We start from the raw sequence: 72,089 nt of genomic DNA, 5'->3' as shown, positions 1-72,089 counted from the left end.
TTCTACTTTGCTCCCAGATGACGCGCGCCCATTTCACCGGAACGGGAGGCGATAACGTTGATGGGCAAGAGAACTAGTAGGGAGAGCGACAGAAAAAAAAAAAGGAGAAAGACAGATACAGAAACACAGGGGAGAAAGACAGATAGAAATAGAAAAGCACAAACAAAAAGGCGTGAAAAGAAACAGACAATAAAAGGAGAAAGAAAAGGGTAATGCAAGAACAGCCATGTGTCATGTAGTATAGCGAAAGGTTGCAAAAGAAAGTCGGGGTGTGGAGAAGGTAAATGCCTTAACATCTGCTGCTTCCTCAGTTTTCCAACCACTATGCTGAGCTACCCACACTACAAAAAATTGCGCGTATTTACGGACGGAAAAGCGGACAGAGTGTCCATGAAATAAACACACTGCACCCCTTGGCCAACATCAAGGATACAGCACACGTTAAACTGACTTCACCACTTCATGAATAGTATACAGCACACCTCATTCACGACACGTTTACCAATGATAATTCACTGAATATTGCAAAAAACAAGTGTGTCCTCCGTCAACAAAAAGTTTCACGAAAGTAATCATTTGCAATACGGATGACCTCCAGAAATTTATACTAATATGGCCGTCGCATATCATCATTGCATCCATCGTCGCGACGTGTTCTGAACCGCCGTTATTTTACGAAACTGTATTTGTGCCCAAACGGCGGTTTAGGCAGGCATCGTGGAAAGAGGAACCATTCGACCGCGGCGGTCGCACCACCATCGTCACTCATCCGTCGGCTGTCACTACTCTAGTCACAAGTCTGACTAACCTCGTCAAAGGCCTGGACACACACACGGAACGGGACCCGGCTGGCGCTGCTTATTTATCTGGTCTACATCTTGGGGATGAGTCGCTAACTTCTCATTTACACGCCGTTTGGGTGCCACTGAGCTTGTGCCACTAATGATCTGTATCATGTACCTACGTAATATCTCAGATTATACCGCTTTGAGTAAAGTCGAGGCCATAAACACAGTGCTCCTTTGTCGATGTCGTTTTCGTGCGGCTTTTATCATGCATGCTTTTTCTGAGACGGAGTGCGTACTGAGAGCAGAAAATACAGTATTTTCGGATATTGCGGATTGATTGTGTTGGTCTTGTTTACATTTCGAGCGTGACATTTTCATTTCGCTCTGATTACTTGTCAACAACAGGTGAATTACTTTATGCCGACAGTGTTTGGGCTTGTCAGCACCGTGGTGCAGCCGTGTAATGTGTGCGCCTCCCTTTATTCTGGCGGCGTTAGGTGAGCCTCTGTTTACGGCGCCGGTACGCTGCAGTGCCGTAAGATTAGACGATGTCTACAGTGAAATCTGGCGCGCTGCAGCCTACCAGCGTATTCTCCCCGTCGGGCCGAAGCGCATCTGCTCCGCGTTGTCTAATAAAAGGTGGATGGCGGCAGGTAGCACCGAGGTGCGAACAGCCAGAAAGAACTTTCAACTCAAGAAATATAAAGCAGCATGTGAATTCTTCTCGAAAGCTAGAAACCACGACTCGTAAAAGGCGTTCTAAAAATATTAAAAAGAATCTGTGCTTCGTCTTCTGCGGTGGTATAGTGGTTACGGTGGTCGGCTGCTGACTCGAAGGCCACGTGTTCGATGCCGACATATGCTAGTCGCGTTGTGATGGACGGGTAGTGGAAGAGGCCCGTGTACTGTGCAATGTCAGTGCACAATAAAGATGACCACATGGTAAATATTTCCGGGCCCCTCCACCATGGCGTCCTTCATAATGATATCGCGATTTTGGGACGTAAAACCTCAGGAAATTTATTTCAAAATCTGTTAATCTCCAGTTTGGTTAGTACAAAATTTTCTGTGTTGAACAATCGTAGAATTTTCAGTACATGAAGAATATGGTCCATATTGGAGATCTTTTTCATAGAGAGATAACATTTAGTGAAATATGATAGTTCGTATCAGCTAACTATCTGACTTTTCTTTCTGTAGGCAAAAAGTAATTCGATATGTGTACAGCCCGAAATAATTTTTATAGCTGGTGAAAAAGGTAAAAAGATTTGCGTTTTTGTACATTTTTGGTTGTAAATATAGCATTGAGGTGGTCCTAGTCACAAACTATGGTAAATAGCACATTTAGTATTAACCTTCATTTGTTACTGTCAAAGAAAGTCATCCAATCGCTTTTTATTTTAAGAGATAAAAACTTTTTGATGTGGTTGCTGGACTTTTTTTTTACTTATGTGGTTATAAAAGGGAAAAGAAGAGAAAAGTGAGCCCGTAACTGTCTGCATCTGGTGCGACACCTCAACAGTAGCTCACAAGGGATGGGGGTAAGAAGAGTTAAAAGGATAGGAATACAGGCATACATTTAGAGAGAGATTCGTAGGGACAGCGAGTGACGACGGAAGTAAAGACAAGATCGGAAAGAATAAACACGGTCACAGGAGTCCGGGGACGGTGCACCACTGGCGCGGGCTCTTGTCGGCAACAGGAGATGGCGTAGGGCTAACCCAGTCAGTCAGATCTACTCTGTCGTCGTCGGCGGGGACCGGCGTCAGGAGGTTGCGTAGGACCAACCCAGTTGGCCAGAGCTGCACTGTCGTCGGAGATCGTGAGGGCACAACCAGTCGGCACCGAATCCAGTGAATGAGTGCTGGACTCTGTGCTTGCCCGTGTTTATACCTTAAAGCAATGCGTCCTAGTGGTCAGTGCTAGCTGCACAGGCACAAGAAACATTTAGACAGTATATCAATTTTGTCCATGCTTACTTTAATAGTTTGCTATCTAGTACTAGCCTGCATGAGTAAGTGAGGGATCCAAACCTTACTAAGGTGCATATAACCACATGCAGCTATCTTCTGACAGTTCCAAAAGTGTGCTTATGCAACATTGGTTAGTTACACTGGTACATGCAAGAATTTATTACCTGTGCGATAAGATTTGGAAGGGGTAGAATATCACAATTGAGAAAAGGATCTATTGAAATCAGAAAAAAAGGATATGTTTTTGTCATGAATCAATACAGCTGTATTAAAATGGCTATACCTGCTATTAAAGTAACAATGCGATGCCAGCTGTTATTGAGTATTAGCAGCACAGTTTAGACGCAATGATGAAAAAAAGGAATATGAAGACACTGCTAACTACTGGAGTATAGTAACGCCTCTGCAGATTATGTGGCTGTAGTTATCTCAAGTTAAAGACTGCGGGTCAAACATTGTAGAAGTGAAAAAAACATTTAAAAGATAGTGGAGCACTTATCATAAAGGTAGATGATTGTTTTAAGGTGAAGATTTACTAAAAAGTTGTGTTCTTTCTCTTCAGTTTTGTTTGAAGTTTGCAGGGTTAGAGCTACTTAATATCTTTGATGTCGCTTCCACCTTAAAAGGAACAGAGTTGATAGCCTAATGTTGTTAATGAAATAAAATCAATTCAATTTTTCACTTGGAAACAGCATGACTGAAATAGAGTCACTGATTTTTTCAAATGGAAACAAACCTTATGATTTTTTTCAGCAGAAACTTTTACATTAACAAAAGAAGGTATACTTCTTTGCACACTCTCAAGTTTATATACTTTGGTCATTACTAGCTCATAAATAGTAAAATTGTTTACATGTTGGGTTGCAATAGTGCCAACTATTGTATAATAATTATAAAAACTTCTATTCAGAGAGAACTGAAATAATTCAGGGCAAGTAATTGGTTCAGGTGATCAGTGTCAAGATGTTTTTGAAGCTCATATATAAAAGTACTTGTAAAAATTGCTTCAATTAAACCACTGATTTAAAAATTAAATCCAGACTCGTAAAAATTGATTCAATGAAACCACTGTTTCAAGAATTAAATCCAGAAGCTCCCACACGTATTAGCGGGGTTTAATTGGGTCTCCATGAGAGAGACAGCTTGCAAAGCAAGCTCATTCGCTGAGTGCAAGAAGATCGAGTAATTGGCTCAGGTGATTAGTGTCAAGATGTTTTTGAAGCTCATATACACTTACTTTTATATTTTGTTTCATATATTTCATTTAAACTCTCATTATAAACATACTGTTTTTTAATTTCTCTTAGTGTTATACCTGGGATATAATTATTATACAAAGTGCAGCAGAGGGTAGAAAAATAACTAAAAAGTGTGGTTTTTAAACATTCTCATGGACTAAATCCAAATACAATACAGTGAATATCATGATTTGTGGAGATCAATTTCATGTAAAAGATTCAATTGCAAGCTGTCCTGCTGCATTATTTTTTTTTACTCGTTGAGTCGATTGTTACTGAGTTGATATATATTTTTGTGCAAACTTAGGAGCTTTCAGCATATCAAGGGCTTAAAAGATATGTCAATGGCACTGATGCCTCAGGAATTGCTGATGGTACAATATTATGCCTGGACTCACAACTGTGCTTTTAAGAGTACACACTTCAAGTTTATCAAAATGAGGTGCATGCTATGGTGCCATGATGCGGATATTATAATTTTTGCCAGGTAAAACAGCACTTCATTGTAGCTTGTTGAGTCTTATGAGTAAATATTTATTGTTTATTACATTGTTTTAACAAGGATGGTACACACTGCAAACACACTCGACATTGCTTCAATGCGATGCCTGATTAGTCTTTTCTGGAGCATTTACAACCACTAGTGTAGCTATGTGCACCACCTGAAATTTCAAGGATAAAATGCAGCTGCAACTGATATATACTGTATCTTTTCATTGAAATTTTTCACTCGTTGTGAAGCTGCTATTGATGTACTGTTGTGCTGTCTCCTTAATGCTTACTCAGAGATTTCCAAAGTGCATTCTTGCTGTTCCAGAGTTAACATAGGCAGTGAATCTCATGTGGGTCATACTCACATCCCACAGACAGTAGTGTGCAGGTATGCACACATGTGACTGATGGAAAAGGTATGACATCGTGTTGAAATCACCCAGGTGTGACACGCTGGGTGATTTTGCATGGCGTAACCCTAATGCTTGTATTGTTCATTACATAGAATCACGCATTTGCTCCTTTTGCCTCTACTATTATTGTTAGTGAATATTTTGGTGTCTTTATGAAGATGTTTGTGCTTTCAGCCATTTTATTTTGTATGATATGTATTGCAACGTTCCATTTCCCAAGTTTTTGTTATCGTCCCAAAACACCACACGATTCTCAGCGCAATCCACGCCTGCAGTTTTCGAGAAGGTTTCGGACTGTAGTAGATCATTTTGATAAGATCACGCCCACTGTGGGAACGGTACAGATTGTCCTGGAAGCTACGCCACCGCCAGCGATAGCGCTAGAACATTCGACGGCGGGAGTATAAATGCCGACGCGCTTCGCCGCTTGTCAGTTGTTGATCGAAGGCCGACGCTCCGTTCGCCGCTATCAGTCCGAGACTGCTATCTGTGCGAGACTGCTGCTGTAATTGGACTTTCCGTTTACCGGGCACAGGTTCGCCCAAATAAACAGTTAAATTCCAACGCAAAGTCTGCTGTCTTCGGCCACGTCACGACCCTGTGACAGTATTATGATTTATTCTGTGCGATCAGTTATTTTTGTGCTGCAAGCCAGTGCCTTTAACAAGGCCTATTGGGAGTCTTGAAGTGAATAAACAAATTGTTCTTGCACTGTTTTTTGCTCTGTACTCGCCTGGTGCGGTTGTGCTGACAAAATGTTTTTCCCCTTTTTCAGAAAAGAAGTCTGCGCAATACTGTTGCACTAGGAAAAGACAGAGTTGTTTGGGTATAGAGAAGTTATGGCATTCCTTCTTTGTATTTTGAATACCAGATAAAAAGCTGCCCAAATAAAATAATTTTTTTTGACAATTTGTGTTCACACAATTTGTAGCATGTCTATGCTGTATTTATATTAAGATCATGTGAAAATAAAATTCAATTTAATTGAATAGAGTACTGGTCCTTGTTGATTTTTATGCATTCGAATTCACTTCGTAAATTTTTTAGCATGTGCAGGTGTAGTCAAATGTTCCCAGGTGACGCTGCTACAGAATCAGTTGGAATACTGGCCTGGGAAATTTCAAATCACCTGAAACTTGTAGAAGAAAGATCTGCTGATTACGTATGCCTCATGTTAAATCTAATAGAAACACCTCTGTTATTTACGGACACCCAGCAATAATATTATTATTAGTGAGTGAGAAACGGCGATAGCGAGCAGGTGTTGTTCCAAAGGAGCCGTTACTTTATATTGTCATTGTGAAGATTGATGTTAACGTTGAACGGGCTGTACGTTCTATGTGTTTTACGTGACCTCTAGTGTACTATTTTCTTTTTATGAAAGTGGTTTGCAGCAATGTTATCTACGCCTTCTTAAGTAATCAAGAAAAAATATTTCTTGCAGTGCACAATTGTTCTCCTGAGCATTGTATTTGCCCCTAATTTGAGCAATATGCATTCTGAAATTTTTCATAGTGCTTAGAACTGACGAGAACATGGCCTGATTTGTTCATGGAAATGAAATTATCTAAAATTGTGTTTATTGAGTACTTAGTCAGTAGGCAAACGAGGCTTGCAGAGTATAGGAAATCTGATTTGTAATAAAAATGATATAAAAGTGAAGCAATTAAACGTGCACGAAAAGGCAAGTTGTCGCCGGCAGGAACCGTGCCTGCAACATTCCAATAACGCATCCAATGGTTTAACATTCATTGAGCTACGGTGGTGATGGTTGTCCTCTTGCATCTTTTATTATGTATATCTGTGCATTTAAACGTGGGAGTAAGTGTTAGCGCTGTATAGAGTGATTTGTACTGTATAATCACTTGTGCTAGACTTTACGCATTTTACAAAGAATAAAAGAAGCTTACTCTAACAATTATGCTATCCTATATTTTAAAATACACAAGCATGTGAGCAGGGAAATTTTTCGTTGCGCTCGTTCTCTCGGTTAGGGCGAGGAATAGAACAAGATATGGCGCTCGACTCATGAACAAGCGCGGAAGAGCTTTCACTCTGGCATAGACTTTAGTGTCCCTTTAAAGAGACTCCTTTGACTACATGGCATTCATGTAGAGGTTTTTGCACAGCACTTCCAACAAATGCCTTGGCTATGTGGTGGAAGATATGCTTCCCACGCAGCAAGTCTGGGTTCGATCCCGAATCTGAAAATGTTATTATGTATTTAATTTGCATTTTTCTCTATTTTGTCCGCATATTTCGGACACGACAAGAGGCTTTTTCGCTCACAATCAATGACGCAGGTGCTGACGCCGCAATTTCGCGAAACGATCTCTTTAGCTCCATCTCGTTAAATGATATTGTTACGGAAGGGAAGACATGCTGCAAAGACGAGGCTGTGAAAGAGATATATTTCAAACTAGCAGTAGCGGCGTGACCGGTTGAACAGTGACCGAGCGGAGACAACCCTTCGTCTTTCTCGTCCGGCACAAAAACGCGTTGCCTCCTAGAAAATAAAAAAAACATGCATGTAGCAATATTATAAGGTGTCTTATGACTAAAATAATACCGACAGATCATTAGTAGATGCTTTTACGTCGTATTGATTGGCCCACATGCATGGTCACGAATGCACTTGCCTCATACTTGGCTGACTCCGTTTAACTATGTGGTTTGTTTGGCAGTTTAATATAAAAAAGTGATAATACCATAACAGATTATAAATTACCATGCTAGCCAGTACAACAAGTCCGAAGTCTTCATAGAAAATGCTCAATACAAGTCGCACGCCATCCAGTATGTTTCTAGGCAACATGTGTGTAAGGACTAATTTTTTGTGCATTTCGGCTCGTACTTTGCTAAAACGCGTTCTGAAGGACCTATTAAATTTCATCCATCCATCCATCCTTGTACGATTATTTATTTTGAAACACTGGCTTAAAGGAGCCCTGACATCAAATTTCAGAATCGAGTGTTCCCTTCTGGCGATTTTTCGGTCTGCATAGGTAGTGTTGGCCAAATTTGATTGGAATCGGTCGCGTGGAAGCTATTTTATTTCGGTAGTAAACAGAGCACTTGAGTTTAATGGAAATATGAGTGCGCTGCGACATCGACACTAGTGCTACGTGTTCGGTGTGATACATTCAACAAATACCATCCTGGGTGACGATGCACTAATAGCGATGACGTGAATGATTTGGATGGATGGATGGATGGATGAATGTGGCTGTACAGTTTAGATCGGGCGGTGGCTAACGCCACCTAGCCGTAATACTTAGTGAACTAACCATTAGATTTATCTTTTTTCTCCTTTAAATAGTGAGGTTGAGGATTCGTACTTTGCTCTGCAGGGTTGAATTTTCACTCGTGCCTTGACTTTAGCCACCACTCAGATAACCTCCTTCTAGTTAAGTCTACCCGCTTAAAGTCTATTTTGCCCTCCCGGTCCCTAAACCCCAGTGCTTTGAAAAACTCTTCACCATCATCCTGAACTATAGGGTGAAGCCCTCTACAGAATATTATCAAGTGTTCGACAGTTTCTTCTTCTCCACACGCACTGCATACTGTGTCTACCCTTCGTATTTGGCCCGATATGTCTTGGTTCGCAATACTCCCGTCCTGGCCTCAAACAGTAGAGAACTACCCCGAGTATTATCATGTATCCTTTCCTTGGCAACTGGAGTGTTCTATCGTGGCGCCGACTGGCGCCGAAGCCTGGAAACACACTCGCTCAACGCGTCTGATCTTGTGAAATTATCAATATGAAAAGCACCTTTAAACGAACGGCGAAAGAAAATAGCACGATTAAACGTGTTCTTGTCGGTCAGCATGTGGGGGAATCATTGTGAGTTGCAGGTGAGTTGCAGTAGTCTCGTTGAAAGCACAAAAAAGGCGCAATGAGGGTGTCTTTTTCATATCACGTATGTGTGTACACGCTAACACGTTCACAAGCTACGAAAGTGGAAAAGCGTATAGTCAGATATCATCGCTACCAAGTAACACGCAGGTATCGTTGAATTTTATATAGTTCACCTGTAGACTATGCGTCCGTGTAATACCGTGTTACATCCTCCGCAACCGGGAGAGGCTTGGTAGGTGGGGCCATCTTGAGGCGCAAAGAACATGGCACGCAGGGAAGGTATTCTATTTTACCGATGATGCTCATTCCCAATAGCGATATTCCATTGACCGTTCTGCGTATACCCGAATGCTGTGCACGCCAAAACACACAAATATAGCTAACTGAGACACACGAGCGAACAGGGCTGAAGCATGCATCCACGGGCACTTCTTCAGTGCTGCTGAGGTGGCTAGCATAATGCTGCTTTGAACGACGTCCATTTGGAATCGCTGTTCTGTAAAAGATCGATCGAAGCAAAAAGAATTCGCGACGTCTCGTTTCACGGGAACGCAAAGCTTCAGAATATCGTATTCAACCCGAGTCGACACTATGTACGACGACGACGGCAATGCAGGTGACAAATGTATCCGCCTAGCAGACGAAATGTTTGAGGAGCAACTAAGCCTGATGTCACTCTTTTCTGTGGAGAAGTGGTCAGCTGTGGAGAGATCTGGATGTGATAGCGAGGTAGCGGCACTACTTGTGCTTCCAGCGCTAAAAAAGGGTGAGATTGCCATCTATTTTGAATCGTGATAGATACCAGTAATTTAAATCAATAAACTGTTATAGTTATACAACTTTCAGTTGCGTTTTAATTCGCGAATCGCTGCTACAGGGTCTATAGGTACTCGCTGACGCAAAAATCTTGGCATGAGTACATTGAAAGTTAGTGCTCTTTTAAAGGGACACTAAAGAATAACAATGAATTCGTTTATTGCAGTAGCAACTATAGAGACACTCTCGGCTGATGTTTGCCACCGGCGTCAGCGTCGCCGTCACTCACCTTATATGTATACGTATCTATATACGTGAAAATGCAAGATAGAAAAAAATCAGGAAACGACTTTCGCGCGCGGAATCGAACTTCAGTCCTTTTAATTTTGAGTGAGAGGCGTTAACTACATATCCACTAAGGAGCTTTCTTGTTTTTTCCTTTTTTACTGGTTTGTACGTCGTACAAACATCAAATGGGTCGCTATGTACGATAATGTACACAACAGAATCGGTGACAAGACAGTCGCAGAACTATTAGTAGTTACCGTGCTACAATTCATTTAGGTTCATCAGTGGTTCAACCTTGGATAGCCATTCAAGAAGTTGTTTTAGTGTATTATTGTATTGAGCAATGCTTTCGCTAAAAAGCACGCGCGCCGAATGTCTGTCAGGTTCACAGTAGTGGGCAGCCATTCTAGCCCGCCATAGGCAATTGAGGCCAAGCAGCATTATAAGATCAAAAGGTAGTCATTCCTCTTTTTCTACTCATAAAAACCTGATACCCAGTGAATGTAAGGTAAGTTCCTTTTTTAGAGTTCTCTGTAAAACATCCCAGAAGTAAACCCCTTCGCAACAATGCAAAAAAACGTGATCTATTGTATTCAGCTTTCGACAGATGAAGAGTTCGAACCCCATCATCTATCTTCTCAAAACGTCTTAACCTGGCAACATGCTCGTATGTAATTTATAGCACGTCCTTCACCATTCATATGGCAAGCTTTCTTTATCTACCTTTTACCACTGCTGACGGGTATCTCGGGGAGGGGGTGTATTATCATATTTTTAGCATTACCAGCAAGAATGCGCAATGAGCGCGCGCCCGTCGCCACAACAGGTTGTGGGGAGGAGGGACGAATGCTACGTGTTGGCTGGCCTCGCGGTTTCCCTGGAACGAATATGTTGTAGTTACCGAGCGCACAAGGGTCACTGCAATGATTGCAGTCTCCGTTTGCGAAAAGCACGCGCTTTTCTGACTCAGTGAAGTAACTGAGATGCTTATTCACGTGCATTTGTACCTTTCAATGACTTCCATGCGTTGTGCATGAGAAACTCGGTGCACATTTCGATCTGCTTTAGATTCTACGCGTGACCTTCCAATTGGTTGGTATCACGCTCATTGGTTCACCTTTGCGGCAAAGCTGTGACTTTTTATAGTGACAAACTGCACTCTAAATACTCTAATGACACATGTTCCACTATCATAAGTTCATTATAAGCGGAGAAAATCAAGGTTTTAATTTATAATTTTGAATTTCACATGAAAACATCCGTGCTTGACGTCAGAAATTTCAAAATCTATTTGTGGTATTTCCCTGAAATACACTTGATAAAATTTTCTGGAACTTCCTTTGCTTCATCTATGGCACCCACACATGACAATTTACTTCATTTTTGTCTTTCAAAAGCTACGTGTAAAACCCAGTAAACACCTTGGAAATTTCTTACATCATGGTGTTTGGTGGTGTTTGGTGCGGGAATCTCACGGTGCCATCGACAGCCGCATTTTCTTAGCTCGTGTTTTTTCGCTTACTTAGCATCTTGTCGTTGTAATGCATGGTTAGGGCATTGTGAAAGTGTACTTTACTAATACCACTAGAAATTGTTTCGATCTTTGGTGTTTGGTTAACAGGAATAGAAGGTCTTAAGTTGAAGAACAAAGTGTTCGTAAATTCTATGTCGTTTAGCTATTGATCACGTATTAGTTATCTACTAAGCACACAAATCATACGTGGCCTTCTCAATCTGGCGAGAACCATTGTGCATTGTGCCAAAGTCGATGTTGCACTAATCGTAAGGTAAGCTTTTAATGTATGTACGGAACTCCTCTTTTTTTTCTCCTCTCCCCAAGTGAAACACTCTCCGTGCATGGAATTGCGTAACCTTGTCTTGCGAGAACACGAGAACAACATTTCCATATGTGGCTGGTACAATTAACCATTTTGGGGCAGAATATACCGTATATATAGACTTCTCAAATCACTGATGCGAACAAAAATACATACTGTTAGAGGGTGTCCTACAGATTGCACAGTATTTTCCAGAAGCACCCCATGCTATCGTGCATATTGGCAGCCCTTAGATCGGTTACTGGCAGTGGCGGATATTACTCCCACGTTAAGTCGACTTTCACGGGAAGCTGAAATGCATGTGTAAGAAAAAAACAAATTTTGTACGCAATCTTTATGTATTTTATTACCACAAATACCGTTATTTTCAATTTACAGCAGGTCAGTTTATGAGGCTCATCTGCGTAGAGTGAACTGCAGGATGATGCCATTGTTTATAGCGCTACTCGATTAAACAATTGTTGAGGGCGTTACAGAATTTGGTCGTCCCGAACAACTCGCGGATGTAAATCTGACGCTAGCCTTGGGGCGCGGTGCGTCTTTGCCTCATAAACGATAACGTAGACGCCTTATATGAAGTGGACGTGCTGCTAAGTACACGGTGCTCAATGATGAACACGAAGTGATCGTTCGAATCGAACAGCTCTTCAAGAAGCATGTGCCCATTAACCGTGCTTAGCGCGTTCCAGTGGTCGTATACCCCCCGGCGATCTCTCAGGGGAATTCACGACACAGCTAGGCGCGACTTTGGAATACGTCCCCAGTGGTTAAGTCCATGACGATAGTTATAGCGCGAGAACAAAACGATGACACAGAGACAAGAAGGACAAGAAAGTGCCCTTCTTCTCTCTGTGTCATCGTTTTGTTCTCGCGCTATAACTATCGTCATGCCATACCATGCCATACCGTTGCCTATCGTCATGCCATACCGTTGTATCGTCATGCCATACCAACTAGCCCAAGCTGCCACACTTCTAAGGTAAAGTCCAGTTTAACGAGTTGTACAGGCTGCGACAGATGCCGGCAGGGTGCGTGGCATGCTCGTGCAGGCGGTGGCTGGTTGGCATACGCACTGCAGCTCCAGAAACACGCCCACACTCGTAATCGAGCACACGCTGACGATATGCAGTGCGTTGAGCGCGGCCAACCAAGAGCGGATTACGTCGATGAGGTCCCTGGGCAGTTGTACACCTGGACGAGCCCCCGGTGTAGCCAGAAAACCTTCCTGAGCGAGTGCTTGCGTTTCATGTTGGACGGGATGAAAATCTTTTGTCCGTTCCGACACATGAGCACCATCAGCTTCAAACAGACTGCCCCATCGGAGCTCCAAGATGAAGAAAGACGGGCCCGAACTCGTGTCACATGTAGTGCTGCCCGAAAACGAAGCAGCCGTTGATCGCGCTGGACAAGCCTGACGTGTCGTGGTGCACCTGATGATGACCGAGGGTAACAGTAGCGCTGTAGATTCGAGAAGAAGTAGTAGACCAACAGGCACAGACTGCAACGGCTGCCGACAAGGTAGGCGGTATACTCGCGCAGGTGGCGGCTTGATGGTCGAACATCTGAGACGTTGTTGGGTCGTCGCTTGTCACCGCTGGAGGTTATAAGCATCGCCGATTGCACGCTGCACCGCACCTCGCTCGGCTTACGAGGGCCTTAAGGGTGTCGGTGCCTGTAGAATCCAGCGAAACGGTGGAGTGAGATCAGGGCGTCTTACTGCTGCTGTTATGCGTGTCAGAAACAGGGCGCGTGATGATGATGATGATGATGATGATGATGATGATGGACCTTTGGATTTGCTGGCACTCGCCCACAAATGGGGATCGGCCAAGAACCGGGCGGCAGGATCATCAAGTGTGTTCAGTCAGGCATTCAGGTAGTCTCGTAGCCGTAAATAATAACAATAGGCTAACAGGGTGATCTCTTTGTTGCCCTTATGTACTCGCACACAGCAGAGAAAACCTCCCTGTGGCTATAACCTAATGTAATCTCTCCGAAGGATAAAATTAGTTCCACGTTTATTTTGAAACCTAGCTTCCCAATTGGTTCAACCAGGTATCTTTTCCTTTGATAAGCATAACGTTGACAGGATAAAAAGAAATGATCTATTGATTCCGATTTCTTGCAAAAAAAGACACAACGGAGATGCTGTAAGTCCAGCTTTATGTAGGTAGTAATTCAGATACGGAATTCTGCATCGTAATCTGGTGATTGTAATTTCTAACTGCCGAGATACACATCACTGTTTGTTCCAGCAATATCTTAGATGTACGAAGTCTCTGACTTTATCCAATGATAATTTTTCTGTTTCTTTGTGCAAACAAGCCTTTCTATATCTGAGTGCTGTTACGTAGGCAAAATCAGGTATAATAGGTAAGAGTGGTCCGCTTAAAGATGCTTTGGGTAATGAGTCTACCATCTCATTTGGATAAATCCCGCAGTGGCCGGGTATCCATAGCAAGTGAAATTTTTTCAGGTTTTCTGGTAATAAACTGCTAATCATACTCAGTGATGTCAAATTTTTTGCTGTATATAGTGCAGTGCATACTGACAGAGAAACGGTAAGTATGACCGCATCTGATTCGCTTGCAGGAAGTTTACGAAGCGCTAGAATTATAGCAAATAATTCAGCGATGAATATAGGCGTGTAATCTCGTAATCGAACTGAGAAAGACCAGTCGAGAGAAGTACAGAAGATGCCTATTCCAGCCTTTTCGTTCAATACGGATGGTGGTGGTGGTGGTGGTGGTGGTGTTGGCGTTGCAGCAGGCGAGGTTATCCTGGCCTGTATGGCCAGCAATTGTTCCGCCTGAGCATCTCCTGAATTTGGAAAATGTCACCACGTGTCAGACAGCCCAGTGTCTCGCAGGAAGACTAACAAAATTCGTTGCACGTTCATCATAGTTGCCGCGGGTCCTTCAGGAAAGATGACGTCATCAACTGTCCGGTGCCTATGACAGCCTTTTCGCAAGGTGCGGATCATCGCTGCCCTTTGCACATCAAACTGTGGGCAAAGCCAAATGAAATGTTCAATATCCCCGATGTCACCACAGAAGGCACAGAACGGGGAAGCGAATCTCCCAGTCTTGAATGACCAGGCCGGGGTGTATGCGGAGCCGGTTCTTATGCGGTACAACAGCGTCGTTTCTTCACGAGAAAGTCCATGAATTACACATGCTTGGTGTGGAAACTTGTAGATCGCCTTGAAATGATTGCGTATCACATCTTTGTTGTTCTGGTAAGTCTTGGGAGTTCTTACTTTTGGATACGATGTACGTGCTTCACATGCAAGGGCATCAGCCTTTTCATTGCCCTCAATGCCAACGTAGGATGGGATCCACTGGAACTTTATATTAAAACTCTTGTCATTTGGGTGTTTGATTAGTGCCAGAGATTGCCTGGTGAACTGTTCTTGAGGTAGGCCACGATGCAGTGTTTGTAGCACCGATTTGGAGTCCGTAAGCACTACAACATCTCGTGCAAAAAAAGATCGCAATTTTCGCAAAGCCGTCGTGATTGCAGCGCTTTCTACCGTTGTGGAGGAAACCACGCGATCCAGGCGGCCCGACCATGACACGCCAAGGCAGGGTATGCAGAAAGCCGCTGCGCAGCTACCCGTCTGTGTGCACACTGATCCGTTGGTGTACACTTGTAGGTGGCTGCGGTACATGGTGCTCAATTGGTCCAGCGCAAGAAATTTTGCTTCCGCGGCTGGAATGGTGCGCTTCGCTGGTAGATTGGGTACGCTGAAGTTACACGCAACATCCACAAAAAAACCATGGCGGGTCCATAGGGCGCCGTTTAGGCAGTTTCAAGCCTAAATATCGAAATGTGTTTAGTACCGCGTTGAAATGTGAGCCAGTTCTTGCTCTTAGCCACCGGAGAAGCGCCGTGCCTGCGAAAGACTCGCCCAGTCTTGACAGCTGCGTCAAGAAGGCCTGAGACGCCAAAAGGCGGAGCGGAAGAGACTCGGCTTCATTGGTGACCTTCGTGTTTGAGGCGCCTGAGGGACTCCCATCGCCAAGCGAAGGCCATTTCTGTGCACTGCCTCTAGGCGTTCGAACTGGCTTGGTGATGGTGATATCAGGGGCAGCTGATAAAGAATGCGGCTCGTTATAAGCGCATCATTCAATTTAAGCATGGACGTAGGATTGTTGCCCCAACGGACACCTGCCATGCGACGAAGAGCCTTGATCCTTTGCACTGATGCAGTGACTATACCATCAACCGCACGTCGCCATAATAGCTTATTGTCGATGGTAATGCCCAGGAAACGGACACTTGTTGCACAACGAATCGAGTGGCCTCGAATATTCAGTGACAGACGTGTTGACTTCCGTCGCCCTCCCGGGAAGAGCATGAAGGCCGATTTTTCCGCTGATAAAGATAGGCCAAGTGTCAACAAGAGAAGCTCAATTATTGAATTAGCGCTCTGTGCTATCCGGGCCAAACTTTTGTGATGGTACCCTGAGATCCAAATGCAGATGTCATCGGCGTAGATGGATATTTTAACTGCTTTCAGAGCTAAGTGCAGAGTGTCGGGAAGGCTGGCCATGGCAGCGTTAAAAAGCAAGGGAGATAGAACACTTCCTTGTGGGACGCCGAGGAAAACGCGTCTCTCTTCGCTCGTTACATTTCCAAGCTTGACACGGACACATCGGTCTCTGAGAAATTCATGTACAAACCGAAGAGCATTTCCCGACACACCCATGACGATGCCTGCTTGAAGCACACAATCATATGCCTTGGCAACGTCCATGAAGACGGCGAGTGTCGAGAGTCCGCTGACGTGGTGGTGCTCGATGTGGCTTAATAGGTCCAAAAAACTGTCCTGGGCACTCAGTCGTGGGTGAAATCCGGTAATACACGATGGTCATCGTCTTCCTTGTTCAAGGTACCAAGTTAATCTTGTACATATTAATCTTTCCATCAGCTTGGATACGCATGATGTAAGAGATACCGGTCGATATGACGCGAGGCTCGTAGGATCCTTTCCGGACTTTAGGACTGGAACTACTCAAGCTGTCTTTCAAACAAATGGGATCTCTCTCGTGCTCCAGACATGTATAAATTTGTCCAAAAGGGCCCTTTTTCGCTCATATGGTAGATTTGTCAGCATTTGATTGCTGATCAAATCGGGACCCACGGCACAGCGTCTTCTTAATTTGCTAAGTGCCATATCCAGCTCTCGAAAGGTGAATCCATCGTGTGAAAAAACTGGGGTGACAGAGGAATCGCCGCTCCTGCTGATCTACTAGATGTGTACACGTCTGCGAAATCCTCTGCAAGGGTTTGCAAATCTATTCCTTGTTTCAAAGCGAGTGCTTCGAACGGATGCATCGGTCGCAATAATGTTGTTTTGGACAGATGAGTCAAGTAATATTTTAACCGAATATTTGAATATTGAAGGGGCAGTTGTTTTGCATTAGAGGGGAAAATATCATCCAAGTTAATTTCAAGTTTTGAATTAGGTGTCTTCGTTATGCAAAACTGACATTGAGAGGCTCTAGCAATGCTTGGACGAACCTAATCTAAGGGGAGTGTAGTCTAGACCATTGTGTTCCAAAGAATGCGGTTGGTTCTGGAATAAAAACGTATTAAGTCTGTCGCAGAGGCGAATTGTATATTTTTAAGAACGTTTGAACTGTAAGTATTCTAAACCGAGTTAACAAAGGTGAAAGGCGCGCTTCCACATACAAAACATTATTTGCCACGAATTTTGGGAGTCCAAGACACAAGCGCAAAGCTTCTCTTTCAAATAATATTAATTGTCTCATCTTGGAAGCTGCGCTGCCTGAAAATAATACACACCCGAATTCCATAATAGGCCGCACATACATTTTGTAAATCATTATCAATGAACTCCTACGCAATCCTATTTTTCTGTTTCCCAATTTGCGTAACCACCCCAAGGCACGTGACGCTTTACAGCCAACCTCGTCTATATGGCTTTTCCAATTTAGCGTCCTATTATATACGATGCTTAAGTATTTCAGAAAATCGACCTGGGTAATGAGCTCGGTACGATACATCAGGGAAATGTTGACAAGATCCTTAAAAGAGAATAGCAGAAGCGCACTTTTTTTGACGTTCAATGACATATGGATATTGTCAAGCCATCCTTCTAGCATGTTCATGTAATTCTGTAATGCCTGATACGAGTGCAGATCACTGTTTGTTTCGAAGAAAGCAGTATCATCTGCATATACGTAAATTTGGATACCCTGATGAGTTGGAATGGAACTTAGTAATATGTTGAATAACACCGGGGATAATACTAAGCCCTGAGGTACACCTCGTGTCTGCTTATATTTTTTAGAAGAGCATCCATCCAAGAAGCAATAAAATTGTCTGTCTTTCACAAACTCTGTAATCCATGCTGTTATATATTTTGGAAAGCGATAGTCTTGCATCTGCTAGATTAGGATAGGATATTCCACTTTGTTGTACGCTTAGCTAAGTCTAGAGTGACTAGTGCACAGTATTCGCGGTGATGCCGAGCCAGCTGTATGCGACTTTCCAAATCCACATGTGCACACCAAATGGAGTATCCCGATCTAAAGCCAATTTGTCTGGGGTTTAGTATTGCATGTTCATTGATGTAGTTTATTATACGGGCATTTAAGACTCTCTCTACAAGCTTGACCAGGTTATATGTCAATGAAATAGGCCTTATGTTATCCAGAGTAAACTCCATTCCCTGTTTCTTAAGTATCGGAATTATTTTGGAAAGCTTCCAATCGGCCGGAATCCAAGAATTTTTCAGTGAATATGTAACTATAGTACGGATTTCATGTGGTGATATTTTGTATAGCACTTTAATCATTGTAGAGGTCACCCCATCAGGTCCGGGAGCAGCGGGCGGTAAGCTCTTCACCACATCCGCCAGTTCACCGAAAGATACCTCCTGGAAATCACAATCCACCCTTAATTTCACCATGGACTTTGGCATAATTGTCGTAAACCTGGTTTGCAAGCCTTTAGCAATATTTTCCAAGAATTCAGAGAGTTCGCGAGGAGACATAATGGTGGATCGACTGCTTTCTGTCTGTGGGATCATTTTTCTCGCACGTAAAAACCTTAAAAGCATTTTCTTATTCTAGACTTAGACAGATAATTAAATTTATTCATATCATAGCCTTCTCTTGCTTTGTGCACTAGACGCTTAAAATCGGCGGCCATGAATTTATAATCACTCCAATTTTCGGGGCATTGGTTAATTATGAGCTTTTTCCAAGCTGCTTTTCGCTTTCTATACCCCCTGACTCATTCTAGATTCCACCACGGGCTAAAAGATCCCGCTGTGTTTGAGTTTACAGTAAACGTTGAATTTTTTAGTGATCGTTTCAACACCGCACATAGACTCATAGCCCTAAGGTCTTCCTGCATTTCCTCGCGAAAAGTTAATGTAGATTTTAAGCCTTTTTGTAATTTAGCATAATTTACGAATGAGCCAACTTTTCCTGCCAAACTAAACCTCGGGAACTTAATTTCAAACGTAATGGGAAGGTGGTCGCTGTTTGTAGCCCAATCTAATATATTCCACGAGGATATGCTTAAAGTGGAGCTGGAAAATGTTAAATCAATAGTTGATTTAGAGTTACCTCTTACAAATGTAGCAACGTGTGAGTTCAAGCAGGAAAAGTTATTATCAAGCGTCCATTCCCACAAACGTCTTCCACATACACCAGATTTGAAGCCCCAAGACACATGGTGTGAATTGAAATCCCCACACAGTATTATTTCTTTTCTGCATGAAGCTACCATAATATCGAGGCATCTCGTGTCTTGAACTCCTGCAGGAAAGTATACATTTGCAAAAGAGAAAGGCGAGCAGTCTGGTAGTGTTATGTCTAACACCAGAATTTCGTAATTCGTATCCATACACTGATACGTTATCTTGGCTCTGTGACTAAATTTAATTGATATCAAGAAAGCCAGACCGCCACCTCTACTCGGCCGATCTAGCCGTATTAATCGATAATTTTTCATGTAAAATTTTTTACCTTTACCAAGCCAGGTTTCCTGAATGGCAATTATGTCGGGAGAAATTTGCGAATATATTGTAAATCTGTAGTTGCCGACCAAATAGACCGGCAGTTCCACTGCAGAATTTTTAGGGAACCTATTTTGATGCTATACCGGCAGAAGAAACTGCCTGATCCAGAATATCTTTTTTCAAGAAATCATTTTTGAAAGGTTCACAAAGAAGTCGTTCTTTGACAAGTATTTCTAGGATTTTTGGTTCTGAGAAGACTTTTTAGAAGGGGGAGATCTGTTACGTTTCAAAGTTTATAGAGATTCTCTGTCCAAATCTGTAAAGTCTCCTGAATCATCTGTCACAGGTTCTGACTCAGCCTGAACTCTATTTTTTGAAGGTCCTGCTTTCGGAGAGATAGATCTATGATTGACTGTCTAATTTTCCTCCTCTGTATTCCTTGAAATCAACAGAGCGTCCGAAACCCGATTTTGCACAGAAACTGTACCAATGATTTGTGTCAGCTGTTGTGTTAACATATCAGCCAAGGCTTCAAAAAGAGTAACTGCCAGACGCTACATTGCCTTTTCAGTGGACTTTTCAATAGCCTCAGTTATCGACTTTGCGAGCGATGCATCCATTGCCGCTGTGTGCCGGGATGTTATGCCTGCGTAACGTTTCGATCTTTCGTGTGGGGTGTTCAAAACATATGAACGCCTTCGCCATCGCTTACTGGCGCAGCATGTACAAATTTGTATGCAAATTTGTACAGTGCTGTCCTGACTGCCAGCGACGCAAATCAATACCGCTACGTGCAACTGGCGAATATCAGCCACTTCCGTGCCCTGCCAAGCCATTTGATCGCGTTGGCGTTGACCTCTACGGCTCCCTTCTATTGACACCAGGTGGCAATCGGTGGATTATAGTGACAGTCGACCATCTAACACGCTACGCCAAAACAGCCGGTTTACCGAGCGCTACCGCTCAGGATGTCGCCTCTTTCATTTACGTTGCTTTATCCTTCGACATGGCGCACCTCGAGAGCTCCTTAGTGACAGAAGCTGCACCTTCCTCTCCGAGGTCGTCGAAGCTCTGCTTTCGGAATGCCACGCCATTCATCGGAAAACGACAGCATACTACCCACAGACTAATGGGCTAACGGAACGGTTTAACCGCACGCTGGGTGGTATGCTCTCAATGTACGTGGCATCTAATCATAGCAACTGGGACCATGTTCTCCCATACGTCACATTCGCATATAATATTGCAATACAAACAACCACGGGATTTTCACCTTTCTTGCTTCTTTATGGACGTGACCCTTCCCATACAATTGATACTCTACTTTCCTACCGTCCCGATGCTTCCGAATGTCCACCTATCTCCGATGCTGCTCGACAAGCCGAAGAGTGCCGCCAGCTCGCCCGTGCGTTCAGCTCAGACAAGCAGCAACGCCGGAAAGAAAACCGTTGCACCTCTCTTCAGGATCCCAGCTATGCCCCAGGGTCTCTCGTGTGGCTTTCCATCCCATACCAAACTCCGGGACTCTCATCAAAACTTGTCCCCCGGTACGAGGGGCCTTACACCGTTTCAGAGAAAACCTCTCCGGTTAATTACCTAATTGAGCCAGTTTCCCGATCGGATGACATGCGCGTGACATCGTCCATGTGACATCGTCCATGTTTCCCGCCTAAAACCGTATAATAAACCACTCCCTGAAACATTTTAGGTTGCCAGGATGGCTCTTTTTTTAGCAGGGGCGATTGTGAAGAAGAATATGTGCCTGCAGCAAGCAGCATCGCCAACGCCCGGCTCTCTTTGACGGCTTATAAACCTCTTTACAGGCCCTATAAAAATTGGTTATTGGTCTTTAAAAAAAAAAAAACATTGAAGCACTTCGTTGCTTCGTAATTTATTCAGATGGTTATGAGCCTGGCATTTTCACCAAAAAGAATGTTCACTGAAATGTGGAGTTTCCGTCGATGTTTCTGTCTATGTATGATGTATTTGGGGCAGTCAAGCAACAGATGATGCAGATCCTGGTCATCATGGCCACACAAACATGTTGACAATGGCACACAATGAAATAACTCTGGATAAGCAGTTCTATGATCTATGTAGATATGAATGTGTGAACAAAAAACAAACTTTTTATTATCAAAAACATGAACAGCTCATTCAGTGGCTTCCGAAGTCTCAGACTTGCAGATTCCAGGCTTGAGCATTTCAAAATTAATTGATTGATTGATATGTGGGGTTTAACGTCCCAAAACCACCATATGATTATGAGAGACACCGTAGTGGAGGGCTCCGGAAATTTCGACCACCTGGGGTTCTTTAACGTGCGCCCAAATCTGAGCACACGGGCCTACAACATTTCCGCCTCCATCGGAAATGCAGCCGCCGTAGCCGGGATTCGAACCCGCGACCTGCGGGTCAGCAGCCGAGTACCTTAGCCACTAGACCACCGCGGCGGGGCATCCAAATTAACAACCTGTAAAAAATGAAATCTGGGAATGTAAAATGAAGCCATTACAAATGCTTAAGACGCATTCTGTATGTCACTGCTATATATCCTGAACAAAGCTGTTTCACAATTATAGGCTACAAAAGACTCTTTCCTTAGATGCCTACTGAAACAGCCTATAAAAAAGCACAATAAAATTCAGGTTTCTTTGTATTATTAATTTGGGCCACAAATGAATGATAATGGCCGTTGAATGTTCTAAATTCTTAGAAAGATCAAGAACAGGTCCATTTGCTGGCTGTATTTTAGCACAGCATTTGAAAATGCACTCTCCCACTGCTTTAACAGGGTCCAGAAGCAAGCACAGTGTATACAGGATTCCACTGTTAGAAAACATCGAAAGCCACTTGGTCCCACCACTGACTAGCTGTAGCAATAAGTTGTGACACAAGTGCACCATAAATGGTGCACTTGCCATGTCCACTACTGTCCGCTCACTTGATAAAAAAAAGCACCGCACATGGTGCTCACTGTGCCTGCGCAAAACTATTCGCAGCCACCAGCAGGTGGTGGTGCCGAGCAGCTGCCACCCACTCCGATGTTCTCTTTAATAGCATACATCCCTTATCACGATTCTAAGTCCCCTCCTTGTGTACTATAAGCATTTGAACAAGCAGAAAGCACAATTCACATGATTTCATGGCATGAAAATGAACCATGTTAGCCAAGACATTAGGAAATAAACACATCCCTCAACAGCTATCTATATTCCACCTCTTAGCACCAAAGCAAGCATTCAAACGTACACTGTAATCTTATTCTTTCACTACCTAGGCATCAAAATTGGGCCAAAGAAACCAAAAGAAATTTTACCACTATTTAATACTGCAATAGCAATTATATGGGCAGTCTCTGCTGGTTTTTCGCCGCCGCCGCCATCATTCGCATGTGTGTGTGTGTATACACAAAATGGAGGATGCGCTCATTCTCCGAAGTGAACATCGCCTTTCTGGCCGAGGTCGACTGCGCAAGCTTATCTCGTGAGCGAACAAAAGGCTTATGGTTGCCGCGCTATCGCGGCAGTGATCAACGCGTCTTGTGCCCCCACAGCAGGTGGGAGCTTCTACAGGCTGCGCTCTTAACATGAAAAAAAATGGTGCGAAGAGTGTACCTGAAGCGGCACTGTTCTCTTACACCAGCGTTTTGTAGAGTTACGCGAGATCGCCTCAATTCATATAACATTGCAATTCGTCACTATCACATTCATTGCTTCAACTTTTCAGTGAAACTGATTTTGTGCAATCATCCCTGCCAAAGTCACGAACTGCACTTGACAACATGCACACGAGTATACACAGCGACCAAGAAAGCTTTTTGAGACACAGGTATCCAGCGGCTATGCATAATTTGCAGGGTCTGTATCATTTATCATGAGTTATTTGCGTCCATCTGTACCTGTGATTACGTTTCGTATGTCAATTGTGCATGAGAAACGAGGGGCACGTTTAGATCTGCTTGCCACTCTTCGTGTGACGTTCGGATTTGTTGATATTGTGTTCATTGCTTTGCCTTTTTTTTTTTTCACCCGCCAAATGCACAGCACCAAGAGATCTCTAAGCTTGGCATGGCTTTATGCCTCATAAATACTTCTTTTTGGGGAGTTGGTTCATTGCACAGCAAAGGAGTAACAGCAGAAACACCCACCCACAAAAAAGACGTGTGTTCATATCAGTATATCTGTGAGTGTACGTTCGTGCTATTCATGAATGTCAGCAGGAGGAGATGCAAAAAGGGCACTTGCCCCCCTCAAGCTTCACCAGCACTTGCCGTCACCAAAGCTACACCAGTGCTCTCCCCCACGCACGATGAAACACTGGTTTGCAGCCCCCAAGAGAAAATCCTGTTGACAACCATAGTATTGTTACTCCTTTGCTGCTTCGTAGAAAGCCCCATAAAAGTTCTTTGCATTCCTTGGCTTACAAAATTTCACTAAAAAACTTGAAGGCGGCAGTTGATAACACCAAGTACTATGGCTCCAGAACTGGAATGAAGCTGAGTTAAACATTTTGAAGAGACGAAGCTTCAAAAAAATCCTTGAAGCTTTAACTCTTGAAAATGAAATGACATCAAGCAGGCATCAGCAACGTCCTATAATTTGCAGCTACAAGCATGTGGAAGATTGTCCATTCACGTTTCCAACAAACAAGTTAATGCCCTTTGTACTGCCTGAACTGTCAAAATGTGTACCTAATTTCCCATTGACTTCCAAAAATATGGACTTATAACAAGTGACTCATCATCAATGTTGGTACAAATTACAGTGACAACCATAAACTTGCTACTAATAGAGAAAGGATTAGGTACTGCCAAGCTATTCTCCTTTTCTGTACTCTTTCAATAATTCCAGACGCTTCAGGTGTGTGGTGGCACGTGGCATCTTCCCAGCATCTGGCTTCTAGTCGACGTCAGACCCTCTGTTTTCTGTGAATGCTGTTAAGACACGTGAGCATGTATTGGCAGTAAAAGCAAAAATTCAAAAAGCAGAAAGTGCACAAATTGATCTGCTTTACTGATGAATGAGCAAATAGATGCACACATAGAAGATGGCAGCTACTTAGAAAAAGTGGCAGGGGCACATAGAGGCGGCTTTTTGAAATTCTATTTGATGATTAGCCTAATATGGATATTCTGTGTATGTCTAAATGCCCATAGACAATCAAAAGAAGTCTCAACACGACAAACCTGCAACATGAAGCTGAAGATGTAGCAACAAAAAGTATGCCCACGCACACTGCTCTTAAATATGAAAGGCCACAAGCCAGTACCTAGCCTTCCTTTACTGCAATAGCAGGCTTAATGGTTTTCAGATGGCAATTCAAATATGCAAAAATAATCTACAACTGAATAAACACAAAATACCAATACGCTTCTACCCTGCCCAAACCTTTGGCACTTCTAGCAGTAAAAATATGAATGGTCAGCGGTGCCCAGTGTTGTGATCGTTGATTGATTGGTGTACGTGGTCTATCTTTTTGTTAGTTTTGAAATATTGTTTGTTTTTTTATAATAAAACATATTACTCCATAAAAATGTTTATATGCTTGCACTAGTAGTATGCATTAAAGTGGTGCTGCCTCCACTTGATGTAATGATACCACGCTCGTCAGCACGTCCACAACACAGGTGCAGGCAAACTTAGGTGTAGGTACACACAACACTGTACAAATACAGGATAGGTGTATAAAGCCACATAGTCTCATTGTAAAAGCTTGACGTTTTCAAGAAAGGTTGAATAGCTTTAAAAAAAGAAAAGGTGTTTAAGCATAGTTAACTTTCGCGAAAGCAGAACAACAGCTTTCACAAATCACGAGAAGGGATAGCGCCATCACTATCAATTCTTAGCATTCTTAGAGGAAGTGCTCATACATGTTTCGATCTTTTCAGATCGAAAAATACTGTTAATAAAATAGCTATGCGTTTTTAGGATTAACCACTGCAGGCACCAATACTAGGAATCGTGAGGTTTCTGTTGTGCTGTAAAAAAACTGGGTTCAGAAAAATTGGTTGTCAGGCTGTTTAAAACATTTTAACGCAATAACGTAAAAAAGTTTGTTTTGCAGGAATTCCGGTGCTGGTGTCATTGCTTGTGAGCGAAAAATCATCTTGTGCATGACTAAAAAATAAGAAAAAACAAATACTAAAGTAATGGAAAATTTTGGTTCCGAGTGAGGATTGAGCAAGGAAATGCAGGAAATGTTTGCAAGGAAATGCAGAGAAAAGAACTTCCTAAAAGTAACTGAAAGTAACTTTGATGCTTTACAAGACTCAAGTCCTATACGCATGGTTCACAATACAACATATAATATCACAGTAATAATGCATGGTACAAGTGTACATTGCCATCCGGCGTGAGAACATGTGATTATCATAATGACTTCTTTGTATAAAGCCGGCCATCTACTACAAGAGGCACACAGGTTACTGTGCCTATCCCCTTAAGGCCAAGTTGTGCTGGGGGCACAGCAAGTTCTAGAAAGTTTGTACATGAATAATCACTCGTGGTTTAAAGTATGCTACTCATTACACAAAATGTAGCCATTTGTAAAAAAAGCCACTTTTAACTTAATTGATTACATTGTAGCAATATATAATTTAATCATCAGGAGAAGCATCACACAATAAAAAGTATGCATTTAGTGGTTGAAGTATGCACTAGGGACAGGATATCCCTATCGCGTTAAACTCGAAGGTGAAGCTTAAGTGTCTTCCAATGTTTGTCCACGTTTTCATAACAATTTTCTTATCTCTTTTTGTGCCATTCAATATTACTGTCCACACTAACTCTTCAGCTCTCACCTTTGGACGAATGGTTACCAAAACTGTCAAACACTGTGACAGGTGCCCAAGCATATATGAATGAATAAATGCATTTTTATCTAAAAGAAAAAAAAAAACTCGCATGTTTATATTGGAGAGATATGTTCAGGTTAGACTGTGGCGAATTCGTTCGCAAGTGCACGAATTGAAGATCCCCATCTGCTGGTCTCACACTAAACTGCCCCCAATGAGCTAGATCCACATGTGTTTGTTAGCCTAAAAGGAGTTCCCAGGATTCGCAAATATTATATACTTCATAAAAAGTGACATTGAACACTAAATTAGGCATACACACACCTGCTTTGCATGGGAATCTGCAATGTTTTGTAGCAGCTCACTTGTACGACCACAGCCAATAAGGTCCTGTAAGAGTGCAGAGATTTAATGAGCAAGTAATGAAAAAAACAAAGAATTTTAACGAATGCTCACACACATGTTAGTACAAGCAGAGTCCTTCAATACTTTCAATGGTCATGAAGCTTCGGCGAAAGTTTGATATAGAAACAGGAGCAACCGCTAGGGGCGTCCACCGCGCGGCATCGGAGCGGCCGTGGCGCTGAAATTGTACGGGACGCACCGGAGCTCTGAAACGTTTATTAAATGTAGCCGTAAAGATTGTATAAGTCTTCAGAGTGATGTTAGCTTCAAGAAAATTCGGGAAAGCTCTAATACAGTAAAGTTTAGCGTCGAATGAAGCCTTGAAGCTATAAATTCGACAGCATGCCGATTCCACTGTAAGATATGCTACCGCTATAAATGCATGCTTATTTTTTTCTTTCCTTAAGAATCTAGTAAATATTTGTGTACAATCTAGAGTTCTTCCACGACTCTGGTGGTTAACACGTCGCAGAAGTGCAGTGGCTGCAACTTTTGACCGCATATCCAACCTTCCAGGCTATATATACATTTGGTGTTTCTATATACGAAGATATATTATCTTCTTGTGCTTTTAAAATTGCCTTGCACTTATTAAACCTATGGCCACTTTAACTAAATCAGTGCTTTTAATTTAGCAAGAGATGAGAATCAGGAAATACTTCATATGACGTTTGCCTCGTTTTCGTGTTTGTTTTGTGTTAATTTATCACCATGGTGCTGTAGCACGTTCTAAGTTAGCTTGGCCATGCAATGTAGTTTCTCGGTCTGTTGCTTTGCTATGTAGCTTACTCATGCTGTGTTTTCTCTGTCCTTTTTTATTGTTTGTACAGTAAAGGCGAACGCCTAACATGCCTCCTGAAACGTGAAAATTGACTGACTGCGTCCCGCACCGGAGGCGTCAACATGTGACACAAAAAAGTTATCTTCTCGTGGTCATGATGCATTGATATCGCAAATTAACTTTTCACGCTTTCACCGCTTGTGCATAACCGCTTTTACCGCTTGTACAGTATTTTGGTGCAACTTCTCTTGCCCAGTCACTCGAGCAAACTTTAACTGGTAGCGATGAAGTCACTGTTGCATGCAAGAGATGTGTGCTTCGATTTTTTCAAGCTGTGAGGAGCTGCATGTAGCTCCACCTGTTCAGGATATCACCTCAACACTTTTGGTCACCTCAGCGCCTGTATAAATGAAAACTGAGAGCATTTCACCCATCGGGCTCCCGTATTACCGACTGGCATGAAAGAAGGAAGAGGTGGCCGGTATGCTCACCTTCATTACATGCGTCATTATCCATTGCAGCTATGTCAAGAGGGCTCATGCACAATCAAATGCTGCCTCAACAGTATCCAGCTCGCTGCCAGTTCTCATCGACACTTGCAGGCGGGCAAGCTCTGCATCTTTTTGCACTATACAAATACACCGTGAGGCTGTGAAAAATCCTCAGCACAGCGTCGGCAAAAGTTTCGGAATGTTGCATGGTAACTTCGCAACACCTCCGATTAGCCACTTGTCTACGTGAACGATGTCACTCTCATCAAAGTGCTTTTCACACACGTGCACATTTGGGGAAACAAATGTGAAACCACCAGTTTTTTGTCACAGTGTTGCGCTCTTACACTTTTCTCGCCGATCAGTGTAGGCAGTGAGAACTCGGAGACTTTTTCTTCATTTTTTTTTTGTAACTGGGTCAACCAGGTGCTCAGCAAGTATACGGTTTCCTTCCCGATCTTTAGGCACAGCACACTAGACACAATAGTAATCATACGGTGAAAAACTACGCGATGGCACGCCACATTATTATGCATTGACCCCATAGCGGCATCAGCAGCCAGCTTCTCTCCGGTCTGCCCAATGCCCCCGCGATGATGCAACGCCACCCCGCGACCTCAGCTCGCAGCACACAAAGCTCTCCCATAGAGTTAAAGTGAAGCTTCACGACCAGTAAATGTGTTGAAGGACTTTGGTACAAGTAGTACAAGCTCATGCATAAAACAGCAGTAACCGACCAACAACAACAAAAAAAATAACAACCCAGATGCCTGATACAGTGCATGCACTGTGCTAATCACTTTCATGCATCTACATCAAAGAGCAAAAAACATTTAGGAGGCGGAACTCATGTTAGTACGGTGCACACGAGTGAAAAGGTAATGTCACAAAAATAGCATGCGCTGAAGAAGGTGCGTCAACTGGCAACGTGGAGCGACAGCCACAGAATGGCAAAACATAAACCAACCACGAGAATGGCCAGCAAAGCATGTCCACACATTCTCTTTGACAGCATTTTTCATAAGACGACAAGGGCATTCGTTTCAGTGGCAACGTTAAAATTTATTTTCTGTGCACTAAGACAAGTATGGGCATCAGACCAAAAATACATGCGGCGAAATGCGACTTGTGTTCACACTAAGGGTCTTCAGCTGAAGGGAGCAACACACATACGGTTCTTTTGACAACTGAAACGATAACGATTTACTTGACAGTCGCCAGTTGCCGCTAGCATGACATAGCACCTAATGCCCTTTGATCTAAGAAAGCAGCGACAATCTCTTCCTTGCACACAGTCCTCTCAATTCTCCTCAGATTGGGCTGCACACAGCTGGGCTGAAGGGACGATGTGTGTGCTCCTATTTGAGCATGCATCACGTCTCCCTTCTAGTTTGGCCGTAGTAGTGGCAGCAAGACTAACAGCTGAGGCATTCACAGAAACCGAAAAAAAAAAGCATCATGAAAGAAGTTTCACGACATTTTCTCGACATTGGGGTCACCTGGTGGGGTGCTTTCGCATGCCACGGCCAATCAACGTCGTGCAGGCAGGGGTGCAGAAAAAGAGAGGAGGTCGATGGCAAGCAAGAGTGAGGATATCACGACACAGATCGAAGAATTTCACTGCTTTCCTACACCAAGGTACTTAAGCCGCATTGTGGGAGCGTGACATTAATTGATTGCTGCAGATAGTATAGTTTCAACTCTTAAATAATCTTTGCTCTATGGCCAAGATACCTCACATAGAGTGATGCTTGAATGCTCAGCACCTCACATTATTGGCATGCCCAGCAACACCATTTAAACTCCACTGCCATGATTAGCTATGACTGTCACTATTGTATGAAAAGCATGCAGTCATCAGGACATTTCATGAGAAGGTTGCCAAGCTTAAGTTGCTGTGAAAATGTGGAGCACACTGGGTCATAATATTACATGCTTATATCAATTAAACGACTTTTATTACTATTGACGGTTTGACATTCACAAATGTTGAAAGCATCGAAAGTGTGAATAACAGTCTTATGTCTCACTGACAACTCAACATGCTGCCCTTGAGAGAAAATTTTGATCGAAGAGATGCAGGAGGTGGAGAAGGATGATAAGGCACACTTGCCAAGTGGTATGCACAGCACAAAAAATAGATCCAAATAAACTGTATGCATTAAAAAGTACAAGATAATGTAGTCAGAACATACAAGTTTACTTTAGTTAAAAAACATGTTACATAAAAAGCGCATCTTTAAAGGATGTGCAAATCACACGTCACAAACATTCAGACCACAGATGTTTTTGCAGCGGCCCATGCCGCACATGACCTTCTTCGTCCCATAATTTTTTACAATTTTGAGACAATTTTTCTGGCATTGTTAAAAGGCACTCGCATCATTTGCTTGCCTACTGAGAGAAAGAACACTTTATTGAGTATGCCAATCTGACGCGACTGATCTCAACCGTTTTTTTCCCGCACGAGGCACCTCACGCGGTCGAACAAAAACTCTATATTAAAGAATTTGCATCAAGATTTTAGCCATTCTGCAAATCATTATCGATAACTTGTTGTTCAAGTCATCTGATGCCAATTCCTCATGAGAAATAACTAGGCTTGTGCAAATATTTGAATTCTTTGAATATTTGAATGAATACGAAGTATTTAAACTTGCTTTGCAAATTAAATTATTGAAAATTCCGAAGTATTCCAGATAAACAAATGAGTATATCAATCAGCATGTAATCCCCTGTAAAGGTGGTGACACTACCGTAAAGAGATGCTAAGCCAAGCAAACTTTTTAAAATTTATATTACTTTGCAGGTAACCCTTGTTATGGTTGTTTCACTGCAGCAAAGGAGTGCTAAGACGTGAAAACACCGATCCAAAAGAAATCCCCACTGCCGCGAAGCCCCACTAGAAGGTTAAATCCGCATTTAAGTAGTGCGCACAATCAACCATGTTGTTAAATCAACACCATACCCTCACATTGATTCATAACTTTTAAAGCTTAAAAGCTTGCTATGCTGGCTTATATCATAAGCCGGTGTTATGCTGGCTTTATTATGTATTACAAGTTATCACTTAAAATCTACCAGAGAAGGCAAATCTTGCTACAATTCAAAGGCCTTCCTTCAAGTACAAAAAAAATACTGTGCAGGTAGTTAGGTCATGAACAAATATGCCCATTTTCTTTTATAACATACGATACATACTATTCAAATTCAATTAGAAATTATTTTAACCAAATTCCTATTCGTTTCAATTTCGCTTTCAACCTGAAATTCACTACTCACACAAGCCTAGAAATTACCAATATATGAGTAGCTGATTATCTGTTCCATAACCTCTCTCCCCTGCTGCTCTAACCTTCTTTGCTGTCCTGGCCCTCCTTGAGAGATTAATTTCCGTTACTACGGCCCACTGAATGAGGCGAGTTTGAGACCCCCGATAAAATGAAGGTTAACAGTTGTGTCTAACCCCACAGACCACAGCGAATAGAGTCCATCTTATTCCATTCCCCAGCCACTGTAACAGGATCATTTTGTAGCACGTAATGCGTGAATACCAGTTCAGAATGCCAAACGTACTGTAGAATCATCAAATACACTCACCTTAGCAAAGGTACTACAAATAGCAAAAAGCTTCTTGCCGCAAGCCTTGTAAAGGGGGCTGCTTTGAGACACACCATTCTTTTCCAGAGGATTCGCCACAGCGACACGCAGTTTCTGAGAAATAAAAAGTAAAAAAGTCCATATGAACTCTTGTATGTTTGTAGCGATCTTTACAAACGGCACAATAACTCACCATCCGGAGTTTCTCAGATGCTGCACGATTTGCATCAACTCTCTCTTTCCTGTGATGAGAATGCATATAATAACTTCACTCTTACATTATATGAACGCAAGAGGACTTCCTCATTGCATGCAAACACTATATGAAACTCCAGCCACTTGAGCCACACAAGCCAAATAGTGACAGCATAGAGATGAAGAAGAGCACTAATCTGCCTCAGGGATTATCTAGTGGTACTGGTTATAGACCAACAGTAGCAAGGAAGCTGATCGAGCAAGTTGGTACATTGTAACTAACAGCATGAAGGTTAAAGCAGCCCTCTAACACTGTTTGAGCATGGTCAGACAACACTGGTAGTCGAGGCTCTCAAGCCAAACATTATAGCACAGCCCGTGGCCTTGAATTGACCATTAATTCTCAAAGCTAAAAATCTATCCCCCTTCTTTCTAAATATGGGATATACTCAAATGACCACGCCATATACCCGAATTCACGACAATTGGCTGATTTGAGCACCATGGGATGCACAGTTACTGCACCCACCGCAGAAGGCCGCCATGTGCCTGCACGTGTGCTCGCACTGAAATCAAACCAATCAAAGAGAGAAGAAAAATAAGGTGTTCAAGGTCATGACGCAAGCATGAAGAAGAGCCATCCTTTCTTGCTTAGCTTCCAGCACTTTTGTCGGGACGAGAGAAGAGAGAAAGCTAGATCTCTGCAACTCCATTCATAGTTGACGGATTCTTAACATTTTTCCAGCAGTAAATTCGTGAGGCAATAAACATCTCTAGTGGATACTTAACCATCACGCTAGTGCAGCCTCAATTGAGCCGTCGTTGAAACCACCTTGCTTACACCTGCATTTACCCTTCGCATTGTACACCTACGATGAAAGTAGCAGATGCAAAAATTGCCACTTACAAGGAAGGCTGTCATTTTTCTTAAAGGGGCCCTGCAACACTTTTTGAGCATGGTCAGAAAACGCTGCCGATCAGTAGTAGAGGCTCTCGAGAACACGCGAGCCAAAGGTTATAGCATAGCACGTGACCTGGAATTTAAAATAAATTATGAAAGTCAGGTAAAAATTTTTTTCTCTTCCCTCGACAAATGACGAAAAGCGCTCAAAAATCACACATAGATTACCCATATTATCAGCCATTGGCTGATTTGAACATGGTGTGCTCAGTTGTTACAGAGATGGCCGCGAGAGGCCATCACTTGTTCACACGTGCGCGTGCGATCGCACTGAAAAAGCCGGGTATTCAAAGAAAAAAAAGTGTTCAAGGTTACTAGGCGGGTGTGACGTTTTTTGTTTGCCCCTCCCATTCCTCTCTGCTTAGCTTCCAGCACTTTCGTTGGGATGAGAGAAGATAATGCGATTGCAGCGTGTGACAAACCTTTGTAACTCGGCTTGTACTGGACGGATTCTTAAAATTTTTGTGGCATTGAATTTGTGAGTCGATACGCTTTCCCGTTGAATTATTTCCATGGTTACACAAAAAAGTATTTGAGGGTCCCTTTAATATAGAATCCTTTATATGGCATATCGCCACAAGCATCATCCACTAACACATGCCCATTTTCGTCCACTCTGTCTGGACATGCACATTCACTTGCACAGAACAAGGAAATGTGAAGAGGGGAGATCATACGCCAAAGAGGCTGTAGAGAAAGCAGTCTGCTCAAGTGAGCTAATATTAAAAAAATAAAAGGGGGGGGGGCATTCAAAGGTACTTTTTTTTTCTCACCACCTGTCAGAAAATAACTAGTTCTGATAACTTATTTGAAGAAAATATTTTTTTTTTTTCACTTAAACCTCGAGGCTTAACCTTAAGACCTTATCATCCTTATCATCACCCCCGTCACTACCACCTTATGTCCACCACAGGCATCCTTCATCAGTATCTAATTATCTTCAGCTTACGCCAGCAATATACACCAGCTTGACCCATTCTGCAACTTCACTGCAGAAGTCATTGATTCTGCTCCATGTCGAGTGGAATGGGCTACCCATGTCTGTTTACTGATGAACAGTGCTGTCTTTCTGTCTCTTGACATTACACCTATCATTTTTCACTAGTCCTTTCAATGCACAGTCATCTTGCTTCCTTTCAGGCCTATCTGTTAACGAGAGTGGCACCGTATATGGACTTGAATCTTAATGGCATTTTGCTGCAAAGTAGTCTATCTGTGAATATAAGCTGCAAACCAAGAATTTAAGGAGACGAAACCACGCATATGACATCCTGCAGGGATGTGTTTGAAAACAAGGATTTTCCTACAATTTTTTTTTTAAGAAATGTAACACGCAGTTTCGTGAATCATGATGTTATAAAGGTGCTCTGTCATTGTTTTCATTCAACACCATGTGCTCATATTTTTTGAAATTATGTAAGAAAAAAAAACTGCACACCTTGGTTCAACACATTTCTGCTGTTTGGTATTTTTACGTGGGCTCTTTCGCAGAAAGGAAGAAGCAGCAGCTTGTGGGCTATTCCAGGTTAGAGGGACTGTTTTTTGTGACATGCTCTCCTTTTGTGGGCTCCTCTGAAGAGATGTTGATGCAACAGGATCCTTCCGTGTTGATGAGAAAGAATGCTTCTGTTGGTGGCCTTGCAGCGTGGTGCGATCCTTGTTCACAAGAACACAAGCCGTGCTTGAAGGTTTCTTGGATTTGGATTGGAGATGCACTGAACTTTCCAGATTAGATCTGCAAGTAGCAGCTGTTTCATTAACTAAGTATTGCTCTTTCATTGCACTGCAGGAGTTCTCCAATACTTCATGGTCTATGTTGTAACTGGATTGAGAAATCGGGAGTTGTACAATAAACAACTCGCTGAAAAAAATTATCACACGAGACCACTGAATGTGGTTCACCGATCATGTTTTCACTTTTCTAGCATTATAAGCAGGCTTAATTGTGCTGCAGTCACATTACAATAACTACTACATTTCATTTTAATAAAATTATATAGTGCCTAGTTTAGTGTACAAAATAAAAACAATGGGTGAAATGGCTTGCAGGATCCACTTCACAATGCAAAACTCGATAAACTTTTTTCCTTGGTTCTGATATTTGTGATTAAATATTTGCATCAGGTAGAACATTCTATACTGGTTCTTAGCATAACTATTATTTCAACCTTTCCAGTTCAAACTGATATGAAAGACTGTGCCACTACTAATATGCAGAACCAATACATAGTAGACAAAGTCGGTCGGAATGATAATTGTTGCAGATGAAAGTCAAAAGTCAGGAAACTCGAGCGAGAACACTGTTTTACAGAGGAGCTGTTACATTCTAAACTATAGTATAGGCTCTCCCACAAACTACGATGAACTTGTCAGTACTATAGTCAAGAGTCCGACGGAATCTTGTCTTGTCGGGCACAAACATAGTGCAAAATAACAAAAACAAAAACGCCTACCAAAGTGAAATACACAAAACTTAAAAAGACGTTTAGGCTCCCCACACGGGAGCCTTGTTCACAGTGACCCCAAATGGCGTAGTGCGCTCTTCTTATGCATGTTTCATCACGTGTTGCAGACATCGTGCGTACACAGGAGGGAGTGTCCAAATATTTCTGTTTAACGTATGCGCAGTAGCTTGAATGGCCAGAGATTCCATGTGCAATCGTGGTAACAACCTTCTTTTTGTGGCAATGATGCAGGCCTTATCCCAGTCGATAGCGTGCCCAGTAGACGCAACATGTTCTGCAAGGGCATTAGAAGATACTTTCTTGTTTTTGACGTCATTAAAATGTTCCCGGAGCCTTCTTTTGTGATTGCTCGTTTCGCCAATGTATCCGTATTCACAGTCTTTGCAGGGAATTTTATACACCATGCCGGGAAAATCATGTCTGTCCAACTTATCTTTGACATTTGTAAGACGGCCTCGGAGCTTTCGTGTCGGAACGTGAGCCACTTGGACGTTGTAGCCGCGGAATACCCGAGCGAGGGTCTCGCTGAAGCCTGGGACGTAAGGCACCGATGCGCGTTTTCTTGTAGCAATGGTGTGTGTGACTGAGCCGGACGCTGCAGTTGTCGCAGCACCGAGTTCATAAAGGAAAGCGGGTATCCGCAAGTAGCCAGCTCCCGTCGAACTGACTTAACATTTTCTACTGCGTCTTCTTCCTTAGAACAAATCCTCCAAGCGCGCTTTACGAGTGTAGACACAACAGAACGTTTATGGCAGGATGGGTTGGGTGCACAGAATTGAAGCTTAGAAAACGACCGGTGTGTTTCTTTTCTGTACACGCTGAAAGTCAGGCGCCTAGCATCTCTTTTCACGAGGATGTCAAGAAATGGAAGGCAGCCATTTGATTCTTCTTCAACGGTAAACTGTATCGCGGCTTCCATGGAATTTAGCTGTTCCAAGAATACTGGCAGGGCACCTTGTTGCAAAACACAGAAACAGTCGTCCACATATCCAAGGAAAGTCTTGGGTGGGGCAGCAAATGAAGTGAGAGCCCGGTTTTCAACAGCCTCCATGGTAAGGTTTGTGACAGTGACAGACACAGAAGATCCCATTGCAAGAAATAAAGCAGAAACGCTTACACCCTGTATAGAGAAACTAATGCATTAGAAAAAAAGATGCTGCGAATGAAATAATAAAATCAGTTTTCTTGGCAGGGTTTGGAGCCGGAAAACCACATGCTCCCAAAGCTTGTGTCTCAACACTAGGCCAAACACACATAAAGTGATTATATTCAAACTATATGGATGTGTTCTACATGCCATGCAAAACAAATGTAAATAGAAAATGCCTTCTATGAAAGCTAGTGGTGTTGGAATAAATGCCCTCTGCAGGACAACATAACATCAGGCGAATTGCTCTTTTGGGAATATTTCATGCCAGAGATGCATTTTTCCATGCACTGTTTAAGTTAAGAAGATGCCGATATTGATCGAAAACAGTGTTCTGGGGAATACCGCAACTTCCACTGCAACTCTGTGACTATGCATACCTTAAACAACACCCAAAAAGGATCTTGCAGCCACCAGTTCCACTGATCACCAACCTACCCAAAATGAAATGGCACTGAGTTACCTATTTTGGTCCTCAATAATTTTTGAGAAAATGAGTAAAATATAGGCTTCTATTCAGTAGTCTGTCTGAACACTTTAATGCTGATATAAAATGAATATGTTATTACATCAACTACATGCGCTACTAATATACTTGTGTACAACTTTTTGTGGCTAACATGTAGTGACACAAGGTAGAGTTTTTTCACAACTATATGGAGACTTTGGGAGTTTTTCAAGTAGAAGGCTCAGATATTTACCATGATCAGAATACATGAACACACAGAATAGATAAATGTTCACAAAAGACAAACTAGACTTTGTGCACATTCACAGAGAACAGGCAACAGCCATGACATTCCTTTGTGCAGCAACGACACAGCTAGCACAAATATCCTGCCTGTTCTGCACAAGGAGAATGGAACCTGAACGTTGGAGAAAGGAGGAGCTGGTTACTACACCCACCACTTTTGATGGCTAGTTGGGCTTAAGCTCCTCCTGCCCCAGGGCTGCTATTTTATGTAGATGCCTTTTTAAAGGCAAGAAGACTTTTTCACACTAATCACATTTTGTCAATGGTTGAAAGCAATTCTACCCCTGTTATTAATAATATCAGGCAAAATAGCACCCCAGATCATCTTTCTAGCTTCATAAAAGCAAACAGATTATGCAAAAAGCAGGCATATTGTCTATGAATGCTGCAGTACTCAAGAGCCATATTTGAAGTTCATAAAATAAAACAAAGCCAGTTTGCCTGAAATTAACAATCTGTGGGTGTGTGACTGCCACAATGAGCAAGTAGAATTTTTTCTTGAGAGTTCTTCGGCTCCATTGCTTCCTCAGCATTCTTTGTTGTATCTATTGGCGGGTACAAATTAAGAAGACCCTAAAAGGCCCCACCCAGAGGACTAAAGCACGGCAGTCGATTGCCTCCACAGCTAAAGAGATAGTCCTGCTCATGCACTCAGCAATGTTCTTTGAAAGCGGGTTCACTGGCCGCTTAGCTGATTGGGGTGGTCTGGGATGCACGCTCATTGGTGCAGTTTGCGTGCATCCGCCTTTGGGAAGGAAAAGGTGCAGACTTCTAAAGTTTCAGCTGACTATAGTTATAGCAGTTTCTAACAATTAATTGCGCATGGAACGGTATGTTGCTGGTACAGCGACACTAAACCTTAACATTTTTTTAAGCACTCATTATTGAGATACCAAACTCTAACTAGACGATTTCATGTGTTGTATTCGCCAGTATCTCAATGATGACATTATTTCACAAATTGTGAGTCCCTAATAGGCTATGAGACACTAAATTTTGTTATACTAATTTGAGTTATATCTTTAAACTATTTTCCATCAATCAAAACATGGTTTTAGAAGCACAGTATCCTACAACAAAATTTTAAAAATAATAAATAAACAAATAAACTTTTCAAGAAAGAAAATCTTGCAAAAAATGAAATGGTTAAGGCATATAGGTGCTTACTACCCAGCACAACAGCAGTCATTGCACGGTTGAACAGCTAATCATTACATACTTACTAAACATCATGGTACTTGCACTGAAGATAATCAGGCCATTGCGTGCTTTCCAGCTGATCCCATGAGACTGATGGCTTGGTGCTTTGCCCCTAAAAATACAGTTGTTGCTGCAGTTTTTTCTAATTATTAGTAAAAATGCATTGCTTATTGAGTCACTGTGACAATACACTCAAAACAGAGGGAACATATGACAACACCATTGGATATGGTCCAATTAATCAGACATGAAGCTTCTTATGCAGCTTGAAGACTAATTTTCATTTTCAAATAACTAACACAACATGCCCCATTACTTGTTTAAAACGAAAAATCTGGAAAACTAAACTACTAATTACTAAAGGTGTGCAAATACTTAACATTTCAAAAAATTTTCAATTCGCACTCAAATTTTACTACTGGAACTACTCGAATTTCCTAAAGACATACAGTGAACGTCTAACTAAAAGTGACCCCTTCAAATTTTCAATATGCTTCACCTCAGCATACTCCTGTATTGCGGCAAAGCTGCCTTTCAAGGTACTCTACGATTGCAAATGTATTGGCTCGCGAAAATGCTGGCTCCAACATGAAGATGAGTGATATGGCAGAGGTGGGGGCTCAATTAATGTTGTTTTGGACTTAAAGTTCGGGCAGGAAGTCTAAAAATTTTTAGCGCCCAAAATTTCAGATGCTCTTATAGATTGGTCTCTATGAGGCAGATTTGAAACTTCGGACTCAAAAGGGTGCACACCCTCAGTTGGGCTTCCACAGAAGTTGAGAGAGGAAAAGAGGCTGAGGCAATAGTATCTTTGTCTTTCACATGTATAGTGTTGCTGGCAACACTTTTGACCGCACCAAATCATGTGTATAAATACCATTCAGCTTCTGCATTACCTCATTCTTGATAAGACAACTATGAAACACCACCACGCCTGCACATCATCAGTCTAACAAAACCGAACACTTTCATGTTGCTATCTCGTAAGGCCATGCTTAAGAATCCTCTCGCACTTTTTTTTGGCAATTTCGCTTAGAAGTAATAAAAAATTTTCTAGAAATGTTCGAGAAATATTAAAAAATATTCTATCTGATTCGAACTTTCACTTCAAATTCGAATTTGCTTCGCACCCAAAATGTTCATATTCACCCAGCACTACTAATAGGTTAATCTTCACTGCAACATAAATAAAGAGAAATGAATCGCACATACAGATTAAGGAATTTTCCCATCAATTCCATGAAGTGATATATTAATAGCAGACAATTGGTGCAGAGATAATTGGGGAAGATAGTGCCCTGCATATATAAAGTGTTTCCTAAAGACTGCCTGAAAATTTTTATTTCCTGTCACAGTTACCACACTTCCAGTCCTTGAGAATAATTATTTGAGGATATAACCTTAATTACAAGACAAAAATGATGCATTATAATTGAAATTAATCATGCATTTAGCTGATTACGAGGTGTGCACAGGACTGTTATGCCTGCGAGTCCACACCAATCGCCAATGCCTCTGAAAAAGGCAATCTGTGTCAAGGCCGGCAATCGAGCCCGCCTGACGCGTTCAGCTCAACGGCGTCAGCAAGCGGCGCCGCCGGTCTGTCACGCAACGCACCGCAAGCTTCCTCAGCCTGCGAGCCAGTTGAAGCAATCGGCACCTTCCAGTCTGGCGAGTCTTATGCAGCGTGGCAACCTCTCTCGTTCTTGGCGCAACCACGCGCAGCGGCGGGCCCCATTGAAGGATTCGGACATCACGGCCAGCGGCGCTTCTGGTTGGACAAACTTCCAACCAGAACTGAAACTTCCAATCCAACTGGTGCCCATAAAAAGAAAAGCCCTGCGACGCGTCGCCAGCAGCTGACCTAAGTGTCAGAAAAGCCTCTCGTCGGTTCGAGCCCCTTCGCATTTGGCACGCCTGGTGTCCTTGGCAGCCATGAGTTTCGTGGCGCCAATCGTAACCTCGTCTGCGGTGTGCCTCGTAACAGCGTGCGTGAGAAGACATAACGGTTCTTCGAGTCCCTAACTGTTGGCCCCTGTGCCGAATTTGTAACGCCTCTATTTCTATGCTGTACATAAACCTTGCCTTAACTCACCATCGTCTCGTCCGCTCGTCTACCAGCTCTACGCAGAAGCAATCGCGAACTGAGAACCAAACAGCTGGTGACAGTGTCGGCGGAGTTCGAAGCAGTGGCACCTTCGGGACCGTGTTGGCGTCGCGTCTTTGTAACAGTGGTAGGCAGCTGCGGGATCAGCCGGCGTCAACGACATCGATGCAGTGAGTGCCCCTCAGTTCACCAGACTACTCTAGCACAGGTTATAGTAGTTTAGAGAAGGGCTGTGTGAAGCATTAGAGTGAGCTTTGATGGTTTCAAGCCAAGTCGAAGCACTTTGAAGCCAAAGTTAATGCGGAGGGTGGAAACACAGGAGTGTTAAAAATTGCTTGCGCGTCTTGCTAGTAGACTTATAGTGGGAACAGCAAGTAGATTCTTAACAGGGGAAAACAGCAAGAGGCTAGTGTGAACGATGGAGAACCTTAAAGTGAAGGAAGTCTCCGAAATTTGAGAGAAACTCGGCATTACTTTGGGCTGTGCGAAACGAAAGCAAGCGACCTTTGAGATCATGAAGGATGAAGGAGTGTGGGCTGAGGAAGTCGATGAGGCCTGGGTGGATATCAAAGCACACCGTGAGGAGGCTGAAAGGCGAGAAGTAAAAGTTCGCGAACGTGAAGAAGCTAAAAGGCGCGAACGTCGCGAGCGTGAGGAGGCCAAGAGATAGGAGCGCCTCGAGTTGAAACGAATAGAATTGGCGATCCTACAGTGTTTCAAGGTGCCTAGCGTAGCTTCTCCAACAGTTCAGGTCAGCGGTTATAAAATTCGCGACCAACTGCCACCATTCATAGTTGGCGAGGACATGGCAAAGCATCTCGTCACGTTTGCACACGTCTGTGAGCGAAATGCTTTGGAGCGGTCTCTTTGGGTGCAGAACTGTTAGCACTTCTTCCCAGCGAAGTGTCCGACGCGATATAGTGCTTGTCAAGGGAAGCGTTTGAGAGCTATGACGAGGTCAAGGAAGTGCTCTTGAGACGTTATAAGTTATCACCCGAGGCTTTCAGGCAAAGGTTCCGGTATGCTAAGAAGGAGAATGAGTCACACGTTAACTTTGCGTTTCGTCTTAAAGCCGATTTAATCGAATGGCCCAAGGGCAAAGGTGTTTATGACGATCGTGATGAAGTGGTAGAATGCATTGCGTAGGAGCAATTCTACCGCTGCATCGAGGAGGATGTCAAGATTTGGCTGCAGGACAAACTTGGTGGTACAGCTAAACAAGACGGCAGAGTTAGCTGAGGAGTATTACACTTGCCAAAAGTTGCATAGCAGGGCAGTGCGCGATGAAAAGGATGAAAGGAAAGAGGGCTTTTTAAATAAACCTGATCAACAAAAACCCGCTCTGCACCGTAATTTCAAGAAGGACCCGTCTCTTACAAAGGACACTGTAGGAGAAGGGCAAACGGAAGCGAAGAAATCGAGTATGGTTCGTAAACAATGCACTGATACCACACGGGCATTTGAATCACGGAAGCCGCTAAACTGCTACAACTGCAAAAAGGAAGGGCACATCGCGATAAACTGTAAGCAAAAGTTTGCTTTCGCAACAATCCGAGAATCGGAAAAGAACATGCGGTTGTTGGAGCTGTATCTCCAAGAAATTAGTGTGAATGGGAATACATGTCGAGCACTTTGAGACTCAGCAGCAACCATGGACGTTGTCCATCCTTCGATGGTGTCTCCAGATGAATTTACAGGAGAATGCACGTGGATCAGGCAAGTCGCCAAGAAGCAGAGTGCTTGCTTACCAATCGCTATGATTGTCATTGAAGGCCCGTTCGGTAAGCTTCGCACCGAAGCGGCTGTGTCTGCCGCACTTCCCGATCATTTTTCTTATTTATTTTCTAATAACTGAGAGCAGCTTCTTGAAGAGCAGGGTAAATCGTTCTTCTCTAACTTAGCGTACATGGCCCTCACGCGATCGCAAGCGCGGAAGCTTTCGTAGAAACTTGATCTTGTTCAATCTGGCGAAGCACCAAGTGCAAAAGCTGCTGGTCTGTGTGACCTTGGCGGCGAGTCGATGGAACCTCAGGCAGGAAATCCTCCGTGCGAGTCATTTGAGCAGTCACTCGAGCGGCCCGTAGCCAAAGCGACTGGCGCGGTCTGTGTCGGCGGAGGAGACGACATGATGCCATTGAGTCAGAGCGAGAGGGGTGCAACGCTTTCGCCTGTTGCGGAAAGTTGGAGTGAGCTGTCGAGGGTTGATCGAGAAATGCTCATTCGAGAGCAGCGTGAAGACTTCTCGATTAAAGTGCTAATGGAAAGCGTAAACTTGGGAAAAAAGGATGTTTCCTTTTTTGAGAAAGCAGGGCTCCTGTATCGGAGCTACACAAATGCGCAAGGTCGCAAGTATGAGCAGCTCTTGATACCACAAAAGTATCGTCGCCAACTATTGGAACTGGCGCATAAAAACGCGTGGGCAGGGCATCTCGGCATAAAAAAGACCAAGGCTAGAGTTTCCCTTGAGTTTTATTGGCCGAAATGCTGGATGGATATCGAAGACTTTGTACGCTCATGCAACACTTGTCAGAGAGCGGGGAAATCCACGAACAAGTGGAAGACACCCATGAAGCTTGTGCCACTGATCACAGAACCTTTTTGGCGCCTAGTAATTGATATCGTCAGGCCATTGCCAGAGTCAAGGCAAGGTTGTTCGTACATCCTGACGGCCCTCTGTGTAGCTACAAAATTTCCGGAAGCGATACCACTTCAGGAGCTTAATTCCCCTCATGTCGTGGATGCACTGCTATCTGTATTTGCACGCGTCGAATTTCCTTCTGAAATCCAATGCGACAATGGTAGTGTCTTCACCAGCTGCCTTACCTCTACCTTTTTTTAATAAATGTGGAATAAAAGTAGTGCACACCTCGATCCATCACCCGCAATCTAATCTGGTAGAGCGTATGCATTCCGTTCTGAAACGGATACTGAGAGCTCTTTGCTACGAGCACAAATGCGACTGGGAAGAGTGTATTCCTCCTACTATGTTCGCTTTGAGATCAGCTCCTCATGAGAGCACTGGCTTTAGCCCTGCAGAGCTTGTGTATGGCAGGAGTTTGAGAACACCATTGCTACGCGAGTCCTGGGAGGGATTCGATGAGGACCCTAATGTAGTTGTGTACATTCTAGACCTCCTTAGACCTCCTTCTGAGGCTTGGCAAAACGAAAGATCTTGTGGAAAGCCACATGAAGGCTGCACAAGTGTTTTCGAAGGAGTACTACAACAAATCGGCGAAGAAGTGCGCTTTTGAAGTGGGTAGTTAGGTAATGCTGCTGCGGCCGTCCAAAAAGAACAAGCTTGAGCTTCATTGGAAAGGGCCCACCAAAGTAATTTCGATGCTTTCTGATACCAATTATGAAGTGAAATTAGGAAGGCAGCTGAACAAAATTTACGAGAGTAACTTGATGAAACCATACGTTCAAAGTCAAGCGCTCGCAAGTCTGCTATTGGATGCTTGAGAGGAAGAGGGAGCAGAAATTTTGAGTTCTAGTGATGTAATTGAAAGGGGATCGGAGGTAATCTTGGAGCAGTTGAACCTAGAGCCTAGATTAAGTGAAGTTCAGAAGGAGGACTTGAGAAGAATTGTTTCAGGGTTTGAAGATGTGTTTTCGGACCGTCGTGTTTCCGGGACGGTCCGAAAACACGTGATTGAACACGATATCGAGCTAACTTGTGCGGAGCCAATCCGTAGCAAGCCGCATCGTTGTTTCCCTGTGCAAAAGCTAGCCTGTTATGTCTCTGGTTCGAGTTTTGTGGTCGAAACGGACCACTACATGTCCTCTAACCTGGTTAAATAACATGTCGCCTAAATGTGGCCGGTTACTGAGGTGGAGCATGATACTCCAACAGCACAAATTTGACGTTCACTACAAAAAAGGAAAGCTAAACGCTAATGCAGACGCATTGAGCCGTGCGTTTTAGTTAGTGCCTTCTCCACCTTTCGGTCTTTCGGTGGCCAGTCGGGGCAAAACTTTGTCTTCATCACGGCCTTAGTTGAGCGCTCTCGTCCAGAGTGATCTCAATGGGTCAACTTTATGTTGTATTCTATTTCGTTACGTTGTTGTACGTGTAAAAACTTGAGTTCTCATTTTAAGAGTCTTGTGTCCCACATGTGCCTCTTGATATAGAAGAAACGAAATTCCGATAGACACGTAGCTAGGTATATTTTGTACTATACTATGTCTGGTGTTCTGTCGGATGACCGAGGGCACTTGCTTGTGTCGTGTGTTGTCTGTTGTTGAACCGTTCTTGACAAGTTGCAGAACAATCGACAAGTGCCGAGACAAAATATCGTCAACAGAGACGAGCGAAGCTGGCCGGCAAGTTGTGGCAACAAGCCAGTGGAGCTGAGACCCGTCCTCAAGAATGGGATGTGTTCACGGAATGGAGTCTGGAGCTGCATTCTCCCCATGACCCTGGAGGCGAACCTGGAGGAACCTGGCGGAAGAGCGCGCCCGACATCCGAGCCCTGTGGAAGCAGCTCGTCTTTCCGGCGCATTGTCTGGCCGCGGAAGTGCTGTTACGCCTGTGTGTCCACATCGAACGTCAATGCCTCTGAAAAAGGCAATCTGTGTCAAGGCCAGCAATCGAGCTCGCCTGATACGATCAACTCAACGACGTCATCAAGCGGCAGCGGCGGTCTGTCATGCAACGCACTGCGAGCTTCCTCAGCCCGTTGAAGCAATCGGCGCCTTCCATTCTGGCGAGTCTTACGCAATGTGTGGCAACATCCCTCGTCCTTGGTGCAACCATGCGCAGCGGCGGGCCCCATTGGAAGATTCTGACATCACGGCCAGCGGCTCTTCTGGTTGGACATTTGGTTACGCAAAAGATACACCCGGGGCCTATAAAAAAAAACGGCCAGCGGCTCTTCTGGTTGGACATTTGGTTACGCAAAAGATCCACCCGGTGCCTATAAAAAAAAAGCCCTGCAGGGCGTCGCCAGCAGCTGACCTAAGTGTCAGAGAAGCCTCTCGTCGGTTGTAGCCCCTTCGCAGTCGGCGCGTCCGATGTCCATGGCAGCGGCGAGTTTCGTGGCGCACATCGTAACCTCGTCGGCGGTGCGCCTCGTAGCAGCGTGCGATTGATTGATTGATATGTGGGGTTTAACGTCCCAAAAGCACCATGATTATGAGAGATGCCATAGTGGAGGGCTCCGGAAATTTCAACCACCTGGGGTTCTTTAACGTGCACCCAAATCTGAGCACACGGGCCTACAACATTTCCGCCTCCATCGGAAATGCAGCCGCGGCAGCCGGGATTCGAACCCGCGACCTGCGGGTCAGCAGTCGAGTACCTTAGCCACTAGACCACCGCAACGGGGCTCGTAACAGCGTGCGAGAGAAGACATCTCGGCTCTTCGAGTCCCTAAACTGTCGGCCTCAGTTCCGAATTTGTAACGCCTCTATTTCTATGCTATACATAAACCTTGCCTTAACTCACCGTCATCTCGTCCGCTCGTCTAGCAGCTCTGCACAGAAGCAGTCGCGAGCCGAAAAACCTACGCTACCAAACGGCTGATGATAGTGTCGGCGGAGTTCGGAGCAGTGGTGCCTTCGGGACCGTGTTGGCGTCGCGTCTTCGTAACAGTACTTCAGAATGTGGCACTGATTTGATGTACTGCAAGCATATCTCAGATAAAAATTAAAAAAACACGTTTGTCAGTTTCCAGGAACTAGTACTTTTGCAAGTGTTCTATTTCTAAAATTACCCAGCAAAGCAGCCCTCAGCAGAAAACGAAATTCAATACAGCTTTGCAAACAAGCACACACTATAATCAAGTGCTTCACAGAGATGTTGGCAATAGAATCATCAAGAAGAGGCTCGAATGTGTTTCATTTTATGTGGCTGCTTGTTGGACTACCTCTCAATGACATCCAATACATCCTAATTGAACGGCATTAAATCTAAAAAACAAGTTAGCTACAGTTTCAAGGTAATGTGGTTGTAGAAGTTTTCGGCCAGCCATTCATGGGCAACGAGGGTGATATGTGGGTGAGAGTGAAATAATGTTGAGGTACATAAGGACACACTAACAATAATAATTTTCTGTTTTTATGTCATTAAATGATGATACTGTTATGAAGGCCATTGTAGTAGAGGGCTCTTGAAATTTTGGCGAACTGTGGCGATTTCCGAGTCTCTCGGGTCGGAGACAAAGACAACTAGCACTGAATGATGGTTTATTTCCTGCATAAAGCCACATGCTGTCATCACCTAAAAATCACCTAATATATTTGGCAATATATTCAAAGCTACATGCCTACATAAATCTAGCAATACTGCTAACATTCATGGTGACACCGAATAGTGTGATCAGATAGTGCACACACACAGTGTAATGTAGGCACATATTGCAATTCACTACATGTATTTGGTGACATCGTGTGGAATATTTGACTAAATAATGAATCCCGAGAATAGCACCAGTTACAACAAATGCGTCCCCGAATTCGTAGCAGGTATATACTGCCTCTACTTTTTAACAATATGATGTTTCAAGCACTGAAGTGCAAAAATAATCAACTCTTTCGTTACCATGCCTATTCAAATCAATCACCTGTGATCGACGCTTTAGATTGTAGATTTTAGCATGTTAAATTTGTTTCTCGTGCACCCAGCATTTTCTAGTGGTTAGTCCAGCCACTCAACTTTCAGAATCAATTTGAACTTGCCCGTTTGGGCAACATAGTGATTTCTGACAGACCTTTGCATGAACCAATGTGTGTGTATTGTTGGAAAACTGCACTAGGCTGGCGAAATTGACACAAGTGCATGCCCCTCGTGATTATACATCAGTAACATCGAAGTTCAATAATGAAAGGAACCCTTGCACGCCAAAAATTGAATTGAAGTGTCAGCTTTGCAATTTGATATTGTTTAACAATAGTAAATGCCTGAAATTTATGCCAGCTATTCAATAGACAGCTGTTGCTATGAGTCAGGGAAAATTTATTCAACAAAAAATACTTCCGATGGTCTGCCGCATGTTTAAAGTGTCGAAATGGCCTTCTCAGCCGGTTTCCAGCAGCTTTGGTTTTGCTTGTATCGTTACATCTGACAGAAGGTTGCATATAGTGTCACTAGTCGCTCCTATGGCGTAGTCGTCACGCGCGCATGGGTGCGCACTGCAAAAGACATGCACTACTTGAAACTGGTTTGCAACCCCACCAGAATTGACTGAGGACGAGCTTCGAGTTCGAGGATGGCAGCACCTCAGCTTCAAATTTTATGGAGACGATGTTTTCCGTTTGCCTGAGACAGCCACAGCCGTTCACGGGTTTTTGTTTACATCCTCAAGTTGTCTCCTCCACCGTAAGTGCGTATAGCTTCTGACCTTTGTGCACAATCTTATAGCTACTCTGGTTACGTGCGTGGTCCACACTTTGCCGGGGCACAGTGTGTTGGTGCTGACTGCAGAGCTTCTGCTGAAGACAAGAAGGCCCTTGGAGCACATCTTGGCCCTGACTACGGAGCAGTGCGAGACGTTTTAGAACTGCACATGACATTGTCCTTTCTTAATACGATTTGCACGAAAATTCAAAGAAATATGCTTGGATGCATATATAGTAACGCCAACCTATGCAGAGAGAGATGGCTCATGGAAAGAGGTGACGCTAGACGAAATAGTGAAGTTCATTCGACATCTCATTCATAGAGGGATTATTCACATCACGGGTATTCATCTATATTGGAACTATATTGGGTATCCATCTATAGTTTCCAGGTGTGCTGTGAACCAACAGTGGGTCACACGTCAGTGCAGGTTTCATTCACTCTATAGAGATGGCATTATTACCGTCAAGGCTGGCATTTGGCATGTTTGTTTGAAACATACACAGCTATTTTACTGCCTTTTTCACATAAACTGAAACTCAAAGTGGCCAGAACTAGAAAATGCACACATGTTTCCTCTGTGTTGTGCTTCTGCACCCGTAAAAGGCACAATGATCCATTAGTTGCGCTAAAATCTTGAGGAGCAGTAGGAAGAATGCACGCACGTATTTGAATGAAGTGTATTTAAAAACTGCAACAAAACAGTGGCAAGCAACACAGCATAGAAATGAGCCGCCACTACTCTTTTTCAAAATAAAAGAAAATATGTGTCATCCCACATCCTATGCAGTAAAAATTTATTTTTTGGATGCACTTTCAAGCCTTAGACCGGAGCACATGACACAGCGTGCTCAAACATGGGCAGCACCTCCTCTATTTTTTTCAGTGCGGGGGCGAAGGAGCGAAGTACAATGGGAACAAGCCGTCGGCTTTAGTGCGGCGTTCAGCCATAATGCGCTGCTACCGGAGTAGAGTTGCTGCCGCGTTGCCGTTCGCTGAAACGCAGGTGGGATCTGCATTCGCAGCTCTTATATGGTCGAGTTTTCGGTTGCATTCGCACTGATTGAAGTATAAACAAAACTTTTGTAAACAGAAACAGTGAAGCACTCATCGCACTTCACAACAATTCTTTTTTGAAGGCAGGTTCTGTTCATGGCTATTGCTGTCGAGGCGCGCGTTCGCGCGTCGTCTGCTCCGCCTATATGACAGCGTGGTCAAGTGATGCTCGTAAAATTGTTCTTTCATCATTATGCTCGCTAGTCTGATAGTGTGTTTTTAAGTGTTTATGAGTCAATTTTCGAAAGACCTGTTTGCCAGTAGCTAATACCGAAAGCTTGGTGTACGCTGACATCTATTGGCCTAGTAGACTACATGCAAGCGTGGAGTGCATGCCTTAAATAGCACGAAATAAAACGTAACACTACTTCCATGTAGGTACATGATCTCAAGTTCCCGGGGCAAATCTTTTGTCATGTACATTTGTTGCCACCCAGAAGCAAAAAGTGGTGCGTCAAAAAACCAGGTACTTCATTAAGTGATTGATCGTTTCATAGACTAAAGCAGCTTTATTGTGATGACATGAAAAACAAACAAAAACAGCTAGTTCTTCTGCCCACTTCTTGTAAGACTGCCCGATATATGTGAACGAACGCTGTTGAGTTCGTCACGCTGTTGACCTTGAGCAAACGTTAGACGCATGAAAAAATGCAGCCTGCCATCAGCGCTGTCACTTAATAACGTGAGGGTTTGCGAACATGCACAGAGATATCAATGCCAAATTAAAGATAGGGGGAAAGCCTTACATGCCTCATCAAACGTGGAAATATATCGTGTGTGTCGGCAACGTTCACATGAGTGAAGCGAAAAATCATCATGACGCGCTGTCGTCAACGTATGACTTCACAGTTCGCAAAAATTTGTGTCTTCATCAAGGTGTCCCAATTACATCACGAAGTTACGTTATATGACGACACATGATGACATAATCACTCAGCATGATCATTTTGCACTGCCATCGTCATAAGTGGGTCGATAATAGAGTCAATGCAACACCACATAAGGTAAGAAAAACGCTTTCGGAGGGGGCAGGGAGTAACAATACAATGACTAAAGAAAAAATAAGTAGAACATTTCTTCTGCCTTTAATTCATTTTAGGTAAATGCATAGGGCACCCTGTGAGCTTTTGTTTTAAAGAGCAATGCACGGCAAGTTATGGTTTACATTGATTGCACCATTTGAACGGTGAAAAATAAAATTATTGTGGAAGCGAACCCCGCGTGCTATTCAAGCGCATGCGAATCTCACAGTTTCGACTACTTAGAGCTGCCGTTTTTATTTCTATCTGTGAAGTCCTCATGCTGGAAATGGGAGCTACATACTTTTGTATAGTTCGAAGTTGTATTAGGCAACTGTCATGAGTAGGAGCCCCTCGAAGACAAAGACGACAAGGAAGTTCGAAGAAGATAGGAAAAGGCGCGAGCACGCGCACTGTACAGCGAGGCCCGAGGCGAGTGACCCCAGCGGCGATCGGCGCCCGAGCAGCGACGAGCTGGGATTGTTGACCTGGGCTTGGGATAAGGTCACATCGCCAGCTAGCGTACTGGCGATGGGAGCATCAGGAGAGCCCGGGATTCCGTGACAATTGGTTAGCCTGCCAGGATCCGATTCGGCCCAGTCACTGATTATAGGTTGTTGCGGTGATGGATTGGGACAAAGTATTACCGGTTGTTAAAGAGCAAAAGCTAAGTAAGGAAGAGGGTTTAAAGTTAATTGAAGAAAACGCACTCAGGAAAAGCGGAAGTTAATGAGGAAGGAGCACCAGGCCAAACTTGAGGCAAAACGCGCAGAAGTGCAAGAAATATATGCGAGAGAAAGATAGGCGCTAGAGCGGCAACTGCGATTGGCACAAGCCACAGGTAGACCGAAAGAATAAATGCACACAGAGAAGTCATCAGCAGAAATTAGTGTGTGCGGTGTTCCCTGTTATGCTTCGGTTGAGCGTAAGGTTAGCGAGCAGGAGTTTAATGCCGGTGAGACAGGTCATGTGAGCGATGAGTTGCAGAGAAAGGGATTGGATGTTGCATAGAGTTGCAGTAAGGCAATGGTTAGAGTAGAAGACATGGATACTGTAGAACAGTGCACGGAGGAAGCGAACGCAACCAAGCTAGGTAGCTAAGAGACAGTGAGCAGATGTTCGAGATTAGGCAGGCATATTGAAAAAAAAAGCACGACGCATTGATGAAAGATAATAATGCTGGAGGGTTCGAGAAAGAATGAGATGCTTTTTACGTGCATTGTAAAACGCATAAAAGTAAGAGAAAATGAGACAGCTGTAGACACAGAGAGAACCGGTCTGGGTCACCAGGACGCAAGTAGAGTGGTGCAAAAGTTGCAGACGCATGAGACGAAAGAAAACCACTCAGAAAGCGCTAAGGCTATGCCTTGATCATCAGGCAGGAAAACTAGTGAAGAGAAGAGCAGACGTAGCGAGAGTCGGGACGCTACGTACGACAGCTGATTCAAGGAGACATCGGAGTAAAAGGAACACAGGCATTAGCTCTGTCGAGCATCTTGAACCATGGGGCGCGAGTAGACATAGGACGAAACTAAAAAAGACGCGGAATGTGAAAAAGTACAGTTGAAGTGTGTTGTCTCAAACTCGTGATTGCTTTCATGGAAAACAGATGGTCTTCTGGAATGTGTTTGAAGTAGGTCGATAGATGACTTTATTTGAAGCTGAATTTTGTACACAATGCGTTAGTCAACATTGTGAACGGTGAGTGTTACACTCTTGTGGTAGCTAAATTTTCGAGTGTAGCCAATAGTGTTTTGGACGATAGTGTCACGGGGTCGTGACGTGGCCGAAGACAGGAGACTTCGTGTTGGGATTTAACTGTTTATTTGGGCGAACCTGTGCTCGGTAAACGGAAAGTCCAATTACAGCAGCAGTCTCGCACAGATAGCAGTCTCGGACTGATAGCGGCGAATGGAGCGTCAGCCTTCGATCAACAACTGACAAGCGGCGAAGCGCGTCGGCATTTATACTCTTGCCGTCGAATGTTCTAGCGTTATCGCTGGCGGTGGCGTAGGTTCCAGAACAATCTGTACCGTTCGCACAGTGGGCGTGATCTTATCGAAATGATCTACTACAGTCCGAAACCTTCTCGAAAACTGCAGGCGCGGTTTGCGCTGAGAATCGTGTGGTGTTTTGGGACGATAACAAAAAGTTGGGAAATGGAACGTGGCATTGCCCCCCTCCGAAAAAAGGCATCGTCCCGATGCTTTAACTAAAGATGAAGGTACAATAATAATGCAAGAAAGTACAATGAATAAATTACGACACAACAATAATACAAAAAAACACTGTTTCAGTTTGTTAAAGCGCATGAAACGGCTTGAGGCGCGCCACATGGACGACTTGAGGTCGCGATCGGCGTCGTTGAGAGTTCGTGATGCCGTCAGGGACAACCTCATAATAAAGTGGGCCGAGACGTCGAACCACTCTGTAGGGTCGGAAGTACCGTCGCAGAAGCTTTTCACTTAGTCCACGTCGGCGTATCGGCGTCCACACCCAAACACGTTCACCGGGCTGGTATTCCACGAAGCGTCGTCGAAGGTTGTAACGGTGGCTGTCGGTCGTCTGTTGATTCTTGATACGGAGACGCGCAAGTTGTCGGGCTTCTTCGGCGCGTTGAAGGTACTCGCTCACATCGAGGTTTTCTTCGTCGGTGACGTTGGGTAACATGGCATCGAGCGTCGTTGCCGGGCTCCTTCCGTAGACCAATTTGTATGGAGATATCTGCGTCGTCTCCTGCACCGCCGTGTTGTATGCGAAGGTCACATACGGAAGAATGGCGTCCCACGTCTTGTGTTCGACATCGACGTACATTGACAGCATGTCGGCGATCGTCTTGTTAAGCCGCTCGGTGAGGCCGTTGGTCTGTGGGTGGTACGCTGTCGTCCGGCGGTGGTTTGTTTGGCTGTATGCCAAGATCGCTTGAGTTAAGTCCGCAGTGAATGCCGTTCCTCTGTCGGTGATAAGGACCTCCGGGGCGCCGTGACGTAGGACGATATTTTCGACGAAGAACTTAGCTACCTCGGATGCACTGCCTTTTGGCAGGGCTTTTGTCTCGGCGTAGCGGGTGAGATAGTCGGTAGCTACCACAATCCACTTGTTTCCGAAAGCCGACGTCGGGAACGGCCCCAGTAGGTCCATACCGATCTGCTGGAAAGGTCGGCAAGGTGGATCAACTGGCTGCAGAAGTCCCGCTGGCCTTGTCGGCGGTGTCTTGCGTCGCTGACAGTCCCGGCATGTCCTCACATAACGAGTGACGTTGGTGGTAAGACGTGGCCAGTAGTACCTTTCTTGTATCCTTGCGAGCGTGCGAGAAACACCGAGGTGCCCTGCCGTCGGATCGTCGTGCAGGGCCTGCAGGAGTTCTGGTCGCAGAGCTGAAGGCACCACAAGGAGGTACTTAGCTCGAAGCGGTGAAAAGTTTTTCTTTTGTAGAAGACCGTTTCGTAGAAAGAACGACGCAAGTGCGCGCTTGAATACCTTCGGCACTTCGGCGGTCCTGCCTTCGAGGTATTCTATTAGGGCCTTAAGTTCCGGGTCGGCCCGCTGTCGTTCAGCGAAGTCGTCGGTAGTTATCGTTCCCAAGAAGTAGTCGTCATCCGGGTCGTCAGGTAGCGGTTGGTCGACAGGTGCACGAGAGAGACAGTCGACGTCGGAGTGTTTTTTGCCGGACTTGTAAATGACAGTAATGTCATATTCTTGAAGTCTCAGGCTCCATCGTGCGAGGGACCTGAAGGGTCTTTCAAGGTGGCTAGCCAACACAAGGCGTGGTGGTCGCTCACAACTTTGAAGGGCCTTCCGTAGAGGTAGGGGCGAAATTTCGACGTAGCCCAGATGATGGCGAGGCACTCCTTTTCTGTTGTGGAATAATTTGCTTCTGCTTTGGATAGCGATTGGCTGGCGTAACTAATAACCCTTTCAAGTCCGTCAGACCTCTGCACAAGAACAGCGCCAAGACCTACGCTGCTTGCGTCAGTGTGTATTTCTGTCTCGGCGAATTCGTCGAAATGGGCAAGTAACGGAGGTGTCTGGAGGCGATGTTTAAGCTCCTGGAAAGCGTGTTCCTGTGGTGTTTCCCACTTGAACTCCACGTCGGCCTTGGTAAGATTAGTGAGAGGATCGGCGATGCGGGCGAAGTTTTTCACGAACCGCCTATAATAGGCGCACAGGCCCAGAAATCGGCGCACGGCTTTCTTGTCAGTGGGCGGCGGGAAGTCGGCGATGGCGGCTGTTTTCCGTGGATTGGGACGAACTCCAGACTTGCCGATAACGTGCCCCAGAAACAAGAGCTCCTCATACGCAAATCTGCACTTTCCTGGCTTCAGTGTGAGTCCGGAAGTCTTGATGGCTTGAAGTACAGCTTCAAGGCGCCGAAGATGCTCGTCGAAACTCGAGGAAAACACTACGACGTCGTCCAAGTACACAAGGCAAGTCTGCCACTTCAATCCTGCCAGTACTGTATCCATAACGCGTTGAAAAGTTGCAGGCGCTGAGCAAAGGCCGAAGGGCATCACCTTAAACTCAAAGAGGTCGTCTGGTGTTATAAACGCCGTCTTCTCTCGGTCTCTTTCGTCGACTTCGATTTGCCAATAGCCAGTCTTGAGGTCCATTGACGAAAAGTACTTGGCGTTATGGAGCCGATCAAGTGCGTCGTCTATTCGTGGGAGAGGATACACGTCCTTTCTTGTGATTTTGTTCAGGCGGCGATAATCGACGCAGAAACGTAGGGTCCCATCCTTTTTCTTCACTAACACCACGGGGGATGCCCATGGACTCTTGGACGGCTGGATAATACCATCCCGCAGCATTTCATCAACTTGTCTCTTCATGGCTTGACGTTCTCGCGTCGAAACCCTGTACGGACTCTGACGGAGTGGTCTGGCATTTTCTTCAGTTATGATGCGATGCTTCGTGATTGGGGTCTGCCGAATTTTCGATGACGACGAAAAGCAATCTTCGTATTGCAGGAGCAGGGCCTTGAGCTGTTCTTGCTTATCGTTCGGAAGTCTGGTATTGACGTCGAAAGCTATGGGAGGGGCTTGGTTCCTCTGAGCAGGTTCCGCAGAATCGGCGAGGGCGAAAGCACTGGTGGCTTCGACAATTTCTTCGATGTATGCGACCGTTGTTCCTTTGTTCACATGTTTGTACTCATTGCTGAAATTCGTGAGCATAACCGTTGCTTTGCCTCCCCGCAGCTCTGCAATTCCTCTTGCGACGCAAATATTTCGGGTGACCAGCAGATGCTGACTGCCTTCAACGACGCCTTCCAAGTCAGGTGATTTAGGAGCACCGACTGAAATAATGACGCTTGAGCGAGGCGGAATGGTGACTTGCTCTTCCAGCACATTCAAGGCATGGTGTCCTGACGACGTGCGTGGCGGTAGTGCTTCTTCTGTGGATAACGTTATTGACTTTGTTTTTAGATTGATGACAGCACCATGGAGGCATAAGAAGTCCATGCCAAGGATGACATCTCTCGAGCAACGCTGTAGGACTACGAAGTTTGTAGGATAAATACGGCCGTTAATGTTGACTCTCGCTGTGCAGATTCCTGCAGGCGTTACGAGATGGCCTCCGGCTGTGCGGATTTCAGGGCCTTTCCAAGCTGTCCTAACTTTTTTTAACTTCGCGGCGAACGACCCACTGATGACAGAATAGTCGGCTCCAGTATCGACGAGAGCGGTCACACTGTGGCCGTCGATAAGAACGTCGAGGTCACTAGTTCGCCGTCTCGCATTACAGCTAGGGCGTGGCGTCGAGTCCCGGCTGCGTCGGCTTGTTCCGCTGCTTACATGTTGCGTCGTCAGGCCACCTTCGGTAAATGAGCTTTCGCCGTCAGGGCTTTGCCTGGTTGGCGTTGTGTTCGGAAAGCTCCGTCGCGTCGTCGTCGGAGGATCTTCGGTAGTTCGTCGCACAGCAACTGCACCTCCACCGGTTGCTGCCCTTAGTTTCCCGGATACGGGCCAGGAGACCGGCCCCGCGTAGGGCCAGAGTACTGCCGGTGGTGCGGTGAAGTGCGGCGGCTGGGCGACGGGGAACGCGAAGGGCTTCGTGGTGTCCACCGAGTTCCTGTCAGGTAGTCGGCGATGTCACGTGGTCGTTCTCCTGGCTGTGGACGCGGTGCATTGACGGCGAAGCCACGCAGTCCCATCTGTCGGTACTGGCAACGGCGGTATGTGTGTCCGGCCTCACCGCAGTGGTAGCAGAGCGGGCGATGGTCAGGGGTGCGCCAGACGTCAGTCTTTCTCGGTGCACTGCGCTGGGCCGCTGGCGAACGGTATGACGTCGGTGGGGGTGGTGGCGGCGGTGGCGTCTGTCGACGGAAGTGCGACGGGGCGGCGTTTTGGCGTGGACGGGGAGGAGCGTTGTGGCGCAGTGCAGCGGCGTAGCTCATAGCTTCCGGCTCGGGCAGCGGTGCGTGGGGAATTTGAAGTGATTGCCGAACTTCTTCTCGCACAATGTCGGCGATTGAATCCACTTGAGGCTGCGCCGAAGGCAACAGCTTGCGCAGCTCTTCCCGCACGATCACTCGGATCGTTTCACCCAGGTCTCCGGAGTTACTGGCTTGAGCAGCAGCGCAGTCTGTAGTCAGGCGACGATTATATTGTCTGGTGCGCATGTCCAGTGGCTTTTCGATAGTGGTCGCTTCGGCTACAAATTCTTGGACGGTTTTCCGTGGGTTTCTCATCAGTTCCGCGAAGAGCTCCTGTTTGACCCCTCGCATGAGGAAACGAACTTTTTTCTCCTCAGGCATGTCTGGGTCAGCGTGACGGAATAGTCGGGTCATTTCTTCTGTGAAAATGGCGACATTTTCATTTGGTAGCTGAACCCGGGTCTCTAATAAAGCAGTGGCCCTCTCTTTGCGAGCGACGCTCGCGAACGTTTGCAGGAATGCGCCGCAGAAAACATCCCACGTTCGGAGCGTGGACTCCAGATTTTCGAGCCAGGTCCTTGCGGTGTCTTCCAAATAGAAGAACACACGACGCAGCTTTCCATCATGGTCCCAATGGTTGAGGGCGGCCACACGGTCGTATGTTTCTAGCCAGGACTCCGGGTCTTCAAACGATGACCCATGGAAAATTGGTGGTTCCCTGGGTTGGTGCATGACCATCGTGGGCTGGGACGCTGCGGTTGTCATTGTCGCTGCAGTCGTGGTCATGGCCTTGGTCTTCCGCGCCTTGTCTTGTAGGAGCCCGTACTCCGGTGGTAGCCCTTGCTGTCGGCGGCTTGTTCGCTGCTCCTGGTTGGCGTCGGTGTCTTCTCCGCGACGTGGGCTGGGTTCACGGCTTGACGGGGGCATCCGGTACATCAACGAAGCAGCACCTCCACCAGATGTCACGGGGTCGTGACGTGGCCGAAGACAGGAGACTTCGTGTTGGGATTTAACTGTTTATTTGGGCGAACCTGTGCCCGGTAAACGGAAAGTTCAATTACAGCAGCAGTCTCGCACAGATAGCAGTCTCGGACTGATAGTGGCGAACGGAGCGTCGGCCTTCGATCAACAACTGACAAGCGGTGAAGCGCGTCGGCATTTATACTCTTGCCGTCGAATGTTCTAGCGTTATCGCTGGCGGTGGCGTAGGTTCCAGAACAATCTGTACCGTTCGCACAGTGGGCGTGATCTTATCGAAATGATCTACTACAGTCCGGAACCTTCTCGAAAACTGCAGGCGCGGTTTGCGCTGAGAATCGTGTGGTGTTTTGGGACGATAACAAAAACTTGGGAAATGGAACGTGGCAATAGAATAATGAACTTGCCGAACAGTATAGTGTTAGATGACGTGCTTGCAAAAGTGCTTTTTGGTGACCACTGTGAAGTGAAAGTTACTTTAAATTGAACACTTGGCAAGCGAAGGCATCTACAAGATCAAGAAAGAGAAGCAAGCAGTTTTTTGAGAAAAAAACTCTTGAAAAAGGGGCAAATGTCATAAAAAGAAGCCCTTCCAAGACAAAGACGATGAGGAAGTTCAGAGAAGATTGTAAAAGGTGCGAGCAGGCTCACCGTACAGCGAGGCCCGAGGAGCTAACCCCAGCGGCGATCGGCGCGCGAGCAGCGACGAGCTGGGATTGTCGACATGGGCTTGGCAGAAGGTCGCATCGCCACCAAACGCAGTGGCAACGGGAGCGGCAGAACAGTGACTCGGCAACATGTGACGCAGCCGTCCCGAGAAGACGGAGACCTCGACACGTTTCGAAGGAGGCTGCTCGGGATGCATTAGCTGCTTACAGCAAGCACCGACAGTTCTGGCACAAGCCACGTTTGAGGCCAACTGACAAAGACAGTCCCCAAATGGCCACGTCAGCATGCAGCAATAGGTATCGCCTGCGGCCACTAGGCCTAACCTAGGACGCCTCCGCCACATCAACACCATCAGGCGACGACGACGACGATGACGGGCGACCAGGTAGGCAACAGCAGCAGCGACAACGTTCGTAGAGAACGTCGAGATCCTCGACAAATACCGGAAACAACCAATCAGAACATTGACGTCAAGATGATCAGCGTTACCATTCTTGGACATTGACGAGCTGCGAATCGGCTTGGTAACTATGAGGCTAAAGATGTCTGATGTTGACTGGGACGATTTAGCGTGTAGCGTGGTGGGAATGTAAGCTTAGTGAGGCTTAGTTTGCATTTTTAGGACAGTTTAGTCTGTATGGGAGTTTGTGGGTAAATTTTAATTTAGTTTGAAGTTATTACCAGTTGTTTTGCACATTTTTTGTATATATTTCTTTCAGTGAGTGTTTATTAAATGGGTGTTGTTAACGGAGTGATGTCTCAGTTTATCGCCCGCAGTAGCAGCCTGTAATTTGCGACAGTGACAATTGTCCCGCCTGATCGCAGAGAGCCACCTCTCCCGTACAGTAGAGGCAGCTGGTATTTCATGGAACGAAAGCCCATCAGTGTTGTTTTTTTCCTCTCGATTGGCACAGCGGTCGCAACAACACGACATGCCGGGGCACTTGAAGCAGGTGGTTGAGCAAGGTTGAAATATAAAATAAATCAAGGATACTATCAAAATTAAGAGCATTATTGCATTATTCCCACCGCCATCACGGCCAAATAGACTGTATTCGGGATAAGTACCAGTTAAAATCTGCGAGAAGCGCGAATGCACTTAAATTCCGATACAAACATGAATTCAGGAGATTAGCAATAGACGCGGCCGTTTAGCGCCAGCATACCATAGCCTACTCGCACAGCGCCGCCTTGTGATAACGGGAAGGCACGGTGGAGCGCGCGCTCGATGGCCGGAGGACAGCGTTCGCCCGGGCACTAAAAAATATAGAGGAGGCGCTGGCATGGGTCACCAGTCTGTCACACCGCACGCAGCATAAAAAAGTTTGCAGTGAATGCACTGTTGGTTACCGGTAGACCCTGCTATCTAACACCAGAAAAGTATTCTTCTGGCCATTTTTAACTTCTAGCAACCAGAATCGTACCTCTGCGATCGAAGTGTGTTGAAGTTACCGCATTTACAAGCAGAGGCATACTCATAACATCGCACCCACACAGGAGAAGCACAAGCCGTGAACCACCAATGACCCACAACGCAGTGAAGTCGTTAAGAAGGTTATCACCAGTTTTCGTAAATAACACACCATATATATCACCACAAAAACAAAACAGCTTTAAAATATGCACAACCCATGCATAATTACAGCAAAAGTTTGCCACACTTACCACAGCATGAACAGGGTGGAGTGGCTTTCGTTCGGGACATCCAGATTCATCAAACAGTTTAGCTATCTCAGCAGCTGATATGGTAAGCTCTAGAAATTAATGAATACAAGTGAAAGAATGACTTATTTCAATGACACTGCAAGATGACAACTTACCCTTGAGACCAGGACTACCCCCTGCATTGGAGAGAGTGCAATTTTCACTGGATGCTGAGCTCTTGAGTGACTCAGAAACAAGAAACCGCCTTTTAGACCAGTCAGAAAGATCACCAAGAGATGCTACAACAACAAGATATAATGAATATGTGCACAAAATAGTAAACAGAGAATAAACATAGGTGAACGAAATATTCTAACCATATGTCATGTCGTCAGGTGAACCCAAACAAGACTCTTCAGCAGAATCAGTCGCCCGATCAGATTCCACACTCTTCAATACATCAAGAGATTTTTCAAGCTCTTCTACATCCTCGCAGAAGCTTTCATCACTAGCTGAAGATGTTTGCAGTGAGATTGGTAGTAGCACAGACCAAAGAAACAGTAGGGGAGAAGGAGAGGGAATATATGAATCTGAGCTTTACCAATAAAGTCCCCGAACGAAGCAAGGCTAAGTGAATCGTCGTCTTGCAGAGAATCAAGAATTCTGTCAGCGCAAACAAGTGGTATTTCTTGCATCAGCTCAGATGTAGCACTTTCAACTGCAGGTGGCAAGGATGCACTCGCCTGGCCAGAATGGAGGCATGTCTCTGTGAAAGGAGGCGATTTCCGCCAGGGGAAAACAATCTTGATGTTGGCGATGTTTGTAGCTGCCCTTATTATAAAGTGCAAGTGGCCACTTGGTTCCTGATGGCACTGGTCGCCCACTGAAGGAGCTGCAAATTTAATACGAGTTAATCTTAACAATCAAACAGAAAAAAAAGGCAAACTCACACTTACATGGCTTTTCCATCAGTAGATTATGCTGCCAATCTGTGCTAGAAGACGTTGATGGTTTTGCTTTCATGTCAACATCATCCCAGTATGACAGTCGGAGAATCACCCAGGACTAGTCAATAAAAATGAAAAAAAAAAAAAATGTGTGCTGAGCAGCAGGCTTCATGTTTGGACATAGTTACTTTAAAGCAAATGTGATCGTTACTCGGAAATACTCGTTCGAGGCATATAACCAGGGATGGTGGGAGCTAGGTTTCCTTCCCAAAAATTCAGATTGAGGAGGCTGTTTTACAAAGAATAATAAAAATAGGTCGTTTTTAAAATTTTTGACAGGTGCTGCCCCTCTCCCCCTTTTTCACCTTCGAAAAAAATCGAACAAATTTCTGGCTACGGGCCTAACCCATTCCATATGCCAAATGACATGTACCAACATGATAAAAAGAAATGCCAACAGTACCTATGCACTCTGCTGCTTGCATTTATTTTCAAGGGTTGTAATCTGGTAGGTAACAAAAAGACCGTCATCCATGATACAACCAAGAACAACTCTGGCGTCTTTTTATTGCTACTTAGATAAAAGCGCAATGAAAAGCAGTGTGTAAAGTGGAGCACTAATCCACTGTGCTGTCCATAACCCTTGTACAAGCATAACAGTAGTCAGGCCCGTAGCCAGGATTTTTCTTCAGGGGGGGAGGGGGCACTTGCCAAAGATCTTGGAAAATGAAAAAAAGAAACACCTATTTTCATTACTTATTTTCGGTAAAACACCCCTTTGTCATAATTTCAAGAGGGGGGGGGGGGGCTAAGGCTCTTGATCTGGCTATGTGCCTGTAATAAACCACTGCATGGTGGACAGTTACTTGTGCTCCAAATGCATCCACTACATGAGGCTAACAGTAACAAAATTTTATACCATACGAAATGCCTAGTTCTAAATAGTATAGATATAAAAGTGCATTCATGCAAAATTTTTGTTTGAAATATGAGTGGTAGAATCACAAAAAGCATAGCAATAGCTACTAGTATTACCGAAGCTAAAAAAACAACAAGCATTTCCGGAAAATGACTCGTGAAGAGAGCATGACCTAAAACACTTGGCTCCCTAGTAAGACCTCACACACAAGGGGGCAGTGAAACATCTTACAGGCAGCAGTACTAGACTAACGTAATAGTGACAACCATCACATGCTTTAATCATCTGCTTAGATGCTCTTTAAACCTTGCTAAAAAAAAGGTACGCCACAATGATCCTTGCGGCCTTGCCAAGGTTTATTTGGTGGTATACACTACTCACTCAATGAATTTAGTCAAGGAAAATTCTGTCCCACTTGGCTGTTAATGAGGTATGGCAAGATAAATTGACTAAAGAACAGATGTTTCTATTTCATTCCTAATATATAATACACACTCTGGAGAGCGACACCAGAGTCCTTTAAAGCCATGAAATTTTGCCACCACACTATGGAGCAGCTTCACAAGCTACTTAAGGCTGTCGCAACGTGATGAAACTTTGCCAAAAAGAGCATTGTTCATGTGATGAAACCCTTGTTTGGCATGACATGAGCTGATGGTTGCGGTTATCCCTGTGCATTCACTATGTTATTGCTTGAATCAGCTGAAGTGTGTGAGTGGAACGACATTGCCAAATACGTTTTGTGCAATGACGAGCCGTTCCTTTACAAAAAGACAACCAAAAGGCATGTCTAGTTTCCTGAGTAACAAGGAGCAGTGTGGGATATAAATGTGGGCGCTACTGCTAATAGACCATCATGATTCCGACTTTGAAGGAACGTGCATGCATATGTTCATGGAACACAATGATGCCACCACAGGCACTGTTGCTGCCTGCTATTCCAATTTCAATGATCTAAATCTTGCGCAGAAGCTGGCACAACAACTCTGTTTAATTTTCTTGGACATTATACAAAACCATTCTGCGTAAGCAGCCCAGAAAATCGAACAGCCGTGATCTGGGCAACAGCCCAGATGTTTGCATATTTTTATAAGTGACACTACTGGGGCATTGTTGCGTTTGCAAAGCGTCTAAAGCACAAAAACATGATAAGTGAAACCTATTAAAACGTCAGGACTAACGTCTCATGCCAAGCAACCACGGTGGCCGCACTTTGCTCAGGGAATAAAAAGAGTACCTTAGATTTAATTACACATTCAATGATTAAAAATCTGAAATTTTCAATTCACTGTGCCTCAAAATAATATAATAATAATGGCGCTTTAAATCCAGAATTTTTGTGTCTTTTTAGCCGAAACCACTGTGAGCAGCACATTTTGAGCGGCTACTCCTTTCCCCGGAGGGCTCGTTGCAGGTCTTACGACACACTCAGACACTCGTTTACACGTGTTGTGCATTTAAAGCGACCATCTTGCATGTTTAAAAAGCTCGATGACTGAAGCTATCCCATACACAGCCACAGCAGTGTCCGCATCCCCTCTCAAGCACAGCTGTGCTTCCGATGGTGGCCGCTGGCTTTATATGAAATAGAGGTCACAGTTTTGTTACCATAAGCAGTAGCAACAAAAGCACTCAAAGACATTAAAAAAATGGCTCAAAAAACTGTGCCTCCTGACAGCCACGAGGATGCTGTTTTCCATGATCTATTCTCCATGTATGCGATTTTTATAACACATATGGCTGCATCAATGAACTTTATCAATTTGAGCCATTTTCATAAGCTGTGATTGCAAATATTCCCATTACTGGGCTTTTGAAGCACATGGAAGCATAATCGTCGGTCATCGTGAGCTGTCTTGCACATTTTGAAACATAAAAAGAGACATTCCTTGTGGTTGCTTTTAAAATTTTTTCCAAGATTGCTACCAACTATCTCATCGATTACAGTAAAAATTTCTTAGGTTATACTGAAATATCTTATAAATAATCAAAGCCTAATTGTTGAGAAAATGGGTTGAAAACAAAATAATCAGAAAGTTACTCTTACAGCACATGACAAGTGAGAGAAATATTTTTCTTTCCAGTGAAGAAAATGCACGAATGCACTTTTAGCTAGAAATTACACAAACAATTATGCAAAATTAGTATGCAATATTTTCCAGTATGGCTGTATTTGTCTTATAAAAAATTTAATTTTATCCCTTAGCATAATGTTTGGTTCTCAGCCACAAGAAAGACTACATTTAAAAATTTAAAAGATGTGTTGGCCAAAAGCATTCTTATTCAAAACAAGAAATGTGTCGAGTACTTTTTGTATTCTGTGTCCTCTTTTGCACTGACTGTCATAAGTATGCTCAAACTAGCCCAATGTGCTACATTACTTCAAAACACAAATTTCCAAGTAAGATCCTAAATAGCTTTAAAGATATAAAGCTCCTACTTTCTGCAGTCTACGATGCATCAACATAATGGCAATGAATGAAAAGCACCAGCCTACTAACTCGTGAAAAAAAAAAAAAAAAACAGATAGTACTGCTGCACAAGGTTTCAACTGTTAAAAAAAATTTCAGTTTTTTGTTTTACTAAACGAGGCAACATTACTGTCAAGGACTCAGTAATTATCACATTTTTTTTTTCGAGAACGCAAAAAAAAACGCATGAGCCATACACCCATCAATCAACCCAGTACTCTCAACCCAGTCAAGTGCACTTAACTCCTCAGACTAGCGATACTGCCTTGCCCTCTCATTTCTCTTGTACTAAAGCATGAGTACCGACAATGCATCTATCCATCTAACTCAATATTGCAATATGGTTCAACATGACCACTCTGCCAACTCTCATTCTTCGTTCGTACTACTCTTTACGCTGTAAAAAATACACACACATACCTGCTCGCTTTCATTAACTTTCTTCAAAACCCACGCTGGCAAAGCCTGGACACTTGATAAAGAGACGCTAAAAAGACAATGCTAAGGCAAATGCAATGCACAGCAAATTGGGGAATGCTTGCTACATGAGTAAGAGTGAAGGGATACAAAGTGATCCAGGTAACTCTAGCCAGAGTTTCAACATATGCTGATGCATTCTATGACGAGACCATATAATTGTTGGTGACTATTGCATAGAGTAAGTAAAACTTTTATTTTTAGACAAAAATTTCCAAAGAGAAAGTTGTAGATTGGTTTGCAAAACGTCTGATGAGACAGTTTATAGATATCTACTGAAACTACTGTAAAAAAATTTCATCTTTTTGGCTGATCGCTCTAAAAACCTTGGTGTAGCATGCCCTAAAAACAATGTCATAGTGCTTAGGAATGCAATGAATCTATTTTCAACACTGCTACCTTAAAAAAGACATTGCAGCATATGGCAGCACACACCAGGTTACACAAAGAACACACACACAGAGACAACACAAGCACTGAACTTAAACTGAATTTTATTACACGAAAGAATACCTTAAGTAGACGATGCATGCATTGTTCACACATGATGTGTGCCCATTGCAATGGTAAAAACCAAGAGCACCTTATGTAGCAGCAACCAATTTGCTATATACAAGAGGAACAAAAGCTCGAGAGAAAAATGTAACCGTGTCACGTGTTAATACCTAAAAACTTTCTTTTGAAGCTACAACAACCGATGGGCAACTAATGCATTTTTCCTTTCTATCGATAATTTTTGCTGCCTCTATAATTTCCCAGGTTACTTTGCCTTTTACTTTGCTCGCCACCTTCGTGTTTTCCAGCACGAATTCGCAGCCGCAGTCCCCGTAGTGTAAGGCAAGGTGGCGAGCGTCTTTTTTAGAGATGTAGTAATTATGCAGCATAAGCCTCGAGTTGAGGCATCAGCCCATTTGCGCAACATAGACCCAGTCACTCGTCAGTGGAATTAAGTAGACTGCACGCTCTGTGTAGTGGGCGTAAAGGGCATCTGTGCTTAATCGAGCAGACTTCAGTCGATCTGAAAGAAAAAAAGTTTTTCAAAAGAAAGTTTTTAGGTATAAATACAGACCGCACTTACATTTCCCTCTCTACTTTTTGTTGCTCTTGTATAAGTGAATTAGTTGCTGCTACATGACAAGATGCTCTTAGTTTTCATCGTTGCAGTAGGCACACGTGATGTGCGAACAATGCATGCGTTGCCTCCTGAAGCTATTCTTTTCCATAATAAAAATAACTTGAAGTTCAGCGCTTGTGTCATCTCTTTGTGTGTGTGCTCTTTGTGTAACATGCTGTGCGCTGCCATAGGCAGTGATGTCTTACCAACTAACCCGCCAGTATTTTTTAAACCTTAAAAAGCACTTTCGGTTTTGGTATCGAGGTATTGTGTTGGCACATCACTGTGCCAACACAATGCTGTTGACGAATGCTTTCAAACCAAAGTAATATAGTTTTTTTATACATACTGTTTGGCTTCAGTGTGTATAGAGCACTCACAGCACATATAATGGAAACCAGAAATGCCCTTTATGGGTGTGCCTCAAAATACGGTCAGTACTCTTTGAAGCAATGTTAAGCCTGGATATAACGAAATTTGACAGATTCTTGCAAAAACTCACTAAAAACAGGTTTTTGTTCAATTCAGCTTCAATAAAAAATTTCAAACATGAAACACAAAAATTAAGAGGGAAACAGAAGGCAGAGGTCACCCCAAACCTTAATTTAGCTATTCAAAAACTTCATTGCTATTACGATAAAAATTTATTAACACTTTCAGCAGGTTTCTGCTGTCACTGTCATGTTCCGTATGAAGTACGAATTGTTAACATTTCTCTGTGCACCTCAAAATCTACCTGCGTGTAAAAGCATGCGAGGAACGGCAACAAGTACTCCAGAAGCATAGATCAAGCGAGCCGGCCTATCTTCATTGTTCAGAATGTGCATGCGATAACATAACCCCGCGTGTTAAGACCTGCCGTCAAATGCTCAAGAAGAGAGAAAACATCCCACCAGTTTTTAACGAGCATAAAAAGAAAATCACAGGAAGAAGGGAAGGAGAAGCAACAGTGAATTCTCATTCTAACAGTGCGGTTGCTATCTTGGCAAGCATCAACACACGGCTCGTATACTTGTCCACGTGCTGCGCTCTCAACAAGCGACTTCAAAAAGAACATTTCTCCCTAGAGTGGTCGTGTTCGCTTACACCAGCATTTTAAGAGAGTCATGCAAGATTGGACCCAAAAGAGTTAGCTGCCAGCCTTACTTCATATAAAATCACGATTCCTTGGTTTTTGCTCAAATGCTTCTTCGTCAAAGATAGCAATAGTGAACGCTCATAAGACATCAATACAATAATTAGCTCCAGCGATGCACCATCATGTTTCCGGAGCTAATCATGAAGGCCATGACCTAGCAAACGCATGGCGCAGCACAAGATTGCAAAGCACATGACGAGTCGATCTCCAAAGATCAATTGTTGTCACCATGGTCTCAGACAGTTTCCCCCAGCATCTAATCTGACATCTCCTCGATAGTGATGACACAGTTGTTTTCTTAAAGACAAATTGCAATGGGGGCCACTCCATGCACATGCACGGCGTCAAAAATGAACAGCGAACGACATGAATGCTAGAGAAAAACTTGAAGGACGCTTCCTATATTTCAAAATGTGTTTGGCAAAAGCCTCTGGCCATTCAAATAATGTTTTTGTGTGTTTTTGCATGATGCACCCAGTGGAATGGCCACAGGCTTTCACCGAACACACTTTGGAACATAAAATGGGAGCAGCTTGGGCTGGTTGGTAGGTCATGATAACTTTTTCACAGTTATAGTCTGAACAAAGACAAAGGGATCACGAAAACGAGCGTAAATTTGAATACACTTTGTCGTGGAATCCTCACCGGGCAACTTGGGAGCCATCTTATCAAGTCTATCGCTGCAACAAGTCATCTGATGAAGGAGTGTTGCTGTGCATGCCACTGTGCCATCCCTTGACTGCTGAGAGAGTATAAGGGGAAGAGGCCACAGCTGTGGCAGCGCAACTGTTACTATGCGACCCATGTGCGCTGCTGTGCTGTCATGCAATTGCTGAGAGAGTCTGAGGGGGAGAGGCCACAGACGGCACGATTTCAGAGCACGGACGGGCGCACTGTCGAACGCCACAAGTATGAGCTATTAAAGACTTTCGCCTTAATATTATTTGGCAACATGCAACATATTTTTAGTGCAAAAGGCAAAGGTGAAAGAACTCAGAGGAGCGAAAAAGAAACAGCACAAAGGGCAAGCGTTAATTAGTGCTTGCCCCATGCACTGTGTCTCTTCTTCACTCCTCCGAGTTCCTCCACTTTCTGCTTTGCCACTAAAAAAGCGTCGCATGTGATACACCCCCAAGTCGCCCAACAGGAAACTTTATTGAAGTACTATTCAAAAAAGTGCTCTCCATATCATAGGCAGATTTAACTGTATTGCTGTTTCCCCCTACTTACTACAGATGCTGTCGCGGACAGCTTTCTTGGTGGTATTTCCAGTTCAGGGAAGAACACTACATCTAGCACACGGCCCCTGGGTCAGTGGCCTAGGAACACCGGATGCGCGCTTTTCTCAACGACTTCTGTTCTATTCTCCGAAGTGGACGATAAGAGTGGCGACACGTGCACCACATTCACTGGTTGTTTCTGTATGTGCATGTATCTATGTCTGGTGCAGGGTGAAGAACCGAAGAACCGAGTACACCCCGAAGGACGGTCTGTCACCAGTGAAGCTCTTGAGCTACTTGGACCTTTGCTCTTTTTCTCTGCCAATAAATCAGTTCGTTTTGTTTTTAATCAACCGGCCTTGTTTCACCTTTCAGTGTCTCGGGACTTGAGCCATGGAGTCATAAGGACACTACACATGCCCATGAAATACAAAAATATACCCATAATCGGGCAGCGCACAGCAGGAAACGCACAAGAGAAGGAAACAGGACAAGCACTGGTTTAACAACTGAAAATTTATTTGAAGCAAAGCACATATATATATATATATATATATATATATATGAAAACAGAAAATCATGTGCTACACAAGATTATATCTGGTTAATGAAACCAAATTCTTACTCTGAGAAAGCAATAGATGGCTGGCAAACCCAATTGCTAACACACTTTGCCATTGCGTTAGCCTGTTTCTGTTTTATATATATTGTGATGTAACGTTGAAGGCAACCTTTATTAGGCCCAGAAGACACGGTGAAGCGACCACACCCAAGGCACAGAACTCAGGCAAGCCAAATACCCACAGCAGATGAAGATGACGACCACTCAAGATGATATGTGTAAAGATAGTAGATGTGCTTAACGAATGCCTACACTAACTTCCCCCCCTGTGAAAGCCGTCATCCTGACCGCAGTTCTTGGCCGCAGTTTAAAGCGAAGAGAAACGCCGTATGAAAGGCTTCATGCGGGATACGTGGACTATTTATGCTGCCCTGTAGCGGTGGTCCGTCGGAAGGAGAACAGGTGCCATGCGATAATTCACAGGAGACGTTTGCTGCAAGACAGTGTAAGGACCAATAAAACGTAATTGCAACTTCTCGCACAGGCCGCGAGTGCGAATGGGTGTAGGAAGGAGGACTTGTCACCAGGGCTGAAGGACACGGCACGATGAGAGGCATCACATTCAAGCTTGCGATCCTGTTGCTTGGCTTCAGTGTTGAAGCGAGCCAGCTGGCGGCAATGAAGCAGATGAGACACGTATTCTTCACCCAAAAATGAACATGGTTTGACAGACGCAGAGAAGAACGAAACATCGAGGAAAGAAGAGGGGAAGCGACCGTGGACGAGGTAGAATGGCGAGTAACCAGTTGTGCGCTGTACAGAGGTATTATAGGCTAGAGTGACAAATGGCAAAAAGGTGTCCCAGTTTCTGTGGTCGGGTTCCATATACATCGCTATCATATCTGACAGTGTACGATGAAAGCGCTCAGTCAGGCCGTTCATCTGAGGATGGTAACTGGAGCTTATTTTATGTGTAGTGCTGGATGCCTTGAGCAGTTCTTCAACAAGTTCTGAAAGAAATACTTTTTCACGGTCGCTCAGGATTACACGAGGAGCTCCGTGTCGAAGGATTATTGCTCGAAGGATGAAGTCAGCCACTTCCGAAGCTGATGCAGAAGGCACGGGAGCTCTTTCGGCATAGCGGGTCAGGTGGTCGACAGCTGTAACTATCCATCGATTGCCCGTGACAGTCATAAGAAGCGGACCATACAGGTCAACGACAACAACCTCGAATGGTTGTAGGGGACACAGGAGCGGTTGTAATTGTCCACTTCAAGTTGATGTAAGTAGCTTGCGACGCCGAAAAAGGGCGCATGAGGCAACGTACTTCGCAACACGGGTGGACAAGCCCGGCCAGTAGTAGTGACATCTTATGCGCTCATACATTTTCTGGAAGCCCATGTGTCCAGCAGACATGTCGTCGTGATATGTCTTGAAGACTTCAGCCCGAAAAGAGCGAGGTAGAATGGGCACCCAGCATTGACCATCAGGGTGGTAGATCAGGACGGTACAGGACGTGGTTGTTGAGCTTGAATTGCGCCAGCTGTCGGCGAAGACGGGCGTTAGGTGGCCGGCAAGTCCCGTCAAGATGGTCCATGATGCGGCGACAGTAAGGGTCAGCACGTTGGTGAGATAAGAACAAACCACACTCGCTTGGAGTAGTTGGGTCCACAGTAGCTAATGACGAAACATGTAGGGAAGAGACGGCCGAAAGCTTCTTGAGTGTGGCAGTGGCGGGTTTGTTAAGTGGCTCCGAAGAGAGCGGGCAACGCGAAAGTGCGTCGGCGTCTTGATGTTTGTTTCCCGACTTGTATGTAATCGTGAAGTCGTATTCTTGTAAGCGAAGAATCCAGCGACCAAGGCGGCCGGACAAGTTCTTGATTGTCGAGAGCCAGCACAAGGCGTGATGGTCCGTAACCACAGTAAAGTGGCGGCCGTGGAGATAAGGTCGAAACTTTTGTATCGACCATACGACCGCTAGGCACTCCTGTTATGTGATGGTATAATTCTTTTCGGCAGGGGTCAGTGCACGGCTTGCGTATGCGACGACTTTCTCACGTGAAGATTTGTCTCGCTGTAGGAGAATTCCACTAATGCCTCGACCACTAGCGTGTGTATGCAGGAATGTAGGCGCGGTTTCGTCAAAATGGCAGAGGACTGGTTCGGATGTGAGAGCACACTTCAGTTGGGCAAACGCCGTTTCACATTCAGAAGACCACACAAAGGCGACGCCTGATCCGAGCAACTTGTGCAATGGTGAAGCTATTGAGGCGAAGTCTCAAATGAATCGGTGAAAATAAGAAGCGAGGCCAAGGAAACTGCGCAAATCTTTGGCTTTTTCAGGACGCGGGAAGTGTTGGACAGCAGAAATCTTGTGTGGATCGGGACGAACACCGTCCTTGCTTACGATGTGGCCTAACACTTTAATCGTCTCGCTCGCAAAACGGCACTTCTTGGTGTTCAGCTGAAGGCCTGCGTTTGCAAAGCACGTAAGAATTTCGTCCAGTTTGCAAGTGCTGAGAGAAGGTTGACGAGAAAATAACGATATCGTCTAAATAGCACAAGCAAGTCTTCCATTTCAAGCCTCGTAAAACTGTGTCGATCATCCGCTCGAATGTTGCTGGAGCATTGCAAAGGCCGAATGGCATGACGTTGAATTCGTACAGCCCATCTGGTGTTGAAAACGCTGTCTTTTCTTTGTCATCCTCGTGCATGGGTACTTGCCAGTAACCTGAACGCAGGTCTAGGCTTGAGAAGTACTCGGCACCTTGCAGTGAATCCAAAGCATCGTCTATGCGCGGCGTGGGGTAAACATCCTTGTGGGTCATCTTATTAAGTGCTCTGTAGTCCACGCAAAATCGCACGGAGCCATCTTTTTTCCTTAATAAAACAACAGGGGATGACCAAGGACTCGCGGAGGGACGTATAATGTTCCGTTGCAGCATATCGGCTACATTTTGTTCAATGATCTCACGCTCAGATGAAGAGACGCAATATGGTCTTCAACGTAAGATGGAAGTGCCATCGGTCTGAATACGATGCCTAATAATGGACGTCTGTCCCAGAGATGAGGAATGGGCATCAAACAATCTCCTATGTTTTTGTAGCAAGGCAAGCAACTCATCTGTCTGTGAAGAGGTCAGTTCTGGACTAGTAGTCGCAGCAAGAACAGAAACGCTTGATGAACGTCCAATAGAACGAAGGTCAGAACACGCTGGCATAAGTGGGACAACAAAGACAGGTTGGGATTCAGTAACGCAAGCCATTGTGGTGCCCTTAGGAATGAGAATTTTCTCAGACGTCTGGTTTGTAGCGTAGAGAAGTACGAAGCCATCGTGGAACCGCGCTAGACCTGAAGCAAGGGCTATACCTCTTGCGAGACAGCATGCAGATGATTGGACAAACACGTCACCAGACTCGATCACATTAGAAGTGATGGTAACTATTCGCCGATGACCAGGTGGTAGCTCGGTATCTTCAGCAGCGAGCAAGCGAACGGGCTTGTCATCCGCATACAGGGCATAGTCGGTTTCCATCATATGAACAGCTTTTTCTCGACAGCAGATGGAAGCGTTCGCCGTAGACAGAAAATCCCAGCCTAATATAAGCTGGTGGTCACA

General features: G+C 44.4%; 1 protein-coding gene across 6 annotated transcripts; it reads right to left on the bottom strand.

Moving 5' to 3' along the window:
• Positions 1 to 21,753: 21,753 nt before the first annotated feature.
• On the bottom strand, positions 21,754 to 64,943 carry LOC142775834 (uncharacterized). 6 transcript variants are annotated; one of them, XM_075878039.1, is made up of 13 exons: positions 64,379 to 64,943; positions 60,572 to 60,686; positions 60,223 to 60,513; positions 59,999 to 60,133; positions 59,798 to 59,920; positions 59,643 to 59,731; positions 38,463 to 38,551; positions 34,312 to 34,608; positions 32,820 to 32,946; positions 31,911 to 31,959; positions 31,718 to 31,831; positions 26,765 to 26,830; positions 21,754 to 22,117 (listed from the first exon to the last, which is right to left on the bottom strand). In XM_075878039.1, coding segments are annotated over exons 2-8 (801 nt in total). In that variant the 5' UTR covers positions 60,645 to 60,686; positions 64,379 to 64,943; the 3' UTR covers positions 21,754 to 22,117; positions 26,765 to 26,830; positions 31,718 to 31,831; positions 31,911 to 31,959; positions 32,820 to 32,946; positions 34,312 to 34,607. The 6 variants fall into 6 exon arrangements, with proteins under 6 accessions (XP_075734154.1, XP_075734153.1, XP_075734158.1 ...); XM_075878038.1 differs by lacking the exon at positions 34,312 to 34,608; XM_075878043.1 differs by lacking the exon at positions 34,312 to 34,608 and having other exon boundaries at positions 60,578 to 60,686.
• Between the last annotated feature and the right edge of the window lie 7,146 nt (positions 64,944 to 72,089).

This window comes from Rhipicephalus microplus, chromosome X (genome assembly GCF_043290135.1).
Source record: "Rhipicephalus microplus isolate Deutch F79 chromosome X, USDA_Rmic, whole genome shotgun sequence".
Lineage (NCBI taxonomy): Eukaryota > Metazoa > Arthropoda > Arachnida > Ixodida > Ixodidae > Rhipicephalus > Rhipicephalus microplus.
The sequence above is the reverse complement of the archived record's forward strand: the minus strand, read 5'-3'. Positions and strand labels throughout refer to the sequence as shown.

Bases quoted from the DNA above. Each gene is read 5' to 3' on its own strand.
- LOC142775834 (XM_075878039.1), bottom strand. From the start codon at position 60,644: ATGAAAGCAAAACCATCAACGTCTTCTAGCACAGATTGGCAGCATAAT. The intron at 59,921-59,998 runs GTTAGAATATTT...TTGTTGTTGTAG, and splicing joins ACCTGACGACATGACATATG to CATCTCTTGGTGATCTTTCT. The intron at 38,552-59,642 runs GTAAGTGTGGCA...CTGTATTTTTAG, and splicing joins TCCACCCTGTTCATGCTGTG to GGGCAAAGCACCAAGCCATC.